Source organism: Phyllobates terribilis, unplaced genomic scaffold (assembly GCF_046119375.1).
Source record: "Phyllobates terribilis strain yellow unplaced genomic scaffold, ASM4611937v1 Scaffold_7__3_contigs__length_470593459, whole genome shotgun sequence".
NCBI classification, from domain to species: Eukaryota; Metazoa; Chordata; class Amphibia; order Anura; family Dendrobatidae; genus Phyllobates; species Phyllobates terribilis.
Window position 1 is genome coordinate 331100775 of NW_027362767.1, and position 72089 is coordinate 331172863.

A 72089-nucleotide genomic window follows, 5' to 3' on the forward strand; every position below is an offset into this window, starting at 1 on the left:
CTTCTTCTTTGCACTTTAACTAGTCTGTCTCTGCATAATGTCTCTTGATGTTTTTATATTTTTATACCTTTTTACTTTTTTATAATATTACAGTTTGTAACGTTAAAAGAAAAGTGCCTCCCATATTGGGAAGATTGTTAAACTGTTATCAAAAATATAAAAAAAAAGGCTGTACCAAGTTTTACTCTTTTTGCAGCCCGCGGACGTGCTGTGTTTCACCAGGGGGGAATGTGGCGCCCCTGGGGGTTCGACCGCCACAGGGATGCTGCACCTCTTTAATGGGGTGTGGTATCTCTGCTTTGAGGTAAGGATGGTGCAACTGTCAGGACCACTCCTCTACATCCAACACCACACTTCTCCCACCTGCAGAGGGGGCTAATAGGCATTACAGTGCTGCCCCTTCCAGGATAAGTGGAGATTGGGGAACCAAAAGATAGGGGGAACCATGTAGTGGGTGAGGGTGGAGGACGCACATATAGGTTACATTTAATAATTCATATTTAATAAACAGCCATCTTGGGCTTATGGTCTTTTGATTGTGATCTCCATGACTGAACGTGGCTTTCTGTGTGAACCTGCAGTTGATGGGGACACGGTCCTCGTCCTCTGGCCTTGAGGCGAGGAGCGGGCAAGAGTTAACGGCTGTCTCTACGCGGTCAAAGTCCCTACCCAAGAAGGCCTTGAGCTTTGGAGTTTAGCTCCATCACAAAAGGATCCCAGGGGGATACAGACAGAGCGGTATACACCACCTGTCCTCGCTATTCTGGCCTAGTCAGAGGGATTCTGGCTGCAAGAGGGGTGCCGGCCCCCGATACCTGACTTTGCTACTCTACGTCCTAGTCAGGGAAGCCTGGAAGGCTCAGTGGATCCCACCGGGTAATGGACGGAGCGGAGTTGCCACTCGTACCCTTGTTTTGTGCATAGTCCAGAGGGAGACCCGGCCTTTCTACACACACACGGAAAGGAGAGGACTTAGTTTGAAGTCTAGGAACACTCTGGTGCGGGGTACTGACCAAAGCACCTGAATTACTCGGAGGTTGTCGGACCCCCGGTCCTGGTGGACGCAGAGCCCCGTGAGGAACAGGGAGAAGCCTTGCAGCTGCATGCTCTACCGTGAGTAAAAACCCTGGAAGTCTACCCCTATGGCCTCCGGACTCTTTATTTCTGCACCGCACCGCACAGCACCAGAACTTCTGACTATCACTCCCTCCATCCACTTCTCTGCCCTGAGGCCCTGCTCCGCCTGTGGGAAGTAGTATCATCGTCGGCTGCCACAACATCCAGCCTCAGAGGACTGCAGCAGCGCTCGTGGCCTCCACCCGGTACCACAGGTGGCGTAGTCGATAGCAACCGCTCAACCCTGATAGCTCATTGCAACCTTTTTTTAGTGTGACGGCCCTGGGCACGGAACGGATCCTGGCCACGACTGCCTCCCCAACATCTGACCCGGTTCCGAGTACCCCATTTCCCAGGGAGGGCTGTGAGCGTCATAAACCCCTGGATGGAGCAGAATATCATAGCAAAAGAATTAAAAGCTCAGGACGATGCTATTAGCACTAAGAATTTATAATTTGAAATGTGGACTCCTGGCTGGAGCAAAATATCAACGCAAAAGAATTAAAAGCTCTGGTTTCTGCTATGGTTTCTGCAGCACATGGCTGCACCATGGTTGGTGCCATGGTTTCTGCAGCACAGTAATAACACAACAAATTACAAGCTCAGATGTGGCCTGCTGTATGTATCACTTTAGTAACAGAAGAAATTAGATTTTTACTGTGGACGAGCCCTGTATACAACTGAATTCACAGCAAAAAATTACAAGCTCAGATGTGGCCTTTTGTATGTATCACGGTAGTAACAGAAAAAAAAATATTTTTTTACTGTGGAGCCCTGGATACAGCTGAATCTCAGCACAAAAGAATTACAAGCTCACATGTGGCCTGCTTTATGTAGCACAGTAGGAACAGAAAAAATAGAATTTTAAAGGTGTATTCCTGCATGGAACACAAACAATATCAGCAGTGCACAACAGAGTTCTATGCTGAAATGTGACCTGGTGTCTCTGTTTGGACCACACTAATAGATAAAACGATTGATCTGCTGGAAGGTCAATTTCACAGCCACACAGGATCCTATTTATCTAAACAATCTGACTTAGAAGCAACCGCCTAGCGAACTATATGAAATCTCTCAGTATCCAGGAGTTGCATCAGGAGTAGTCTCTCTGCGCTGTTATACTGACAAAATGGCGCTAAAACAACATGTCCGCTCTTTATATGGAGAGGGACATTTGACTTCAGCAGCCTATGGCACAAACCCTGGTGTCTGGATGTTATGAATGGTTCCTGAGCCCTGATTGGCTTGCCGGAATCTGCATACATTAAGTTAAGAAAAAAAATCAAGATTAACAGCCCGCCGCTCCTCTGACCTCTCCCTACCCCTCCCGTCATCAAACACATCCCCCCTGCTCATTATACAGCACCACTATCCTAGCCAAAGTCATAAAAAGTACAGTAGTGGAAATGTGATCATTTAACGCACTTTTGCTGAATTGGGCCGATTTTCAGTAAAGGCGCTCGGGTGTCCGATCACGAATCCGAAAGTGCAATGTTTGTGCTGAATTTGAAAAAACTGAATGTTTTCTGAACATGTTTGCTCATCTCTATTCTCTAGCTTTTAATGCAAAAACTTCAAAACTAGCTGTTCTCTAGGTGAGGCACAAAATACCCTATTCCTTAAAAGGTGTCACTGAAACAAGATAATCAACGTTATTCACTTCACTTCTCAGTGGTTTTAATACTATGGCTGATTGTGTAATTCCTCTGTCAAATTTGCACTTTAGGTATTATCTCAGTGAATGGGTTTGAGGATTTTTTTCCTCTAATTAGATTGTTGTGTCTCTTAACATTGCCAGCAGTTGTTATTAGCGGTATTTCACTTGGTGTTTCAGGAACGTTGTGTATTGCTAGGTCTCACCAGCTTGTTTTTTAATGCATACAATTGTCTATTTAATAGATATAACAACAGCTGAGAGAACATGAAGAGCGCTGAGGTCATGTATGAAAATAGCTGGAAATCAAAAACACTGCGTCTGACAGATCGGGCTATTGCTATTTTAACTTTTCTTTAGAGTTCTGAAAAATGTTGCATGCAATCTAGCCGATTTCTATAGAAAGAAGTAATTATCAGATATCTATTGACTGTATATTTTTAGGGAATGAAATCCTGTTTTTCTTAAGACTTTCCAAATGAATAAGTGAGTCACATAGACTGACATGTCACCATTAAATTGTTGAACTCAACTATTATTTAAATGTATTAGCATTTAGCTTGCTGACATACTAGTATCTATCCTGAAGGATTTATGTATAGTCACTAGTGATGAGCGCAAGTGCTCGTTACTCGAGTTTGCCGAGGGTGCTCGTGTAAGCACCGGGTATCACGGGTGCTCAAGTGACATATTCGCGTTACCACCCCGCATCTTTCGCGGCTTTTAGACAGCCACAAAACATGCGGGGATTGCCTGACAAATATGGCCAATCCCCTTATGTTTTCTGGCTGTCTAAAAGCTGCGAAACATGTGGGCGCTGGGACGTGAACATGTCACTTGAACACCAGTGATACTCTCTTCATACCCGAGCACCCTTGGCAAACTCGAGTAACGAGCACTTGTGCTGATCACTAACAGTCAATATGGCAGGTTGTGGAACAACACTCTTCAGGTTAAGTTTCTATCATGTTTGGGTTCAGACTATACATTAGGACTAGTGTTGAGCGATACCTTCCGATATCAGGAAATATCGTATCGGATTGGATCGGGCCGATACCCAAAAAGTATCGGATATCGCCGATTCCGATACCGGAAACCAATGCAAGTCAATGGGACACAAATATCGGAATGAAAATAAACCCTTTCTTTCCTTGTAGGTTAATTCTACATGAAGTAAAACAACTAAGAATAATGTAGAATGACATGAAAAGCCGGCAATTCATCAGCGCATACACCGGTACCCGACAATTTACAACAGAAAGAATAGAGCTTCACACATAGATTAGATAGATAGAAACATGTCAGTCACATATATATGAAGTACAGTGACAGTGTTGCTTACTGTACTTGTCATTTAGTGTAAAGGATTTATTTTAAAAAATATTAGTGTTTTCATGCACCGTCTCTTTAAAAAAGCCGGCCGGCAATTCAGCAGCGGTACCCGACAATTTATAACAGACAGAATAGAGCTTCACACATAGATTAGATAGATAGAAACATGTCAGTCACATATATATGAAGTACAGTGACAGTGTTGCTTACTGTACTTGTCATTTAGTGTAAAGGATTTATTTAAAAAAATATTAGTGTTTTCGTGCACCGTCTCTTTAAAAAAGCCGGCCGGCAATTCAGCATCTGTACCCGACAATTTAGAATAGAAAGAATAGAGAATCATACATAGATTAGATAGATAGAAACATGTCAGTCACATATATATGAAGTACAGTGACAGTGTTGATTACTGTACTTGTCATTTAGTGTTAAAATAAAGGATTTATTTAAAAAAAAATTGGCGTGGGGTTCCCCTTAATTTTAGGCTCTAGCGGAGGTTAAGCAGACAGCTGGGGCAAATGTTTGAAGCCTGGGAAGGGGGTAATACCCACGGAGCTTCCCAGGCTACTAATATCAGCCCCCAGCTGAATACCTAGCCTTTACTAGCTATTAAAATGGGGGAACCCCCCCCAAAAAATAACGTGGGGTCGCCCCTAATTTAATAGCTAGCAAAGGCTAGGCAGACAGCTGGGGGCTGATTTTAATAGCCCAGGAAGGGAGCCATGAATATTGGCCCCCTCCCAGGCTAGAAACACCAGCCGTCAGCCGCCCCAGAAATGGCGCATCCTATGGCGCATCCTATGGTTCATGTCAGCTTATAATGCCAGCTGACATCAAGCCCAGGTTAGTAATGGAGAGGCGTCTATAAGACACCCCCATTACTAACCCCATAGTCAAAGTTAAAAAAAAAAACACAAACACCCAGAATAAAGTCCTTTAATTGAAATAAAGACACAATTCTTTATTGTTCTAAATTAAACCATACTTACCATCACGCCCATTCCAGCTGAAGCCAACGATCTCCTGCAATAAAAGAAAAATAATAAAGCAACCTCATCCTTACCTTTCCATGGTTCCCACGACAGCTTCAGCTCTGCTACATCGAGATGACAGGCTGGACCGCAGCAGAACGCTGCCATCCAGCCTGTCATCCCGCAGACACTGAGAAGCGCAGGCATGCTTGCGCTCCTCAGTGTCTCTCTGTGACGTCATCCAGATGAGCCGAGTTCATGTCCAATGAACTCAGCTCACCTCATGCACGTCACTGACAGCGTGGGAAAATTCTCACGCTGAAGTGCTGAGTGCAGGAGAATTTTCCCACGCTGTCAGTGACGTGCATGAGGTGAGCTGAGTTCATTGGACATGACCTCGGCTCATCTGGATGCCGTCACAGAGAGACGCTGAGGAGCGCAAGCAAGCCTGCGCTTCTCAGTGTCTGCGGGATGACAGGCTGGATGGCAGCTTTCTGCTGCGGTCCAGCCTGTCATCTCGATGTAGCAGAGCTGAAGCTGTCGTGGGAACCATGGAAAGGTAAGGATTATGTTGCTTTATTATTTTTCTTTTATTGCAGGGGATCGTTGGCTTCAGCTGGAATGGGCGTGATTGTAAGTATGGTTTAATTTAGAACAATAAAGAATTGTGTGTTTATTTCAATTAAAGGACTTTATTCTGGGTGTTTGTGTTTTTTTAAATACTTTAATAGAAATTCATGGTGGTCATGTGTAATATTGGCGTGGCCCCATGAATTTCGGGCTTAGGGCCAGCTGATAATGCCAAGCTGGCCTTAACCCCTTTATTACCCAGTGAGCCACCGCACCAGGGCCCTGGATGAGTTGGGTACAGCGCCAGAAGATGGCGCTTCTATGAACGCGCCATTTTCTGGGGCGGCTGCGGACTGCAATTTGCAGCGGGGGTGGCCCAGAAAGCTTGGGTCTCCCTGCGCTGCGGATTCCAGCCCCCAGCTGCCTAGTTGTACCTGGCTGGACACGTCAATTTTTTTTTAATTATTTCATGAAATAATTTTTTTAAAAAAGGGCTTCCCTATATTGTTGTGTCCGGCCAGGTACAAATAGGCAGCTGGTGGTTGGGGGCAGCCCGTTCCTGCCTGCTGCACCTGACTGGACACAAATATAGTGCGAAGCCCCACGTCAATTTTTTTTTAATTATTTCATGAAATAATTTTTTTAAAAAAGGGCTTCCCTATATTGTTGTGTCCGGCCAGGTACAAATAGGCAGCCGGTGGTTGGGGGCAGCCTGTTCCTGCCTGCTGTACCTGGCTGGACACAAATATAGGGCGAAGCCCCACATCAATTTTTTTTTAAATAAATCCTTTATTTTAACACTAAATGACATTTGAGGAGTTAATAAAGATGCAGTCTCTAAATTATTATTTATTTTTTAATTAATTTTTCCCAAAACTTTTGACGTGGGCTTCGCCATATTTTTGTATGCCAGCCAGGTACAGGATCCAGCTTCTATGAACGCGTCATTTTCCGAGGTGGCTGTGGACTGCAATTTTCAGCGGGGGGGGGCAGAAAGCTTGGGCCTCCCTGCGCTGCAGATTCCATCCCCCAGCTGCCTAGTTGTACCTGGCTGGACACAAAAATAGAGAGAAGCTTCACGTATTTTTTTTTTTTAATTATTTCATGAAATTCATGAAATAATTAAGAAAAAAGGGCTTCCCTATATTGTTGTGTCCAACCAGGTACAAATAGGCAGCTGGTGGTTGGGGGCAGCCCGTTCCTGCCTGCTGTACCTGACTGGACACAAATATAGGGCGAAGCCCCACGTCAATTTTTTTTAAATCATTTCAGGAAATTCATGAAATAATTAAAAAAAATTGATGTGGGGCTTCGCCCTATATTTGTGTCCAGTCAGGTACAGCAGGCAGGAATGGGCTGCCCCCAACCACCAGCTGCCTATTTGTACCTAGCCGGACACAACAATATAGGGAAGCCCTTTTTTTCTTAATTATTCCATGAATTTCATGAATTTAAAAAAAAAATACGTGGAGCTTCGCCCTATTTTTGTGTCCAGCCAGGTACAGCAGGCAGGAACAGGCTGCCCCCAACCACCAGCTGCCTATTTGTACCTGGCCGGACACAACAATATAGGGAAGCCCTTTTTTAAAAAAATTATTTCATGAAATAATTAAAAAAAAATTGACGTGGGGCTTCGCTCTGTTTTTGTGTCCAGCCAGGTACAACTAGGCAGCTGGGGGCTGGAATCTGCAGCGCAGGGAGGCCCAAGCTTTCTGGGCCCCACCCGCTGCAAATTGCAGTCCACAGCCGCCTCGGAAAATGGCGCGTTCATAGAAGCGCCATCTTCTGGCGCTGTACCCAACTCATCCAGGGCCCTGGTGCGGTGGCTCACTGGGTAATAAAGAGGTTAAGGCCAGCTTGGCATTATCAGCTGGCCCTAAGCCCGAAATTCATGGGGTCACGCCAATATTAGACATGACCACCATGAATTTCTAGTAAAGTATTTAAAAAAAACACAAACACCCAGAAAAAAGTCCTTTAATTGAAATAAACACACAATTCTTTATTGTTCTAAATTAAACCATACTTACAGTCACGCCCATTCCAGCTGAAGCCAATGATCTCCTGCAATAAAAGTAAAATAATAAAGCAACCTCATCCTTACCTTTCCATGGCTCCCACGACGGCTCCAGCTCTGCTACATCGAGATGACTGGCTGGACCGCAGCAGAACGCTGCCATCCAGCCTATCATCCCGCAGACACTGATAAGCGCAGGCATGCTTGCGCTCCTCAGTGTCTGGCTGTGACGGCATCCAGATGAGCCGAGGTCATGTCCAATGAACTCGGCGCACCTCATGCACGTCACTGACAGCGTGGGAAAATTCTCACGCTGAAGCGCTGAGTGCAGGAGAATTTTCCCACTCTGTCAGTGACGTGCATGAGGTGCGCCGAGTTCATTGGACATGACCTCACCTCATGTATGTCACTGACAGCGTGGGAGAAGTCTCACGCTGAAGCGCTGAGTGCAGGAGAATTTTCCCACGCTGTCAGTGACGTGCATGAGGTGAGCTGAGTTCATTGGACATGACCTCGGCTCATCTGGATGCCGTCACAGCCAGACACTGAGGAGCGCAAACATGCCTGCGCTTCTCAGTGTCTGCGGGATGACAGGCTGGATGGCAGCGTTCTGCTACGGTCCAGCCTGTCATCTCGATGTAGCAGAGCTGAAGCTGTCGTGGGAACCATGGAAAGGTAAGGATGAGGTTGGTTTATTATTTTACTTTCATTGCAGGAGATCGTTGGCTTCAGCTGGAATGGGCGTGACTGTAAGTATGGTTTAATTTAGAACAATAAAGAATTGTGTGTTTATTTCAATTAAAGGACTTTTTTCTGGGTGTTTGTGTTTTTTTTAAATACTTTACTAGAAATTCATGGCGGTCATGTCTAATATTGGCGTGACCCCATGACTTTCGGGCTTAGGGCCAGCTGATAATACCAAGCTGGCCTTAACCCCTTTATTACCCAGTGAGCCACCGCACCAGGGCCCTGGATGAGTTGGGTACAGCGCCAGAAGATGGCGCTTCTATGAACGCGCCATTTTCCGAGGCGGCTGCGGACTGCAATTTGCAGCGGGTGGGGCCCAGAAAGCTTGGGCCTCCCTGCGCTGCAGATTCCAGCCCCCAGCTGCCTAGTTGTACCTGGCTGGACACAAAAATAGGGCGAAGCGCCACACATTTTTTTTTTTAATTATTTCATGAAATTCATGGAATAATTAAGAAAAAAAGGGCTTCCCTATATTGTTGTGTCCGGCTAGGTACAAATAGGCAGCTGGTGGTTGGGGGCAGCCCGTTCCTGCCTGCTGTACCTGGCTGGACACAAATATAGTGCGAAGCCCCACGTCAATTTTTTTTTAATTATTTCATGAAATAATTTAAAAAAAAAGGGCTTCCCTATATTGTTGTGTCCGGCCAGGTACAAATAGGCAGCTGGTGGTTGGGGGCAGCCCGTTCCTGCCTGCTGTACCTGACTGGACACAAATATAGGGCGAAGCCCCACATAATTTTTTGTTAATTATTTCATGAATTTCCTGAAATAATTAAAAAAAAATTGACGTGGGGCTTCACATTATATTTGTGTCCAGCCAGGTACAGCAGGCAGGAACGGGCTGCCCCCAACCACCAGCTGCCTATTTGTACCTGGCCAGACACAACAATATAGGGAAGCCCTTTTTTTCTTAATTATTCCATGAATTTCATGAAATAATTAAAAAAAAAAAAACGTGGAGCTTCTCCCTATTTTTGTGTCCAGCCAGGTACCACTAGGCAGCTGGGGGCTGGAATCTGCAGCGCAGTGAGGCCCAAGCTTTCTGCCCCCCCCCGCTGAAAATTGCAGTCCGCAGCCGCCCCGGAAAATGGCGCGTTCATAGAAGCTGGATGCTGTACCTGGCTGGCATACAAAAATATGGCGAAGCCCACGTCAAAAGTTTTGGGAAAAATTAATTAAAAAATAAATAATAATTTAGGGACTGCATTTTTATTAACTCCTCAAATGTCATTTAGTGTTAAAATAAAGGATTTATTTAAAAAAAAAATGGCGTGGGATCCCCCATAATTTTAGTCTCTAGCGGAGCTTAAGCAGACGGCTGGGGCAGATGTTTGAAGCCTGGGAAGGGGGTAAAACCCACGGAGCTTCCCAGGCTACTAATATCAGCCCCCAGCTGAATACCTAGCCTTTACTAGCTATTAAAATGGGGGACCCCCCCCCAAAAAAATGACGTGGGGTCCCCCCTATTTTAATAGCTAGCAAAGGCTAGGCAGACAGCTGGGGGCTGATATTAATAGCTCAGGAAGGGTGCCATGAATATTGGCCCCCTCCCAGGCTAGAAACACCAGCCGTCAGCCGCCCCAGAAATGGCGCATCCATAGGATGCGCCAATTCTGGCACTTAGCCTCGCTCTTCCACGCTGCCCTGGTGCGGTGGCAGGGGGTAATAGTGGTGGGGTTCATGTCAGCGCCAGCTGCCATGAAGCCCAGGTTAGTAATGATGGCCGTCTATATGACACCCTCATTACTAACCTACAAAGTGTTAAAAAGAAAAAACACACTACACCCAGAAAAAAATAATTTATTTGAAATAAAACACGCCATTTTATTTAATTCTTAGTTTACTAAAAAAAAATAGTTACCTGTCCACGTTCCTGCGCTGATCTCCCATGCACAGCTGTCACATCTGGAGAAGGTGACAGCTGTGCATGGCTGCTGTAAGCTCACGCTGCCGGGAACACGTCCGCTCCCGGCAGCAGGAGCCACTGACTGAGGTCACCGGAGTGCATTCAGGCAGCGCAGCTCCGGAGACCTCCTTTACGGCACTGCTGTACCGTGGGAATTTCTCACGATACAGCAGTGCCGTAAAGGAGCTAACCGGAGCAGCGCTGCCTGAACTCCGGTGAACCCTTACGGCCCCGTCATTCTAGCGGCGGCAGCGGTTCAGAGCGGTCACATTCTATGTGGCTGCTCTAAACTGGAGATCTTCGTGGGACACTCGTGGACTACTACGGAGGGGTAAGGATAAGGTTATGGTTTATTATTTTATATTTTATTACAGGAGATCGATGGCTTCGGGGAATTAGGTGTCTAGGTGAGTATAGGTGTAGTTTTTTATTTTTTACTTTATTTTAGGTGGCGATCGGCGGGGACAGGTAATGTATGAACTAATTTCTTTTAGGTAACCACTGGCCACCAATGACATGTATCTAACATTTATTGGGGACACAGTAGGGCAATTTAAATAGCAGGATCAGTCTGATGGGAACTACTGCACCCATCGAGCTGATCCTGCTGGCAGGAGTGGACGGGGGACAGACATAGGCCGATGGGAGTAGTAGTGTCACATCGGCCTATGTCTGCCTGCACGCACAGACACATCGCACAGACACCCCGCACACACACACCCCGCACACACACACCCCGCACACACACACCCCGCACACACACCCCGCACACACACTAATCATGACGGGTCCGGGAGGTGAGGCTGACCTGTGCGGCCGTGGGAAAGTTCATGTGAGTTCATGCAATGCAGTCAAGCATGAACTCACATGAACCCTCTGAGGGCACCGCGGCGACTTCAAATGAACAGCTGATCAGCATCACCTGATACCTCAGCTGTTCATTTGAAATAACCGGCGGGAAAGCGCAGCACAGAACGGGAAAGCCGGCGGTGAAGTCTTTTCACTGCCGGCTTCCCCGCCCGGGTCCTTCGCTCCTTGGTGCTGTGCTCCCCGCCCGGTCCTAATTTACGATTGGGATTGGAGGTGGTGAGGGGAGCGGAGGATCGGGGTGGGAGGCTGCGGGGAAGCAGTATGGGGCTGTGTGATTGTTTAAAAGGCGGCGGCTTTTTACCGCCCGCCGGCTTTTAAACAATCAGGAGAATTCTCCCACGCTGGGATGGCATTCTGATGACAGGCTGGATCGCAGCTGAGCGCTGCCATCCAGCTTGTCATCCTTCACAGACACTGCAGAGCGCAGGCATTATGGGAACTTCCGATTCCGGTATTCGATATTATAAAAGTATCGGAATTAAGTATCGGAATTCCGATACAGTGAATATCGGCCGATACCCGATATTTCAGTATCGGAATGCTCAACACTAATTAGGACCTGTTCCTGACCTATAAATCTCATGTGTTTTCTAATGTGAGCTTTATTGACTAGACTTACTGCATTTCAAAAGAGTGTTCTGTTTGTAAAGATAAAAAGTTGCCTATGTTTTGGTCAAATAATGTGTTGAAAGCCATAGAGGAGTCACCCAGCACCTTAAAATGTATTTTCCGTCTATCTTTACACCCTAAACACTTTTGTCATTTGCTTTATTACACAACACTCTACACTTCTCCGTATCTACCTAATCTAAATGTGATTTTTTTATTGTAGTTTCTGTGATGTTTCATTTGAAGGGCGTCCTAAACCTGCAGGACCAGCCCTTGGTGTGCAGACGCTCTTCTGCACAGGCTGTGAGTGTGTGCAGGGAGCAGGAGCAACTCATAACTGGCGCCAGATAGGAGCCGGCAGGAGGATCTATGAAGATGGGAGCTGGCGCTGAGAGGCCAGCGCGGTGATGATTCTTAGTTACGCAGGTAAAATAAATTTTATCTAAAATTAGAAATGCTGCACCAGACATCCAGGGCAGTGCACTTATGATTCGGGGTGCAGCCTACATGCAGCCTAGCGACACCAATGCTGCATGTACAACATGAAAGGCTCGCTTTAAGGCATACAGGCTACTTTTTAGAAATTCTTCATAATTAAAGAAATCATAGCATTTTTACCACTTCTATGTAGACTTATATGTCCCTTTGGTTACAAACCACAAACGAACACTGTGGACTCTGATGCTGCAACTTTCTTCTAATTTTATTTATTGCACTAACATAGCTGAAAATTAAAAATGAAGCAACTTTGTTAATAGTCTGGATTAAACATGTCCTGTCACTTCATTTTGCATTTACAGCTCCAATACAGACCTATGCATCTCCATGGTTGCAAACTACCAATTGGCCCTATGTAGTCTGAACCAGTCATACTCCCTTCCTTCTGTCCACCAAGAAGTAGCAGTGGACAGATGGAAGGTAATATAACTTCTTCAGACTACATAGGGCTGATTTGTAGTCTATAACCATGGAGACACATAGGTCTGCATTAGAGCTGTAGATGCTAATTCATCGCATTCTTTTTATCCAAACTATTAGTATAATGCTTCCTTTTTTATTTTCAGATATTTTAAAGAAATGAATCAAATAGGTTATTAAGGTGGATGTACCCTTTAAAAGAGGGATTTTTAGATAAACACAAGAGGAAATGAATGGTAATGGTTGTAAATATAAAAATAAAGGGCAGATAGAATAAATCTAAATATGTGTATGATGCCCTAGAGATGTTTTGTGCCAACAAGTTGGCCTCCTCCTAGTATTTAACATTTTTCTTTCAGGAGATTCTTCCTGTCCCTTTGTTCTTCAGTATTTAACAGTATAATAAATGTTCTGCTGCTATCTGGCTTTCTGTCTCACGGTGAATTGAATGCCTTTTTCTTGCCCTTCATTGTGATCTTACAGTGTTTGTCTGGCAGGATGATGTACCACTTCCAGCTGTTATCGCATCTTAGCGGGCTCTCCAATATGTTACTTGTCTCTGGTCACAGTGTCATGTTTGTATCTGAAAGTGTTCACAAATTCCCTGAAATCTACGCTCATCTCTGGGAAAGAATCAGGTTCCATGAGAATGTCTGACTATACTGAGCTGAATTATTTCACAAAAAATGATGTAATCAGCATTAGTTATGCACTTTTTGTAGGTTTATGACACTACTGTAGCAATGCAACGCACTGCATCAAAGTATTTTAAACCTAAAGGTACACATCCTTTGGTTTATGGCAGTATAATAAGTACAGCCTCCAACCCCACGAGACTTGCACCTCTAAGGACTTAAAGAGTAACCATAATTTTTTTCCCGAAATCAATAGTACACATCAATATAAGAAACTTTGTAATATATCTTATCAGAGAAATCTGCTTCTTTCTCCTCCTGAACAAATAAAGTAGCACACTGTAACACTGAGTATATAGATGTGAAATATGAAATATGAATAGCATAACTGCTGTAAAAAATAGAAATAAATGAAACATTTTTTGAAAAAAATTTTTAGCGCATGAAATATGAAGTATGGAAAATGAATAGCATTACTGCTGTAAATAAATGAGAAATCTTAGCGCATAAATTGGCCAATTCATGTGTACCTGACAGCCGCGGTAAGGCGTTTCTCGATGTCAGGACCTACCAATGTGAATACCTCTCTAAGAGACCTCCGTCTGCTTATGTGTGGGAAAGACAGATCCTGATGCATTTAAAACCACCTGCGGCATGGGGGTGGGGGTGGAGTGCTCAGTCAACGCTAAATCTAGTAACAAAGAGAATGACGGCACTTCCACTACAAAAACTAGGTGTGAACAGGTGCTTACTAAGAGCAGCTACCTCCATATATAATGAACAAATAAAGTAGCACACTGTAACACTGAGTATATAGATGTGAAATATGAAATATGAATAGCATAACTGCTGTAAAAAATAGAAATAAATGAAAAATTTTTTGAAAAATTTTTTTAGCGCATGAAATATGAAGTATGGAAAATGAATAGCATTACTGCTGTAAATAAATGAGAAATCTTAGCGCATAAATTGGCCAATTCATGTGTACCTGACAGCCGCGGTAAGGCGTTTCTCGATGTCAGGACCTACCAATGTGAATACCTCTCTAAGAGACCTCCGTCTGCTTATGTGTGGGAAAGACAGATCCTGATGCATTTAAAACCACCTGCGGCATGGGGGTGGGGGTGGAGTGCTCAGTCAACGCTAAATCTAGTAACAAAGAGAATGACGGCACTTCCACTACAAAAACTAGGTGTGAACAGGTGCTTACTAAGAGCAGCTACCTCCATATATAATGAACAAATAAAGTAGCACACTGTAACACTGAGTATATAGATGTGAAATATGAAATATGAATAGCATAACTGCTGTAAAAAATAGAAATAAATGAAAAATTTTTTGAAAAATTTTTTTAGCGCATGAAATATGAAGTATGGAAAATGAATAGCATTACTGCTGTAAATAAATGAGAAATCTTAGCGCATAAATTGGCCAATTCATGTGTACCTGACAGCCGCGGTAAGGCGTTTCTCGATGTCAGGACCTACCAATGTGAATACCTCTCTAAGAGACCTCCGTCTGCTTATGTGTGGGAAAGACAGATCCTGATGCATTTAAAACCACCTGCGGCATGGGGGTGGGGGTGGAGTGCTCAGTCAACGCTAAATCTAGTAACAAAGAGAATGACGGCACTTCCACTACAAAAACTAGGTGTGAACAGGTGCTTACTAAGAGCAGCTACCTCCATATATAATGAACAAATAAAGTAGCACACTGTAACACTGAGTATATAGATGTGAAATATGAAATATGAATAGCATAACTGCTGTAAAAAATAGAAATAAATGAAAAATTTTTTGAAAAAAAAAATCTTTCTCCTCCTGGACTGATCTTTTATTCTCAAAATTCTCAATTCACAGGTACAATCTGTCTGTCCAGTAAACACAGACATTCCATTACTGACATAGGAGATGACAGTTGGTGCTTAAAAAGTTCTATGGAGAGAGGAGGGGTGGGGACGAAGAAGAGCTAGAGGCAGACACAGACATTCTGCTACAAGTTCTTCTGCAAATGCCATGCTAAAGATCAATATACACTTTAGTTGAATACAGATGATATTTTTTTTCATTTAAATCTTTGCATTGGCGTCCAGTGGGTGGTCCTAATCAGTGATTGACAACTATCTCTTTATGCACACTCATACTGGATGGGTGCACAGTCATATAGGACAGCCCATCTGACTCCTAAACCAAATAAGGTTTAAATTAGTTAAGTTATACTTCTTTTTTTTCTTATGAATCAATCTAATCAGCTTCTCCTGCTAAATAACATGCTGACTGCAGATTAGGCAGTATTTTTCCATTAGACAGGTTCCCTTTAAAAGGATTATCCCCTTAGTGACTAAGCCTGTTTTATTTTTAATGACATACTACATTTCTTTGTTTTTGCCTCTACACATTTCCATAACTTTTTATATATGTTTCGATGTGGGGGAGATTGCTTTCAGGCTGTGTGCCCACGTAGCGTTTTTCAAGCGTATATGCTGCGGAATTTCCGCAGCGTAAACGCTTGAAAAACGCATGTATATCCGCACCCCATGGTCCCCAATGGCATTCCGCAATGTCAATGCCCATGCTGCGGATTTTTCCGCAGCGTATATGCTGCGGTCAAAAATCCGCAGCATGTTCATTAATTTTGCGGAAGCGCTGCGGAATCAATGTGCGGATGGTACCCAAGTCTGGATGAGAGGAGACTCTCATCCAGACCTGGGTACCAAAGAACCTGTAAAAAAAAGAATAAAATAAAGTTTATACTTATCTTCTGATGTTTTCCCTCCGTCACGCTGTTGTCTGAAGGACCTGCCACGTCATTGAGTCATGTGACCCACCACATGACTCAATGACGTCACCGCAGGTCCTGCACACAACAGCGTGAGCCGCTCAAGACTCCGGACGGGGCAGAGAATGCATCAGAAGGTGAGTATAAACTTTATTTTTTTATTTTTTACCATTCTGAACAAGTTGTCAAGCACTTTTCCAAGTGATGCTTGGAGAAGTGCTTGATAACCCGCATGCGGAAATGCATGCAAAGACGCCTCACAAACGCTTCTACCTGGCGGGAAAACCGCATGTAATATCCGCATGCGATTTTCCCGCCAGGGAGAAGCGTAAAAAATATGCTTCAGGTCCGCAACGTGGGCACATAGCCTTATGGAGCTATTTGTGGAGCATTTTTGCCTTTTTTACCTTTTTTAGTTTCCTAATAAATGACCAGTTAGATTAATTTTTTTCAAGCTATTCTGGTCACGTAGCTACCTAACAAGTGTGGCCGATTTGTTTTTATTTCATACATGCACAAGAACATGAACAGTGGTGTGAAAAAGTGTTTGCCCCCTTCCTGATTTCTTAGTCTATTGCATGTCTGTCACACTTAAATGTTTCATATCACAAAACAAATTTAAATATTAGACAAAGATAACACAAGTAATCACAAAATGCAGTTTTTAAATGAAGCTCTTTATTATTAAGGGAAAAAGAAATCCAAACCTACAGGGTCCTGTGTGAAAAAGTGATTGCCCCCTAAACCTAATAACTGGTTGGGCCACCTTTAGCAGCAACAACTGCAATCAAGCGTTTGTGATAACTGGCAATGAGTCTTTTACAATGCTCTGGAGGAATTTTGGTCCACTCATCTTTGCAAAATTGTTGTAATTCAGCCACATTGGAGGGTTTCCAAGCATGAACCGCCTTTTTAAGGTCATGCCACAGCATCTCAATCGGATTAGGGTCAGGGCTTTGACTAGGCCACTCCAAAGTCTTGATTTTGTTTTTCTTAAGGCATTCAGAGGTGGACTTGCTGGTGTGTTTTGGATCATTGTCCTGCTGCATAACCCAAGTACCCTTCAGCTTGAGGTCACAAACAAATGGCCAGACATTCTCCTTCAGGATCTTTTGGTAGACAGCAGAATTCATGGTTTCATTTACCACAGCAAGTCTTCCAGGTCCTGAAGCAGCAAAACAGCCCCAGACCATCACACTACCACCATCATATTTTCCTGTTGGTATAATGTTCCTTTTCTGAAATGCTGTGTTACTTCTATGCCAGATGTAATGGGACTTACACCTTCCAAAAAGTTCAACTTTTGTCTCGTCAGTCCACAGATTATTCTCCCAAAAGTCTTGGCAATCATCAGGATGTGTTCTGGCATAACTGAGACAAGCCTTTATGTTCTTTTTGCTCAGCAGTGGTTTTTGTTTTGGAACTTTGCCATGCATGACAGTGTTGCCCAGTCTCTTTCTTATGGTGGTGTCATGAACACTGACCTTAACTGAGGCAAGTGAGGTCTGCAGTTCTTTGGATGTTTTTGTGGGGTCTTTTGTGACCTCTTAGATGAGTCATCACTGCGCTCTTGGGGTAATTTTGTTCGGCCGGCCACTCCTGGGAAGGTTCACCACTGTTCCATGTTTTTGCCATTTGTGGATAATGGCTCTCACTGTAGTTTGCTGGAGTCTCAAAGCTTTATAAATGGCTTTATAACATTTTCCAGACTGATAGATCTCAATTACTTTGTAATTTTTTACTGAATTTTTTTGGATTGCATCATGATGTCTAGCTTTTGAGGATCTTTTGGTCTACTTCACTTTGTCAGGCAGGTCCTATTTAAGTGATTTCTTGATTGAGAACAGGTGTGGCAGCAATCAGGCCTGTCTGTGGCTTGGGAAATTGAACTCAGCTTTCCAAATATGTGATAAACCACAGTTAATTTATGTTTTAAGCGGGAAACAATCACTTTTTCATACAAGGCCCTGTAGGTTTGGATTTCTTTTTCCCTTAATAAAAAGACCTTCACTTAAAAACTGCATTCTGTGTTTACTTGTGTTATCTTTGTCTGATATTTAAATTTGTCTTGTGATCTGAAACATCTAAGTGTGACGAACATGCAAAAGAATAAGAAATCAGGAAAAGGGCAAACACTTTTTCACACCACTGTATTTTATTTCTATTAATTGCATTTTTGCTGGCTTTTTTAGTTTCTATTAGTTTTTGTGAAGGATCCGCACCTCGCCACTCTGCCTGATGTCACTATTACGTCAGAAGGATTATGTGATACGGTCTCCCCACTTGCAACAACAGGACATTCTGCACCCCTTGGGGACATGTAATGTCAGCTTGGCACAGTTTAACACAAACAACCCCTGTCCACACGGGCCCAGGAAGGCCCAGGGAGTGAGAAGACGTGGCCCATACTCACCCAGATCCCTGTCAGGCTGAGAGGCCCCTATCACTAGCCCCAGTGAAACAGAATCTTATCAGCCTGGTAGAACTGCTACCTGTTCCTCGTTCGATAAAAGCCCGGTCCGTTAACAGGAATTATATCTGGCCAGAAACCAGCCCCAGTAGCATGGAAAATTAAACCTAGAAACAGACGTGTGAATTCGTGGATCGAGATAAAATAGCAGCCCAAGGTTAAATTATATATTTAATGGCCTTAAGGTCACACTAGACAATACACTATATACGTGATGTTTATACATATACAATGGTCAGATATGCAAATACAGGTGAAGTACAACAGATATAAGCAGATGGATCATGTCAATTACCGGTGTGACGTTCGACCATGTGTACGCTGGGCCTCAGGGGGCATCGGCTTCCAGCTGGGTCATAGGTCCTTCATACGTCCTTCACAGCTGGATCATAGGTCCTTCGATGTGACCCCCAGTTTGAAGTGGACCACATGCATCAGAGAGAGAGAGACCTCATGGCCTTACTCTAGCGTTTATCCCCTTTTGGGTCACTCCCCTCCTGCCCTCTGAGCTGAACCTCAGTCCCTTCCCCTGGATGTTTGTAGCTAAATCTCCCAAAACCTATGAAAGATCATAACTCCTTTCTGGACAGCCCTAGGGCAGCAGTTCTGGCACCATCAGATCCGGCCAGGCCCCTGCTAAGCGTGGAGACTAAATGCAGTTTTGCTACCTAGCTTCTACCAGCTGTTCTATGTATCTATTTTTCGGACCATAAGACGCAATTTTTTCCCCCAATATTTGGGAAGAAAATGGGGGGTGCATCTTATAGTCCGAATTTTACCTGCGGTGGTGGTGAAGTGGGATCGAAGGGCCCTCCAGGAATGCGGTGATGGTAGTGGCGGCAGTGGTAAATTAGAGCGGCTGGGGCCAGGACTGGAACCTGTGCCTGGCCATAACTGGGGCTGGGGCGGTATTGGGCGGCGAAGAAGTGCGGCCTGCGCAGGTTTCCGGGGTGCGTGGCCAGCTTCCCAGAACTGTGATCTACAGGAAAATGGCCTCCCGAGCCCACGTATGCGCAGAACAGTAGCTCCGGCGGCCATTTTCCTGTAGATCACATCTCTAGGAAGATGGTCGAGCACACTGGAAACCTGCGCAGGCTGCACTACTATGCTGCTCACAGCCCAGCACTAGCCGCAGCCCGGTACAGGTCCCAGCCCTAGGCTCCGGCCTCAGCTCGGTACAGGCCTGAGCTCGAGACCCCGACTTTAGCCCGGTACAGGCCCCAGCCCGTGGCCACGGCCTCAGCCCCAGCCAGAGGCCTCAGCCCCAGCCAGAGGCATCGGCCTCACCCCAGCCCCAACCAGAGGCCACAGCCCCAGCCAGAGGCCTCAGCCCCAACCCCAGCCAGAGGCCTCAGCCCCAACCCCAGCCAGAGGCCTCAGCCCCAGCCAGAGGCCTTGGTCTCACCCCAGCCCCAGCCAGAGGCCTCAGCCCCTGCCAGAGGCCTCAGCCCCAGCCAGAGGCCTCTGCCCCAGCCCCAGCCAGAGGCCTCAGCCCCAGTCCCAGCCAGAGACCTCAGTCCCAGTCAGAGGCCTCAGCTCCAGCCAGAAGCCTCGGCCTCAGCCCCAGCCACAGGCCCCAGCACAGGAACTGGCCAGGCTAAGGGCCTCAGCCAGGCACAGGCACCGGCCCAGCACAGGCTCCACAGCATCTGACCTATTCCGCTGCAGCCGCCGACTTCCTGATGGACCCTGCCTCCTGTGACCCTCGCTCCACTGCCCCCCAGGTAAGATACCATACCTATTCAGACTATAAGATGGACCCCCATCTTATAAAAATTATTTTTTTCTATTTTCCACCCCAAAATTTGGGATGCGTCTTATAGTCCGAAAAATACGGTATATACCCCTGGGTGCTAGAGAAGTTCAAGACCTTGGAAGTAGTCGTGCCAAGTCTGAGAATCTAGGAGATACAGTATAGCCCAAAAGTTTGGACACACCTTCTCATTTAAAGATTTTTCTGTATTTTCATGACTATGAAAATTGTACATTCACACTGAAGGCATCAAAACTATGAATTAACACTTGTGGAATTATATACTTAACAAAAAAGTGTGAAACAACTGAAAATATGTCTTATATTCTAGGTTCTTCAAAGTAGCCACCTTTTGCTTTGATGACTGCTTTGCACACTCTTGGCATTCTCTTGATGAGCTTCAAGAGGTAGTCACCGGAAATGGTTTTCACTTCACAGGTGTGCCCTGTCAGGTTTAATAAGTGGGATTTCTTGCCTTATAAATGGGGTTGGGACCATCAGTTGTGTTGTGCAGAAGTCTGGTGGATACACAGCTGATAGTCCTACTGAATAGACTGTTAGAATTTGTATTATGGCAAGAAAAAAGCAGCTAAGTAAAGAAAAACGAGTGGCCATCATTACTTTTAGAAATGAAGGTCAGTCAGTGCGAAAAATTGGGCAAACTTTGAAAGTGTCCCTAAGTGCAGTTGCAAAAACCATCAACCGCTACAAAGAAACTGTCTCACATGAGGACCGCCCCAGGAAAGGAAGACCAAGAGTCACCTCTGCTTCTGAGGATAAGTTTAGCCGAGTCACCAGCCTCAGAAATCGCAGGTTAACAGCAGCTCAGATTAGAGACCAGGTCAATGCCACACAGAGTTCTAGCAGCAGACACATCTCTACAACAACTGTTAAGAGGAGACTTTGTGCAGCAGGCCTTCATGGTAAAACAGCTGCTAGGAAACCACTGCTAAGGACAGGCAACAAGCAGAAGAGACTTGTTTGGGCCAAAGAACACAAGGAATGGACATCAGACCAGTGGAAATCTGTGCTTTGGTCTGATGAGTCCAAATTTGAGATCTTTGGTTCCAACCACCGTGTCTTTGTGCGACGCAGAAAAGGTGAACGGATGGACTCTACATGCCTGGTTCCCACCGTGAAGCATGGAGGAGGAGGTGTGATGGTGTGGGGTGCTTTGCTGGTGACACTGTTGGGGATTTATTCAAAATTGAAGGCATACTGAACCAGCATGGCTACAACAGCATCTTGCAGCGGCATGCTATTCCATCCGGTTTGCGTTTAGTTGGACCATCATTTATTTTTCAACAGGAAAATTACACCAAACACACCTCCAGGCTGTATAAGGGTTATTTGACCAAGAGGGAGAGTGATGGGGTGCTACGCCAGATGACCTGGCCTCCACAGTCCCCAGACCTGAACCCAATCGAGATGGTTTGGGGTGAGCTGGACCGCAGAGTAAAGGCAAAAAGGCCAACAAGTGCTAAGCATCTCTGGGAACTCCTTCAAGATTGTTGGAAGACCATTTCCGGTGACTACCTCTTGAAGCTCATCAAGAGAATGCCAAGAGTGTGCAAAGCAGTCATCAAAGCAAAAGGTGGCTACTTTGAAGAACCTAGAATATAAGACACATTTTCAGTTGTTTCACACTTTTTTCTTAAGTATATAATTCCAAATGTGTTAATTCATAGTTTTGATGCCTTCATTGTCAATGTACAATTTTCATAGTCATGAAAATACAGAAAAATCTTTAAATGAGAAGGTGTGTCCAAACTTTTGAGCTGTACTGTATATGTGAGCACAGCTAGGATATATAGTATCTCCATAATGCATTATGAAACCATAGCTGCCTTAACAAAGCAATTTTTGACCGCATGGCTTGGATCCACAGGGTCTCTTCTTGTAGAAGGTTGCATATTAGATAGCTGGTGGGGGTGTGAATCTGTTCTTTGAAGTTGGCCAGGTGTCTTGTTACAGCTGCACATGCTGAAGGGGGATTGTAGCTGGCATCAGATCCCCCCACACTCTTCACAGTTTTATTTATTATTTCCCAAGGGCTCTAGGACAACACGTGAAACCATGCAGCACTTGTCTTGAAGTGTCCAATACCGCATTTGAGAATAAAAGTTCTTAATGACCACTGTACAAAAGATGGCCACAAAAAGATAAATATAGTTGATTTATTAGCATGAAGTGGCCATGTTAGCTAAAATATAACCACTTTAAAGTGCACTTTTTAAAGAAAAATGTCAAGCTTTGGCTTTGGCTTTACAAGTTCATGCCCCATTCCAACTCATATGAATATGCCATAAATGTACATTAGAAGCGTGTCCCACCAATGGGATCTGCATCTATTACAAAAATGGGGTCATTACTACAGTCCCATGTCTATTGGATGGACTAGTACTTCATACAGTGTATGTAGAGAGGCGGCAAATCTATGGGCTAAACCATGACTGCCATTGATTGATATTTTCATGAGCTGCCAGGAAGTAAATTTGGATTGCTTAAAGGAGCTGACATTTTTTTTAAATTAAAAAGTATGCTACATATTTGATTTATTCTTGGAAACATAAATATTTATGATCAATTGTAAAATGAAGGTTATTCTCATGATCTTAGATGGGTATGTTTAGTTTGTGTTTTTTAAAAGTAAGCAACTTTGTAAATTACTTTTATCAAAATTTTCCCCTATTCTTGGGATATATATATTTTTAAAGCTCATTGCCAAGGACAACAACCAATGCTGCCTAGAAGTTGTGACTGAACATGTGCACTGCTTGCAAGTTCTTTTATACTGAGTTTCTAAGTATTGAACTGAGGCTAACCACCATTGTGGGAACAAGAGGTTAGAACCTAATACTCTCCATTACCACTGCACTTCAAATGCTACCAAAAGGCTAGCAAAGCTGCCTCATATACCAACATTGGGAGTGTGCATAGTTAAGCTAGCAGCATGGTGATGCTACTGGGCTGAACTATAAAGTTGAGATAACCCAATTTTAAAAGTATAGAGTTCGTACTCGACAGTTGGTGTCCGGTGCTAATTGCCGAACATGGATTTTCCCCCGAAGTCAGTAGCAATGTTCGGAATTCCAGGGGAAGTCCATTGCAGAGGGAGAGAAATTTTTTTTTCTTACCCAGACTCAAAGTTTGGGTCTCCATTGTTTTCAATGGGGTTTGGGTTCTGGTTGAAATTCGGGTACAGTTGTGGTACCTGAACCGAACTTTGGAATAACGTTCAGGTTAGGTCCCAGGACCCAAACTTCCACGGGTCCACTCATTCCTACTGAACTGTCAATGAAGAAGGTGCTGCTCTCTCCAGCACCAGAAAGTAGATGTATGCTACTGCTTGGCAAGTGAGAGCAATCTTTTAACCCTTGTCAATTGCTTTAGTGATAGAGTAGTAATCAATTTTTTCTATAAATTTTGTGTTGGAAATATCCATTTGTTCCAGTTTTCACCAAATCCACAGCAAAATAATTTATTTTGCATATTAGGTGTACAACTCCTCCACCTCCCATTATATTTCCCATATATCATTATGCTTATGCTCCAATCTTACAGGGATGCAAAGATAAAAGTTACATCTGTACTTAGTGACTAAGGAGCCCTTCTGCTACATAAGAAAACGCTTGTAATATAAGTACCACAAGGCAGGTAGGGCAGTGTCATAAATATTGCATTGCTGTACACAAGCTCCAAGTTATATGTTTGGACTAGAGATGAGCAAATATGTTCAAGGTGAATTGAATTCATTAAAAAAAAACTTAAATACTCCAAAATTCTTACTTTTTGCAAAGCTTCAGCACAATGTCAGCCAGGCAGCCGCCTTTTTTGCTGAATTGTAGTGAGCAAAATGGTGAAAAAAAAATAACCTTATCACTTACCTGGCTTATGTGACCTTTCTACTGTAAATGGTGGGATGTTGGGGCAACATCATACTGTAAGTGGAGAGGTGACTGTTGGTGCATCATATTGTGTGTGAGGGGGGACTATGGAGGCATCATAATGTGTGTGGAGGGGTATGGAGGCATCATGCTGTGCGAGGAGCATCATACTGTATAGTAGGCATCATATTTTAGGTAGGGTGACTGTCATGTTGTAGTGGTATCATACTGTGGTTGGGGCATCATACTGCTTTGGGGGTCACTATGGGGTCCTTAAAATGTATAGGGGGTACTGTATCGTCACCATACTGTGTTGAAATGTTGTGCGGGCACTGTGGGGACATTATACTGTGTGGGTGGCACTGTAGGGGCATCATAGTGTGTGGGTGGCTATTGGGAAAATTATACTGTGTTAGGGGCACTGGGAAAACATCATACTGTGTTTAAGAAACTATGGCAGCATAACAATATGGGGGGCACTGTTGGGGAATCATAGTGTAGCTGGAGCTCTGTGGCATTATCATAGTGTGTTGGGGCAGCGTGGGGGCATTTACTTTACTGGGGACAGTGTGAGGTCATTTTCTTGAGCATGTTAGATGTACTCTGGGGGCAAATTGTGTGGGGGAATTCAATTGCATGTGGGGGGCATCATACTCCATGGGGAAATTAAAGGTGTATTGTCATAGCTGTGTACACTAATGTTCTTCAGTAGGAGCACAATTACTGTGAATGCGCCACAAGACTTGTCCCTCTCGGTTACAGTAACATGTATTTAAGGATCGGTCCGCAGTAACTCCGCACATTTGTTGCAGGAAACATGTATTCAAAGATCGGTCCGCACATTTGTTGCAGTAACATTTTCCTTTATATCTACTTTGTAATCCAATATAATACAATTCACAGCTTATGCTATACTTTTTCTTTCCAATAGATCTCTAGAAAAGAGTGTTAAAGTTACATGACCTAACATTGAATACCCACTGGCCGCATTGCTATAAATCAGAGGTATTATGGGATGTAAATGTAGATGAATGACCACAAAACATGGCTTTTATGCTGCTGTTCTATTACCATTACAATTTACCAGGAGAGCTTCTGACACTGGGTGATATGTGGCTGTGATCAAAGCAAAGAACTGTTTCATATGTTTTTACAGCAGATTTAATTCGCTCTTTCATCGTCAATAAATCTTTATATGAAACCCAATATGTCCATGGTGTTGGTAGCAGTACCTTGGGAAGATTAATGTGCAGAGAAGTGAACATGGCTTAATTTACCAGGCGATATCTACAGGAACCTTTTGAGTCTACTAATTCAATACACCTTAGAGTAGGACAATAGGAAAGGCTGTGCTAATGGTTAATGTTGTCACTGTGCTTGATGCAATGTATTAAAGGACGTATGATTCAAAACAAAGTAGCTTCATATGCAGCTGATGAATCATCTTGACGCACATGCGAGGGTCGTAATTGGTGACTCTGCCAAGAGGCAATGATTTCCCACCTACCTCTGACATATTTCTTTTATAACTGCAGCACATTGCATCTTTTGACTATAAGTCACTGTGATTTTACTTGAGTCTGATTACCTGCAATTTTGTTATTTTTACTATTGTTCTAGTTACATAGTCAATACTTTTTTGCATATTAGTTATTCCATGGTGATTAGTGATGAACAAGCATGCTCGCTACTGCTCGGTGCTCGCCCGAGCATCTCACTGCTCGAGTTGCTCGGCGCTCGCCGAGTACTTCTGGGGTGGCTCGGCGGGAGCTCAGGTCCCCTCCCTGCATGTTTGGCGCTCTTTAGAGCGCCAATGAACATGCAGGGATTGTCTGCCACACACTGTAATTCCGCAGCCATGGTGGTTGTGGCATTACAGTGATTGGCTGGCCACACAGCGTCATCAGGTCTATATCAGACCTGGCGCCGCCATGCTCGTCACAGTCTACTCCGGAATCGGACAGTGTAGGGATAGGTGCTGCTGTGCTAGGGAGAGATTTGATTGTTTCTTAGTTAGTGTAGGTATACCACCATATATTATACACATATCCATCTCAACTAACAGTCCTTCTGAGGACTAAGTCAGCTGCATTGATATCAATGCTAGGTAGGCAGGCAGTGTATGTGGCAGACTGCAGTGCATATAGCAAGAGGGTCCATTCCAGTTCTGTCTGCTGCTGGTGCTTTTACAGATATTTCTAGAAATAGCCCCAGGTATCAGGGGCCAGGAATAATTTTTTTGGGGATCTTAATCCTGATTATTTGTTTAAAAAGCAATCCAGAGAACACTCTTTCTGCTCCATTTGCTTGTTGGCACTGCAGAATACAGCCAGATCCTTTCCATATTACAGCGCTAAAAATCCATCTATTTAAAACTGTGGTTTGTCCGTCACACGGATAACATGTAAGTGCACTGAAAATTCTGCCATTTCTGGCCTCCATTGAAATGTTGTTGCAGTGTGTTAGCAAAGTTATTGACACAAATTTGCTGTTAAAAATAGTTACCTACAGGCCAGGTATTTAAAGCTGTGGTTTGTCCATCACACGGATCACATATCACTGCAGTTCAAATCCAGCCATTTGTAGTGAACATGGAAAATATTGTCCTCCATTTAAAATGGGCAAGGCGCTGGGCAAGGCACGTGGCAAGGGACGGAGAACTGGACTTGATGGTGATGGTGCATGCAGAGGCTGTGGGCTAACTGAAATTATGCCACAACAAACACCCACATCTTCTCGCACGACCTTCCTGTCCCAATTTATAGGGGACCGCAGAACTCCACTATTGAACACAGAGCAGTGTGAAAAGGTTATTGGTTGGATAGCAGATAATGCTTCCAGTCACTTAGCCACCATCACCCTGTCTTCCACACGGTCAAGTCTCAGTAGCCGTGAGTGTGGACTGCCAATTCCTCACCCTGATCCTACTTCCTCCGGATCCACTTGAAGCGGGGCAAGAGGAGATCATATGTAGCGATGCCCAAATATCTGATGAGACACAATTGCCAGAAAGTTAGGAGGAGGACCAGGGTGCGGAAGTGGAAGACGAGGTGGTGGATGATATAGTAACTGACCCAACCAGGCAGGGGGACATACAGAGCAAGGACAGCAGCACACAGGGGGAGAGAGGCGTAGCACCACAACAGGTAGGAAGAAGCAGTGTGGTGGCCGCAGACAGAAGGCGGGAAAGTATTCCTCGAAACGTTAACACGACGGAAGTTGCCAGTACAACTGCTAGGTCTTCCCGAGTCTGGTTGTTTTTTAAAGACTGCAGATAACCCCAAAAAGGTCATTTACACCACCTGCCAGGCCAGCATCAGCAGGGGTGGCAAAACGACCAGCCTGACCACCACCAGCATGATGAGGCACAAAGCAGCAAAGCACCCGACTAAGTGGGCCGAACCCCAGGGTTCAGCAACAGTGTCGTTGCACACTCTCAACTAGCACCATCAGCAAGCACGCCCACGTCCTTATCCCAGTGCTGCATTCAGTTTTCCCTACCCCAGTACTTGGAACGTAAGCGCAAATATGCAGCCAATGCCCCACAGGCCACACTACTAAATTCAGACATTTCGCGACTGCTTGCGCTCAAAATGTTGACTTTTAGGCTCGTGGAGACTGAAGCTTTCCGCAACCTGATGGCGGCGGCCATCCCTCGGTACTCGGTCGCCAGCCGCCACTATGTTTCCCGGTGTGCCATCCCCGCAGTCCCCATACACGAGCGCATGTCCCACAACATTAGCCGTGCCCTCAAGAACGCAGTTACCGGGAAAGTCCACCTAACCACGGACATGTGGGCAAGTGCTTGTGGGCAGGGATGGTACATGTCGCTGACAACACACTGTGGGTTGCCCCCACATGCTACAGCTCCTGTACCTCCTCCTCCTCCTCTTCAGCCTCCATCTCCGAAATGACCACATCAGTCACAAGTTGGAAGCACTGCAGCACTACCTCGGCCAAGCGGCAACAGACTGTACTGAAGCTGATATGCTTAGGTGACAAACCTCACAATGCTGAAGAGTTTTGTACAGCTCTGAAAGAGCAGGAAGATCTGTGGCTCACACCACTGAACCTACAGCCAGGCATGGTCGTGTGTGACAATAGCCGGAACCTGGTGGCGGCTCTGAGGCAAGGCGAGATCACGCACGTACCATGCCTGGCCCATGTGCTTAACCTCGTGGTTCAGCATTTTTTTTAAAACCTACCCGGAGCTGCCGGATCTGCTTGTCAAAGTACGCTGCCTTTGTGCCCATTTTAGAAAGTCACCTACAGCTTCCGCCGCCCTTGCCGTGTTTCAGCAGCATTTGCAGCTTCCGGCTCACAGACTGGTATGTGATGTCCCCGCACGTTGGAACTCTATATTGCAGATGTTGGGAAGGATTTGTGAGCAGAAGAGGGCAGTTGTTGACTACCAGCATCAACAAGGCTGTCGGTATTCAGTTCAGACTCCACACATAAGACCTCAGGAGTGGACATGGAAGTCAGACATATGTACCATCCTCCAAAACTTTGAGGACTCCACCAAGGTGGTGAGCGGCGATGACTACATAATTAGCATCACCATCCCGCTTCTCTGTCTTCTGAAATGCTCTCTGCTCACAATCAAAGAATATGCATTGTAGGCGGAGCATGATGAGATAGAGCAAGGAACCATACAGGGTGATTACACCCAGCCCAGCCTCATCTCATTCCAAGGTGGATTGGGTGACAATGAGGAAGAGGAGGAACAACTAGTTTCAAGCGCTATAGATTGTACTACCTGCACAATTGTCATACCGTCTGTGGATGGCCTGATGACAGGGAGGAGGAGGAGGAGAACATGGTCAGTCGTCCTCTTGGTGAGGACACGGAAGTCTTGCCTGTTAGCAGTCTGGCATGCATGGCTGAGTTTTTGTTACGCTGCCTTTCCCGTGACCCTCACGTTCTCCAAATTTTGGTTGACAGTCATTACTGGTTGGTTACACTTCTAGACCCAAGCTGCAAGGAGAACTTTCTAATCTCTTATTCCCGAGGTGGACAGGTCTACTAAAATGGGCCAGTACCAGAAGGCCCTTGTTGCAGAATTATTAAAAAAATTCCCATCTGAAAATGCATTCATTGGACAACCAAGGAGTACATGTATGATATAAAACTCGGCACTCAAGGGAATTTTTAAAAAATGTAATAAGCCAGCGAACTAAGACTGTATATACAGCAACGTTTCGGTCATATAGACCTGCATCAGTACACTCTACAATAATAGAACCAAAATAAAAACAAATAAATAAAATTACATTTCAGTCATGCATATTTTTTTGATACAGCAAAACGTATATATGAGAGGTGGGATACATAAAAAATAAACTACATAAGTACAATTCATGGAGATCACAGATAAAAAAGCTGTAGTGAGCTCCCATAAAGATACTTTTCTTGGCTGGAGAAAAAGGAAGGACCATAGGAAACAGAGGAAAAAGGAAGAAAGGAAAAAGAGGAGATGCAGGAGACACAGGAGTAGGAGGAGCGAACCTGTATGGCTGTGTAGTGAGATGAATAAATGTGGGACTCAATGCCTCACAAACATGAAGTTAGTCTGCAAAGTAATGCAATACCAGAGAAGTGTCCAAAGGTATTATTGACAGCCCCAGAGAGATGAGAGGTAAATACATACCAGTGTGTTTAAGTAGAGGTGCCTATTGGGTGTCCGGCGTCCTAACGCGGTATCCACCGCTTGTTAGCATGTGGCGCCGTCAGTATGAAGCACTCGGAAGTCTTAAAACAGGTCAGGAAGTGGGTGTGCACAGATCGCGGCCAATAGGAAAATCGGCGCCCGCAGCGGAAGTGACGTAATTAGTTGCTGGGTAGATTTAGATAGGTCAGGTGATCACTGTATGGCGTTTCATAGATGCGGAAGTGCGCGCTCCAAATCTGTGTGCGTGCCACCACTGACAGTGCCTGCGTTCCAAGGCTGTATACAACTGGGGATGTGGATATAGGCGGAGTGAGGTGAAGAGAAGTTCCTTATTAAAGGGACCAGTAGGAAAACCGTGTGACGATCCTCAAGAGTGGGGGGTGGGGTGGAAGACAATAGAATATTAATTCTGGGTCTATAAAGAGAAGAGAACATATCATTATTATTTTTGGGTACATACATGGTATACTGTTAATGCATATAAGATATATTACATTATGAACAAAAACAATATTTTAGATGAGGATACCTCGGATTTCATAATGAGGTCAAACGGCGGACCCCCTAATCAAACAAATGATAACAGATCGTATTCCCTATTTAGGCCTTTTGGGACCAGGGTCTGTAACTCATGGATCCAAAAGGCCTCCCTTTGTTTCAAAAAACGCACCCGATCCTCTCCCCTTCTTAGCGGGGGGACATGTTCTAGCACTTGGAATTTCAATTGTGACACATTATGGCCCGATGAGACAAAGTGGTGTGGGACTGGTAGCAGGGTGTTTTTACATCTGATTGTAGATTTATGTTTTGAAATCCTTTCCTTCACAGGTAACGTGGTCTCTCCCACGTACAAGAGGCCACATGGGCATTTGATAAGGTATACCACATAGGACGTGTCGCATGTGGCAAAGTCCCTGATCAAATATTTTTTGCCCGTATGGGGATGACAGATCTGGTTGCCCCTTTGTACGTTATTACACTGTCTACATTGTAGACATGGAAAGGTTCCCATCCTCTGTGTCTGTACGACCCTCTGTCTTCTGCTCTGTGTAGTGCCGAAATCTGCATGTGTAGCGCCCCGAGGGTTCGGTTGCTACAGAGGTATTGCATCTCAACCAGATGTGCGATACCTCACTTCCAGGTAAGGATGGAGTGTGGATCAGGACCCTGACACCTGCATGCATTACACCACATTTCCGAGGGGCAGGGCGACCGATATGCTCCAAGTAGAGCACGACAGTCCCTGTCCCTGGCTGGAGTGGGGGGAGGGAACACCGATGAAGGGGGGACCCTGTAGTGCATAGTAGGGAGAGGGCAGTTCCTGGGTGCACTTAGAGGGAGGTATAAAAGGTGGGAGCCATCTTATAGACAAGGAGAAGTTCAGTCAGTAAGAGGAGAGGACAGGGAGCAGAGGCTCAGACCGAGCTCTGCTCCGCAGGCAGGCCTGGGAGAGGTCGGGGCCTGGAGGAAGGAAAAGGATGGAAGAGGAGCGGAGAAGGCTCCAGGAACAAGGAATGAAGGGACCCCAGGGTTGTGGACCGGCGAGTCGCCACCGCATGCCCGAATCTACCTGCGTAGGGGGGTCAGGCCAAAGGGGGAGACCGGTCCCCGAAGCTAGTGGAGGCGGGGAACTACCCTCAGCTAGAAACCGGAGGCTGTGACATTTTATGTGGCGCAGCCCCTCGCTACACCCGCTAGGAAGGCACCACATAGGGTCAGGGAAACGGCGCCAAGGTTTACCAGAGAAGGCCCGAGGCAGCCGGACAGAAGCTAGGTCACTGGCGGGGTATGACAGGCCAGAGAAAGGACACACAAAGGGTGTCCTGTGAAACGCTCCAAAGTTATCTGGGAGTAGGCCGAGCCCCTCACCTGGTGAACACAGTGCGACGTGGGACGTTATGACCAGCTGTAGTAACGTGGATAAAGAACTGTGAGTAAATACCCTGGACTGCATTACAGGGCTCCGTGTCATTACTGCTGCTCCCGCGCGCCATCACCCCCAACATCCACACTTGCTGCCCTGAGGCTATACTCCTCCCATGGGGAGTTATACTATCCTCTGCTGCACCCACAACACCAGCCTCAGCGGTCTGCCTTGCAGCGGCGGTTCACTCTTACCGCAATCCATGGGTGGCATAGTCTGACATTCAGCATATAGACTTCCATTTGGTTTGACTGCCCTGGGCACGGACCGGATTGCCGCTGCGGAGACTACAACCCCCAGCATCCACAAGAGGTCCGGTTCCGGGTATCCCCACACACACACGGCCCAGGGGGCGCGTCACATGCACAAGGTTATCCCTAAGATTAGGAGCCCCTTTGAAACATGGGAGGAAAGGATGTGAAAATTCCATTATATGGGGGAATGTGTTGCTCAGAATACTCCAGTGTTTACGGATAGAGCGATGTATAATGTAAGCAAAGGGATAGTACGTATGCACAAATGGAAGTCTATCCGTCACTGGAGGGCGTGTGGAGATGATTGGTCTCCGTGATTCTTTTAGTATCCTGTCCGAATATCCTCTTCTCCTGAATTTGGACTGCATTTCCTCAAGTCTGGTTACACACAGATCAGGATCTTTGACGATCCATTGTACCCTCTTAAATGGAGATCTGGGAATGGACTTAGTCATAGCGGGTGGATGGAGGCTAGTATAATGTAGAAAACCATTACGGTCAGTAGGTTTTGAATAAAGGTCTGTGGATAGGTGACCCCAGGTATCTTTGATTATCATGGAATCTAGAAAATTCATCCGCTGGTTGTCATGTGACATAACAAACCATAACTCGGGCCAGGCGGAGTCAAGGGTAGAGAAGAACATTTTCAATCACTCCAATGTGCCCCCCATATGCAAAAGATATCATCTATATAGCGCTTCCACAGGATGGCATTCTCCTGGAAAGGCGTGTTTGGATATGCCACCTGTTCCTCAAAGGAAGCCATGAAACAGTTAGCATATGGGGGGGCCATATTTGAGCCCATGGCAGTACCCCTGTTTTGGAGGTAGAAGGAGTCTTGAAACAAAATAATTTTTTGTAAAGATCACTGTTAAGAGCTCGATACAGAGTTTTCTTACATTAGAGTCAATTTGGGATTGCTCATGTAGATCCTTCATCGATTCTATTCCCTTGATGTGTGGGATAGATGTATATAAATCTTTCACATCCATGGTAACCAGGATAGCATCGGCAGGGATATGTTGTGGGTCATAGATATAATGGAGAAAATCACCGGTGTTCAGCAAGAAGGAAGAAGTCTTCTTTATAATTGGGGTGAGAATTTTCTCAATGAATTTGGAAAGTGGGGAAAATAAGGATTCCGCTGACGCCACAATAGGGCGACCGGGGGGATTCACTAGTGACTTGTGGATCTTGGGTAAGATGTAAAACAATGGGATCATGGGATTCGTGTTTGTTAGGTAATCCTTTGTTTTTTGATCAATGGTACCATTTCTAGTATACCTCTCTAAAATAGCTGAAATCTGGGAGCTAAATTCTACTGTGGGATTATGTGGAAGTTTGGTATATACTGATCTATCCCCTAGCTGTCTCATGACTTTTTTCTAATAATCCATTTTGTCCATTACTACAATTGCCCCGCCTTTCTCGGCTGGTTTGATAATGATGGATTTATCCTCTTTCAAAGATCTAAGGGCTTGCCTATCCAGGGGAGTAAAATTAGGGTTGGAATGAAGTTTACCTCTTCTAACTTTATTGCAGAGATCTTGGAAGGATCTATCAATGAAGCTGATGAATGTTTCCAGGGCAGAGTTCCCCCCGAGGGGGAGAACAACTTGCAAGTGGCCACTTTAAGTAGCTTTTCTCATGATTGCATACACCTGGCTATGAAGTTCAAATCTCAATGAGGTTACAAAACCAAAAAAAGTGCTTTAGTAAGTCAGTAAAAAGTAGGTAGGAGTATTTAAAACAAGAAAATGATAAGGGTGCCCATACTTATGCACCTGTCAAATTTTGTTTGAATGCAGATTGCACATTTTCTGTTAGTACAATAAACCTCATTTCAAGGCAGAAACATTACTGTGTCCAACAGTTATTACATATATCAAACTGAAATAGCTGTTGCAAAAACACCAATTTTTATAAAACATTAAGCTTAAGATTAATAGGGGTGCCCAAACTTTTTCATATAACTGTACATATATACACGCATAAACTCATTTGAAACACAAAAATACATATAAACAGACATCACACAATGATATCTGCACACACACTCACACACACTCACTCACTCACCATCTCCCGGTTCCCGTCGTCCAGCTCCTCTCCGGTGGTAAGTAGCAGTGCAGGGCGTGCACTACGTGACATCACACTAGCAGACACGGCCGCGCACAGGGCCGTGTCTCCTAGCTGTGACACGGCCAGGCCAGCAAACAGGGAAGTTAACAGGTGCAGTGCTGGCCCGGCCGAAGAAGAAGCAGCGGCTGTGCACCGCTGATTGGGGAGCGTTCCGAGGGCCCCCCGCCTCTGACTGCCGGTATCTGCCACGGCGCGGCGCATATTATAATGAGGGCAATCTGGCCATAGACCCCCCGGAGCCCCGGGCCCCCCGATTCCCCGGCCGTAGCCCAGATTTCCCTCATTATAATCCGCCTATGCATCTATCCCACACATCAAGGGAATAGAATCGATGAAGGATCTACTTGAGCAATCCCAAATCGACTCTATTGTAAGAAAACTCTGTATCGAGCTCTTAACAGTGATCCCTCCGAAAAATTATTTTATGTTTCAAGACTCCTTCTACCTCCAAAACATGGGTACTGCCATGGGCTCAAATGTGGCCCCCCATTCGCTAACTGTTTCATGGCTTCCGTTGAGGACTGCTACCATTCCCACACCATTTTGTCTCATCGGGCCATAATGTGTCACAATTGAAATTCCAAGTGATAGAACATGTCCCTCCGCTAAGAAGGGGAGGGGATAGGGTGCGTTTTTGGAAACACAGGGAGGCCTTTTGGATCCATGAGTTACAGACCCCTGTTATCATTTGTTTGATTAGGGGGTCCGCCGTTTGAACCCTCATTATGAAATCCGAGGTATCCTCATCAAAAATATTGTTTTTGTTCATAATGTAATATATCTTATATACATTAACAGTATACCATGTATGTACCCAAAAATAATAATGATATGTTCTCTTCTCTTTATAGACCCAGAATTAATATTCTATTGTCTTCCACCCCAACCCCCACTCTTGAGGATCATCATACGGTTTTCCTACTGGTCCCTTTAATAAGGAACTTCTCTTCACCTCACTCCGCCTATATCCACATCCCCAGTTGTATACAGCCTTGGAACGCAGGCACTGTCAGTGGTGGCACGCACACAGATTTGGAGCGCGCACTTCCGCATCTATGAAACGCAATACAGTGATCACCTGACCTATCTAAATCTTCCTAGCAACTAATTACGTCACTTCCGCTGCGGGCGCCGATTTTCCTATTGGCCGCGATCTGTGCACGCCCACTTCCAGACCTGTTTTAAGACTTCCGGGTGCTTCATACTGACGGCGCCACATGCTAACAAGTGGTGGATACCGCGTTAGGATGCCAGACACCCAATAGGCACCTCTACTTAAACACACTGGTATGTACTGTATTTACCTCTCATCTTTCTGGGGCTGTCAATAATACCTTGGACACTTATCTGGTATTGCATTACTTTGCAGACTAACTTCATGTTTGTGAGGCACTGAGTCCCACATTTATTCTTCTCACTACACAGTCATACAGGTACGCTCCTTCTACTCCTGTGTCTCCTGCATCTCCTCTTTTTCCTTTCTTCCTTTTTCCTCTGTCTCCTATGGTCCTTCCTTTTTCTCCAGCCATGAAAAGTATCTTTATGGGAGCTCACTACAGCTTTTTTTCTATGATCTCCATGAATTGTACTTATGTAGTTTATTTTTTATGTATCCCACCTCTCATATATACTTTTTGCTATATCAATAAATATGCATGACTGAAATTAAATTTTATTTATTTGTTTTTCTTTTGGATCTATTATTGTAGAGTGTACTGATGAAGGTCTATATGACTGAAACGTTGCTGTATATACACTCTTAGTCTGCTGGCTTATTAAATTTTTGAAAAATTCCCTTGAGTGCCGAGTTTTACATCATACACCTACTGGCGTTGGACCCTGCTCGAGCACCATGTATAGGAAGTGCAGTGATTCATTACTTTTTTTAGCCAAGGAGTACAGACGAGAGAGACACAACTCCAATCCAGCAGAGGCAGGGGAACACTGTCAAAGTTCTGAGACAGTTTTCTCAGTTTCTTCCATCTTACAGGCCCTGAGGCGCAGGGTACTCTAACAAGGAGTGCAAAGTTTGGGAAGATGGTGAGGGAGTACCTTCTTGACCGTACCAACGTCCTCCATGATTCCTCTGTGCCTTATAATTATTGGGTATCCAGCTGGACACGTGGCGTGAACTGGCTCTCTACGCCTTGAAGGTCCTGGCCTGCCCTGCCGCTAGCTTTTTGTCAGGCTATGTGCCCACGATTTTGAGGAGGTTACATTACAATAGACAAATGAACATACATGGTTTGGATACTCCAGTCGAAGTTGAAGCCCTTAGAGCCCTTGAGGATCTCCTTAGGGAACAGATGCCTGACCAGGAAGGTATGTTTCCTACTAACATTTTGCCCCGATCAACTAGGTTCCCCCCCTTGTTCCTCTGTGCTCCTGTGGAGATTTTTACCAAATTGGTGTCTGAGGAATTCAGAGGGATATCCACAAGAAGACGGTATGACAATCTTACACACCGTCAGAGGGAGGCTCTAGTAGAACTACAAGCACTTGATGATGTGGTAATTAAGGCAGCGGACAAGGGGGGGAATGTGGTGATCTGGCCAAACACCCTATATGAAAAGGAAGCCTTCCGTCAATTACGGGATAGAACTACTTAAACTAAATTGTCCTTCAATCCCATCCTTCTTCTGTATGCTGTTGGAAATTTGAACTAGAGCTTTAGATAATGGCATTATTGCTAAAAAAGTTTTCGAGGGATTACTGATCCCTTATCCTAAGATCCCCACTTTTTACTTGTTGCCCAAGATCCACAAGGACCCCGTGGCCGCTTCAGGACGTCCGATCGTGTCAGGGATAGATGGTCTATGTGACCGTATCTGCAAGTTCATTGATTATTACCTAAAACCCTTGGTGGAAACTCTTCCTTCTTATGTAAAAGACACGACGGACGTCCTGAATAGGGTAAGTGGGGTTTTTGTGGATCCGGACTGGATCATTGTGACGGCTGATATTGAGTCACTTTATACGTGTATTAACCATAAAGATGGACTTGAGGCGGTCCGTTTCTTCCTGGCGGGGACTGATCGGGATGGCCCTTTGTGTGACCTGGTGGCCGAGCTCCTTCAGTTCATACTCACGCATAATTTCTTTGTTTTTAAAGACCGTTTTTACCTTCAGCAGCGCGGCACTGCTATGGGCGCGGCCTGTGCGCCCTCTTACGCCAACCTATTCTTGGGTCACTGGGAGAGGAACATTTTTGGTGACGAGGGCGCCCATGCCGCTGACCGTGTGCAGTGCTGGCTGAGGTTCATTGATGATGTTTTATTCTTTTGGCGGGGCACGGCTGGGGAGCTCGATGTATTCATGGAGGAGTTGAATCGGAACACATTGAATATTAAACTCACATATAAGTACCATTCACGTTATGTTGAGTTTTTAGACATCGGTCTGGAGGTTGACATTGATGCGTCCCTTCAGACCGATGTCTTTAGAAAATCGACTTCTGTCAACTCTCTCCTCCATGCTTCCTCCGCCCACCATGCATCCACAATTAGGGCAGTTCCGATTGGTCAGTTCCTTCGGATGAAAAGGATCTGCTCTACGGAAGAAAGATTTCAGATGCAGGCAGATGATCTCAGAAGTCGCTTTCTTCAGAGGGGCTATAGTAGGAGAAGTATTAGAGCTGGATATAATAGGGCCAAACAGGTCCCTCGTGGCCAGCTGCTTCAGTCCAGAAATAAGAAGACTAGGTCTGACCAAACAGTCAGATTTATCTCTACATATAACCATGAATGGGAAACCATGAGGTTGGCTATGTTGAAATACTGGCCAATCCTCTGGACTGAACCATGTTTTACAGAATGTCTAGGTGAGGGGCCATCAATGACCCCAAGACGCAGTAAAAATTTGAAGGACTTATTGCCAAGTAGTCATTATGCTCCCCCGGTTCCTGGATTATTTGGCTCCCGACGGCCCCTTTTGAGTTGTTTCCCCTGCGGCCATTGTGTCACTTGTGCTAACATTATTCGTTCTACATCTTTTGCTTCTGTGGATGGCACACGACCTTTCAATATTAAACAGTATATAACGTGTAGTACGACACACGTTGTATATTATGCAACTTCGATTGTCCAAAAGTATATGTAGAACTCACCTCAAGGGAATTACGAGTTAGGACCAGGGAACATGTTCGGGACATTGAGCCCGCCGGAACAATATCTGATTTTTCTACCTTAAAAACATTGCCACGACATTTTAGGCAATTCCACAACTGCAACGCAAAATCATTACGTATAAGGGGCATTGATGTGGTCCATGCCGGCATTCGAGGTGGCAATTTAAAGAAAATGCTCGCACAAAAGGAAACACGGTGGATTACCGTACGGGGATCCATCACTCCGTACGGCCTCAATGAGACCGTAAATTTTGCATCTTTCCTGTAGACCATACTTTAATTCTCAGCCCTTTTTACTTATCTCTTCCTTTTTCCCGTGTTTAAATTTCATGTATGTTTATTTTGTAGTTCTAATTTTATTTTATATTTTTTTCATTTCTATATTAGTGACCTATTCTCATGGTCATTTGAATCGGATCAATACCTCACTCAATTTTTCCTGGGGCAATTGGACTCTATCATTGGTGTTTAGAACATATGGATCACCCCTCTTCTCATGCAAAACATCTACTCCAGATAACATCGTATAATTATAATATTACTGTTGATTTGTTATTTGTTATTTGCCTTTGTGCAGGAGTCACCATATGTGGTCATTCATGTGTATATTGAAAGGTTGCATTATATCAAGTATGCTCTGGGATCCATGGTTATGCTGTTGTATTGGTCTGTGACGCAGTGCGCATGTGCGCGCCGGCTGCTGTATGTCCGGGATTCACGGGGCGTCTTGTGCTGTCGTGCGCGTGCGCGGGTGCCATGGTGACGCCTCCCGGCTCCCGCGCTGACGGTGACACCTCTGATGGATCACCGGACTGCATGTTCCCGGGCGCGCACGCGCCGACGAGCGTCATCAATATGGGAGTGGTGTGTTATTCCCATGTGACCTACACTTTAGGTCCTTGTTGGTCGCGACTGACAGTGCACATGCGCTGGGAAGGCTGTATCATTGGTCACATTCACATCATGTGACCTGTTACCATGAGAATTTAAGGTCCTGTTCTGGCTTAGTGCCATATCCCCCATGATGAAGCTGTAACACTGAAAAGCGAAACGTACGTTGGGGTCCAAGGGGGTTCCTGTGTGCCAGCCTGCCGCACTGTTCTTTTTCTGCATCCTGCTTTTTGGTAAGCCATGGTCATTATATTGGATATATTGGATAGACACATTATCAAAGTACTCCTAACAGTTTTATAATGACCTGGTCATGCCTATCTGATTCATGCACTATGTGTGATGATAGCTAGAGATGAGCGTTGTTCAACTCGAACTGTTCGCCAATCTCAAATTCGAGCTGTTTTGGGCAGCGTTCAAGCCGTTCGGAGAACACGAACGATTTGAAAAAAATTTGGCTGTTCGAGGTTATGTTCGATAACTTCGTGCACCAAAATCATAACTGGATTTTTTCTCAGTAATGATGAAAAATAATTTTAATACGCAGTTTGAGTGTACTGCGGGGCGGGGGGAGGGGCAGGGGATGGATCTCTGCAGGAATAATGAAGATCTCCATTTTTTTTTTCTCTTTCCCGCATTTACAGTGGGGAGGTGCAATCTGTCAGCCTATCAGCAGCGCACACACGGAGCAAAGTGCTTTTTTTCACACAAGCAAGGGCATGTGTCATTGGCAGTGTATGTCACATGTCCTTGCCCTATAAGACCCAGCCATTTTCCCCGTCGCCACCATTTTCTCACTGCTGCAGCTGCGAGCACTATTCCTTGTTAATTTCAAGCCAATTTTCGCACAAATCTACAGATAGCTTAGGAGTAGGGAATATTTGTGATTGCAGTCCTTTTAAGGACTAGGTTACAGCATTTCCTACGACTTTTATCAGGCAGGTCTGTGCTCTTAAATAGATAGGTTGTGGGAGTAAAGACTAATTGTAATTGCACTCCTTTTCAGGACTAAGTTACAGCGTTCCTATCAGTTTTTGCCAGGCAGGTCTGTGCCAGTGCTGTGCAAGTTTTTTTCACAGCATTTGGCTAAATCTAGCAAAGCTAATCCTTTTTGGCCTATTGCAGAGTGTGTTAGTCAGTGGACTAGCCTATCTGTGTTGCAAGCTACACCACCTGTGTATAGAATACCAATTTTTTTACTGCACCTAGTGAAGTAAAACCTTTTGGGCATAGCATCATTCTATTAGTCCATCTATACTGACCTCCATCACGTTGCAAATTGAATATAATGTTTTTCTGCATCTAGCTCTGAAAAAATATTTGGGCTTCTAGCAGTGTGTGGGACTTGTTCTTTTAGTCCATCTATACTGACCTCCATCAGGTTGCAAACTGAATATAATTTTTTTCTGCATCTACCTCTGAAAAAATATTTGGGCTTCAAGCAGTGTGTGGGACTTGTTCTATTAGTCCATCTATACTGACCTCCATCAAGTTGCAAACTGAATAGAATTTTTTTCTGCATCTAGCTCTGAAAAAATATTTGGCCTTCTAGCAGTGTGTGGGACTTGTTCTATTAGTCCATCTATACTGACCTCCATCAGGTTGCAAATTGGATATAATTTTTTTCTGCATCTACCTCTGAAAAAATATTTGGGCTTCTAGCAGTGTGTGGGACTTGTTCTATTAGTCCATCTATACTGACCTCCATCAGGTTGCAAACTGAATATAATTTTTTTCTGCATCGAGCTCTGAAAAAATATTTGGCCTTCTAGCAGCGTGTGGGACTTGTTCTATTAGTCCATCTATACTGACCTCCATCAGGTTGCAAATTGAATATTATTTTTTTCTGCATCTAGCTCTGAAAAAATATTTGGCCTTCTAGCAGTGTGTGGGACTTGTTCTATTAGTCCATCTATACTGACCTCCATCAGGTTGCAAACTGAATATAATTTTTTTCTGCATCTACCTCTGAAAAAATATTTGGGCTTCTAGCTGTGTAGGCCTTGTTCTATTAGTCCATCTATACTGACCTCCATCAGGTTGCAAATTGAATATAATATTTTTCTGCATCTAGCTCTGAAAAAATATTTGGCCTTCTAGCAGTGTGTGGGACTTGTTCTATTAGTCCATCTATACTGACCTCCATCAGGTTGCAAATTGAATATAATTTTTTCTGCATCTAGCTCTGACAAAATATTTGGGCTTCTAGCTGTGTGTGGGACTTGTTCTATTAGTCCATCTATACTGACCTCCATCAGGTTGCAAACTGAATATAATTTTTTTCTGCATCTAACCCAGACAATAGTTTTGGCCTAATACCACAGTTTGGCCACTCAGCTCTGCTCGGTTCCCATCCATTGTTTTTTTGTGCAAACAACTCCAGAGTTGTGAATTAGTTAACCACCAAAATGAGTGGAAAAAGGCCTGCTGCTGGTGGAAAGGGGAATAGGCGTGTTGGGAAGGGGAAAAAAGGTTGTGTCCGTGTAGTAGGTGTTAAAGCAACAGTAACATCTGCAGAAGAAAGACCATCTCCCAGCAAAACTAAAATGTCTACTTCTTTTAGCGGACAATGTGATAAGATCCCTTTCTTAAGGCCACGCCAATCGCTACAAATTCCAGATGAGGCACAAAAACAGCAGGTGCTTCAATGGATATCAAGTGCTCCTTTAAGTGGGCTCTCCTCCACATCAACTTCAACATCACAAATACTCCAGTCCTCAGAGGTGTCACCCCAAGCGCACTTGCTTCCTCACAGCTCCCAAATCTCCAGCTGCCCGTCTGAGTATGAGGTAGAACAGATGGTTGAGTCTGCAGAGCTGTTTACTCATACTATAGCCTGGGAATCAGAGGTCGGCTCCAGTGCTTCTGTGAATCCAGACGAGGAAATGATCTGCACTGATGCCCAGAATCTTTATGAGTCGGATCCAGGACCAGACGCAGAAGGTTCTGACCATAATGTAGACCCTCATTCCCAAACTGTAACTCCTGTTGGTGGAGACAATGAGGAAGACGATGATGAGACTCAAATACCTGATTGGAGCGACAACTTTAGTTTTTTGTCAGGGCAGGAACAGGTTGGCTCTGAGGACGACGGGTGTGATAACACACAGGGTGATGATGATGAGGTTGGAGATCCCACTTACTGTCAACCCACAGTCAGCCAAGAGATGAGGTCAGCAGAGGAGGTGGAGGAGGATGCTAGTGACGACGAGGTCAGGTTGCGCCTTCCTGGACAGAGACGTAGTACTGGAAGCACGTCAACAACTGCATCCTCAAACACAACTCTGCCTCTGACCACAAGTCGTGGTGGCTCTTCAGGTCGCATGGGAGCTAAGCCTTGCATAGCCTGGGCATTTTTTCAGATCGATAAAGATGACCCAACTCGTGTTATCTGTAACATTTGTCAGCAAAAGCTAAGTAGAGGCCAAAAAATACATAGTTTGAGTACTTCATGCATGAACCGGCACATGGACATGAAGCATAAGTTGCAGTGGGAAGCTCACTGTGCTACAATGCGGCCTAGTCGGCCGGGCCAACCGCCGTCTGCCACATCTTGTGCATCCGCAGCCTCTTCATCCTCTGTGACTGGGGGGACAGCAGTCACACCTGTTTTGGGACGCAGACCTGCCACCTCTTTACCCGCAACAGCCAGCGTGATTGGCAGGTCATCATTTTCTTTGGAGGTGGTAACACCAGCTGGTGTTCAGCGATGTCCGACATCGATAACACCACCTTTGGATCAAGGCAACCTAACATGTCCGCCTGCATCTTCCTCACAGACAGGCAGTTTGCCGGGGACACCCTTCTCAACCCCGTCTAAGCACAACAGCCAGCCCTCAGTCCCTCAGATGTGGACAAGTAAAAGACCATTTCCTCCTAGCCATGAGAAAGCAAAGAGGTTGAATTTCACCATCTGCAAGCTCTTGGCTACAGAAATGCTGCCTTTCCGCCTGGTGGACACAGAGGATTTTCGAGACCTTATGTCCGTCGCAGTGCCCCAGTACCAGATGCCCAGTCAGCACTACTTCTCAAAGAAAAGTGTGCCTGCGCTCCACCAGCATGTCGCACACAAAATCACCGCTTCTTTGAGAAACTCTGTGTGTGACAGGGTGCATTTCACCACAGACACTTGGACGAGTAGGCATGGACAGGGGTGTTACATGTCGCTGACTGGGCACTGGGTAACTATGGTGACAGCAGGACAAGGGGCTGCTGTCCAAGTCTTGCCGTCCCCACGAGTTGTGCGTCAATCCTCTTTATGTCAAAGTTCCTCCACTGCTTCTGCCTCCTCAACCTCCTCTCCGTCCTCCACCTGCACCCAAAGCCTGTCTGGTCATGCTACAAGCTTTCTAACTGCGCAGAAGGGATCCTGCACACCTCCTTACTATGCTGGCAGTAGGGCTCAACGTCATCAGGCGGTTTTTACTTTGAAATGTCTGGGAAATGTGAGTCACACAGCTGAGGAGTTGTGGTCAGCTCTGGAGAACCAATTTCATGAATGGTTGTCTCCACTGGACCTGAAACCAGGGATGGCCGTGTGCGACAATGCTGCAAACCTGGGTGCGGCCCTTCGCCGGGGCAATGTCACACACGTGCCTTGTATGGCTCACGTGTTGAACCTGGTTGTCCAGCAATTTTCAGCCCACTATCCCGGACTAGATGGCCTTCTGCAGAGGGCACGGTCGCTGTGTGCTCACTTCCGCCGTTCGCATCCTGCAGCTCAGCGACTTACATCTCTACAGAAGTCGTTAGGCCTTCCACTTCACCGGCTAAAATGCGATGTGCCTACCCGGTGGAATTCAACTCTGCACATGTTGCAGCGACTGTGGCAGCACTGACAAGCCCTGGTGCAATACGTTCTGACGTATAGCCTGGGCCAACGGGATCCAGAGGTGGGGCAAATCACGCTGGAGGAGTGGTCTCAGATCAGGGACCTATGCACCCTTCTGCACAGTTTTGAAATGGCGACGAAGAAGTTTAGTGCTGACGATGCCATTATCAGCATGACTATTCCGGTGATTTACATGCTGGAGCACATGTTAAACAGAATTCGGAGTCAGGTGGGGGCACAAGAGGAGGTGGAGGAAGTAGAGGAGGAGGAGTTGTATGCGGAAGGGCTAACATCTGCAAGGTCCAGACGGTCGGCAGCACCAAGGCGGCAGGCATGTGAGGGTGGGGGAGATGGTTTTACCAGGGTGCATGGTAGCAGCCAAACTAGTGAGGAAGGTGCAGGAGCCAAGGAAGAAGTGGAGGATGAACTGATGGAAGACTCATCAGATGAGGGAGACCTTGATCACATTTCTGTTGTGCGTGGTTGGGGGGAGAGGGCAGACGAAGGAAGCATGATTGTTACCTCGCCACCAACACAACAGGGACTTGGTGCTCCTGGATGCGCAAGACACATGAGTGCCTTCTTGCTGCACTACCTGCAACATGACCCTCGAATTGGGAGAATTAGAAATAATCCTGACTACTGGGTTACCACACTGTTAGATCCCTGGTACAAAAGTAAATTTGCAGAAATAATTCCTGCCATAGAAAGGGATGCACGCATGCAGGAGTATCAGCAGAGACTGTTGCAGAATCTTACATGTGCTTTTCCACAAAACACCAGTGGTGCATGTAGTGAATCTCACAGTTCCAACTTGCCAACCGTGGGACCGTCGAGTGTTCAGCACTCAAACCGTAACAGAAACACAGTATCTGCTGGTAACATCAATTTTGCGGAATCATTTCACCACTTTTTTAGCTCATCCTTTGCAAGGCCACAGGAGACAAGAAGTCTGACACATAGTCAACGCCTAGAGACGATGGTACAGGAGTATCTCCAAGTAAACATTGAAGCCATGACTGTGTCACTGGACCCTTGCTCTTTTTGGGCTTCCAATCTGGATAAATGGCCGGAGCTCGCCACTTACGCCTTGGAGATCTTTTCATGCCCCGCAGCCAGCGTTCTGTCTGAACGTGTGTTCAGCGCTGCTGGTGGTGTGCTGACAGATAAGCGCAAGCGGCTCTCCACTGATAATGTAGACAGACTCACGTTCATAAAGATGAACAAATCATGGATCCGAAACGACTTTTCTACCCCTGTGTCATCCTGGGGAGTGTAAAAGCTTGATGATTGGTTAAAATCACCTCACCAACCGTTTTAAGCTTTCAAATTACTAATCATGCTTATCTGTATCTTGGCTGGAAAATAATTTGGGCTTTCTAGCAGTGTGCAGTACTGATTCTATTAGGCCATCTATACTAAGCTCCACCAGATTTAAAATTACTAATCATGTTTATCTGTATCTTGGCTGGAAAATAATTTGGGCTTTGTAGCAGTGTGCAGTACTGATTCTATTAGGCCATCTATACTAAGCTCCACCTGATTTAAAATTAATAATAATTTTTAGCTGCATCTAGCCCGGAAAATAATTTTGGGGCTCCGAGATGCGCAAGACACATAAGTGCCTTCTTGCTGCACTACCTGCAACATGACCCTCAGATTGTCAGAATTCGAAGTAATCCTGACTACTTGGTTGCCACACTCTTAGATCCCCCACACTCTTCGATCAACCTTTTCATTTTAATAAATACCAAAAAAATGGTCATTTTTGAAATTATAAGCATTAGCAGGTTATTAGAAACTGAAATCAAACAGTTTTCAACTCAAAACTTTATTCTAGGTGATGTTACAATTGCACGTAGGACCCCTTGTTCGAAAGGAGCTTTTGAACTCTCTCGCCCATTGAGTTTGTCAGGTTTTGGATGGTTTCTGCTTCGATTGTTTTGCATGAGGACAGAATACCCTCCCAGAGCTGTTGCTTAGATGTGAACTGCCTCCCGCCATCATAGACACTCCTTTTGATCATGCTCCAGAGGTTCTGAATGGAGTAGAGGTCAGGGTAGCATGGGGGTCACATCATAAGTTTGTCCCCTTTTATGCCCATATCAGCCAGAGATGCAGATGTGTTATGTGCAGCATGAGACTGTGCATTATCATGCATGAAAATGATCTTGCTGTGGAATACACGGTTCTTCTTCTTGAACCATGGCAGGAAGTGCTGTTTGAGATACTCCACATACATTATGGAGTTCATCTTTACCCCTTCAGGGATCCTAAAGGGGCCGACAATCTCTCTCCCCATGATTCCAGCCCAAAACTTTACTCCACCTCCTCCTTGTTGGCGCTGTAGCTGTGTTTGCGTGGGGTGTCCATCAACCAGTCATCCTCCACTCCATCCATCTGGACCATCGAGCGTTGCACGGCACTCATCCGTGAACAAAACAGTTTTGAAATCAGTCTTCATGTAATGTTTGGCCCACTGGAGCCGTTTCTGCTTGTGTGCAGTGGATAGAGGAGGTCGACAGGATGGCGTACGCACAGTTGCAAACCTCTGAAGGACCCTGCATCTTGTTGTTCGGGGGACGTTGGAGGCACCAGCAGCTTCAAAAACTTGTCTGCTGCTATGACAAGGCTTTTTTGCCGCTGCTCTTTTAACCTGACGTAATTGCCTGTAGGAAAGAGTCCTCAATTTGCCCTTATCAGCACGCACACGTGTGTACTGTGAATCAGCTACATACTTCTTGATTGCCAAGACACTTCATCCTGATCATCGCACAATGTTGATTGTAGTCATGCCTTGACCTAAACACTCCACAATTTGTTGCTTCTCAGCGGCCGACACATCCTTTTTCTTTCCCATTTTGGCAGAAAATGTAGGCTGCTTAATAATGTGGGACAGCCTTCTTAAGTAGTCTTGCCGGTCATTGCACACCTGCCAAACTAATTAGCACAGGTGTCTGCAATTGCTTACAGTGACATAAAGAGCCCTGACACACATCACTATGAATGAGTTTAACTGACAAACAAAAAAATTCTTCCCTTATCACTCCTAAACACTTTTTGCATAATAATTTGAAACACAGTGTACATGTGCTTTTCCACAAAACACCAGTGGTTCACGTAGTGAATCTTACAGTTCTAACTTGCCAACCGTGGTCTGTATGGAGTTGTTCAATAAAGGGCCCAAAATTAAGATAACATAGACGGGAGAGGTCTCTATGAATAGGAATTCCTAAGAATTTGATACCCTGTGAGGGCCAGGCAAAGAGAAAGTTGGACTGGATGGAATCCTGTATGGATTTAGGGAGGGAGACATCGAGGGCCTCAGACTTCGCTGTATTGATTTTAAAATTTGACCATGTAACAAAGTGATCTATTTCAGCCATAACAGCCTGCTGATGGATATATGTGATTGACATCATCAGCAAATGCAGAGCACTTGTAAACGGTGCCTCCCACCTCAATCCACCTAATATTGGGGTTATGGCGAATTGATGAGAGCAGGTGCTCCGTCACTAGGATGTATAAGAGAGGGGACAGAGGAAATCCCTGCCTTGTCCCATTGGTGATTATGAAAGGTGATGAAAATGTTCTGACGCGCCCCCTGGGCCTTGGGACATCCGGAGCCGGACCCTTTTTGGTGGATGCTGGTGGTTGTAGTCTCCGTGGCGGCGACCCGGTTCCGTGGCTCAGGGCGGTCAAACCAGTGGCGGAACTATTTATGTGGTTTTGATGTTTAAATGTCCGACTACGCCACTCGTGGATTGCGGTCAGAGTGAACCACCGCTGCAGGGCAGACCTCTGAGGCTGGTGTTGTGGGTGCAGCAGAGCATAGCATAACTCCCCACGGGAGGAGTATAGCCTCAGGGCAGTGTATGCGGAGGATCGGGGTGATGGTGCAGGGCAGCAGCAGTAACGACACGGAGTCAGTGATGCAGTCCAGGGCCTTTACTCACAGTTCTTATTATCCAGACCACTTCTGCAGGTAACGGCTGCCCACGTCGTACTGTGCTCACCAGGTGAGGGGCTCAGACAACTCCCAGATAACTTTGGAGCGCTTCACAGGACCCCCTTTGTGTGTCCTTTGTCTGGCCTTTCTTACCAACCCTTCTGTCCGGCTGCCTCGGGCCTCCTCTTGGTAAACTTGGCGCCAGTTTCCCTGACCCTATGTGCTGCCCTCCTAGCGGGTGTAGCGAGGGGCTGCGCCACATAAAATGTCACAGCCTCCAGTTTCTAGCTGAGGGTCGTTTCCCGCCTCCACTAGTTTCGGGGACCGGTCTCCCCCTTTGGCCTGACCCCTCCACGCAGTTGGATTCGGGCTTGCGGTGGCGACTCGCCCATCCACACCCCTGGGATCACTTCGTTCCTCGTTCCTGGAGCCTTCTCCGCTCCTCTTCCTTCCTTCTCCCTCTTCCAGGCCTGGGCCTCTGTTACTAGGCCCGCCTCTGGAGCAGAGCTCATACAGAGCCCCTGCTCCCTGTCACTTCTGCTCAGACTTCTCTGCACTGAACTTAGATGGTGCCCACCTTTTATACTCCCTTCTCAATGCACACAGGAACTGCTTCCTCCCTGCTCCTGCACTACAGGGTTCCCCTTCCTCAGTGTTCCCTCCCCCCACTCCAGCCAGGGACAGGGACTGTCGTGCCCATCTCAGGGGCATATTGGTCGCCCTGCCCCACGGCAATGTGGTGTAATGCATGCAGGTGTCGGGGTCATGATCCACACTCCATCCTTACCTGAGAGTGAGATATCACACCTCTGGGTGAGGTGCAATACCTCTGCAGCAACCGAGCCCTCGGGGTGCTACAGTTCCATTTATCTTCAGCCTAGGTGACGCATTGCGATACAGGGCTGTGATTTGGGCTATAAAAGGGTCCCCTAGACCCCTACCCCAAGCTTTTTAAGAGAATAATATATGGCGTGCCAGGAGACTCCATGGAATGCTTTCTCAGCATCCAACGAGAGTATCTAATTACAAATTTTTAACTGAATCTAGCCCAGGAAATACTTTGTGCCTAGTAGCAGTGTCTGCTAGTCAGCGGATTATCCCGGCTGTTAAGCAAGCTACACCACCTGTAGTTTGGACACTTAATTTTTTCAAAGGAAATGCTTCGGGACCACGGGATACTCAGTGAAGAGCATCAGGAGGCACCCCAAGGCATAGGGGCTGGGACTGGCGGTAGGACGCCTTGCGGTGGACAACCAGCTCGATCCTTATAAAAGCTTTTAAACTGCAGCAGCTTTAGTGGACGCTACTGGAGCTGGAATTACGCGGCTGCTGGCATGAGACTTGCCCTTCAATAGATCCTTTTAAAAGGATTTAAAGTGTATTCATTCAAATTAGAGAGACAATTTAAATTAAAAAGCTTAGAGCTGCCTCCACCACAGGGGGGCTCGCTCGACCCACCAGCGGACAGGCACCAGTATTGGGAGAGGGGGGCTGGCCGTCAGGGTCCACCGCGGCTCTGGCAGAAACCCGGCGACACGGAGGTGGCACGGGCAGGAACGGACTGGCCATGTCGGCTTCTCACTTTTTGGATTTTAGAAGGGCATGACATGCTTATATCTGTGTCTCCCCCTCCTTTTACTCCTCCACTTCTTTTCTTTTCGCATGACTATATGTAGTTGTCACTTTTCCATGTGTTAGTTATGTCTTCTGAGCAATTTGTCAGCTTTTGGACACCTTTGAAGGTGTTTTCTATGTGTTTCTAGGTGTTTTTGTTTCCCTGCCATTGGTTTTAACGGTGTTCGAAGGTGTTCGACGAACAGTTCGACGAACAGTTCGGCGAACACAAGGGTGTTCGACGAACCGAACTCGAACACTACGGGGGTGGCTCAACACTAATGATAACCTGCTAATTTAAAGCCCATTTTTGGTATATATACACCTGTGTTGCTTAAAAGAAAAGAATCTTTTAGTATAAGTCTATGCAAGATTGAAATATTTATCGATAACTATATGCATTGCTGTGCACACATTTTGCACCAATTTTTTGTCTGTTCTGTCTGTATTTTATCTATTCATGTCTTTTAATATATATCTAATAAAAATTGTTTTTATTTGCATCCATAATACTCCGTATTCCTCCTGATTTGTTAAATGTCTTAACTTGGAGTTGGATGGGGTTGCAGGGCCGTGACTCCCCCGCTTTGCCCCCCGGTATTTATATGAATTATGCCTGATCTGGGACTTTTTGTGTTAGTTTATGTGCCCACGATGCAGAAATGCTGCATATTTTTTACGCTTCTCCCTGGCAGGAAAAATGCATGCGGTTTTTACATGCGCTTTTACATGCGTTTGTCAAGCGTCTTTGCATGCATTTCTCCATGCGGGTTATCAAACACTTTTCCAAGCGATTTTAGCATCACTTGGAAAAGTGCTTGACAACTTGTTCACACTATATAAATCCATGCAACCGGCATGGATTTATAGTAGTGGGACCAAGTTAGTTAAAAAAAAAGAATAAGAATGGTAAAAAATAAAAAAATAAAGATTATACTTACCTTCCGGTGTCCTTCCAGTGTTTTGTCCGCTCCGTCCGGTGTCTTGCATTGCTCGCGCTGTTGTGAAAGACCTGCGGTGACGTCATTGAGTCATGTGATGGGTCACATGACTCAGTGACGTCATGGCAGGTCCTTCACAACAGCGCGAGCATTGCAATAGACCGGACGGAGGGGAGAAAACACCGGGAGGACATCGGAAGGTTTGTATAAACTTTATTTTTTATTTTAAATTCTTTTTTTTACAGTTTCTATGGTACCCAGGTCTGGATGAGAGTCTCCTCTCCTCCAGAGTTGGGTACCATCCGCACATAGAAACGCATATTATCCGTGAGTACAAATGTACTAAGACAGATAATATGCGTTTCAATGCAAGCCAATGGCGGCGATTACGCTGCGTGTCCGCAAAATTAATGGACATGCTGCGGATTTTTGAGCGCAGCATAAATGCTGCGGAAAAATCCGCAGCATGGGCATTGACATTGCGGCATGTCATTGGGCACCATGGGGGGCGGATTGCTAAGCGTTTCCCAAGCGTTTATGCTGCGGAAATTCCGCAGCATAAACGCTTGGAAAACACATAGTGGGCACACAGCCTCAGAGTGGGTTTTTAGTGCCGCTGGTGGAATTATAACTGATAAGTGCATCCGCCTGTCACCTGAAAATGCTGACAGGCTTACTATTATAAAAATGTGATATATCTCCATACGGAGCCAAAGGGGCAGGAGCAGCTGGGCATATTTCGATGTGTGAGGACCTGCGGTTATCCAGCCACCGGGTTAAACTACTGAGGACCTGCGGTGACGTGGTATCTGGTCCAGCAGGATCGTGTGACCACTTGAGGAGCACGGAGTTGCGAGGCAAACACCGACAGGACGGTACTACAAATAGAGGCGACCCGGAGCCTCATTAATCACACGCTTAATCTTGGTTGTGTAGACGTACACAACCATCACAGGTGAGTGTACTGGCACTTTTTAAATTATTTAAATAGCCCTGTGAGTCTACACATGCGCCCTTTCTTTTCTTTTCGCATAAAAATGAACAAGGGCTGGATAGGGCCAGACTTCTCAACACCACCGAATGATAGCAGTGTAACATCAACTCAAATCCAGTGTCTTTTTTGGGAGGTGTATTCCCATGCACCTTTTCACACCTACACATGGGTATACACTTCCTGATTTTGTCTATTTGCTCTTGTCCTCCTCTTTCTCCTCATCCTCCATCACCATATCATTCACCACCATATCTACCATATCACATCGTCTACTTGTCTTGCAAGGGGCATTGGAGTTCCTCCAAATTTTTGGCAGCTTTTGCATTCACTGCATATGCAAACACTATGGTAGACCCACTTCCTAATAATGGGAACATTGTTTTCAGGAGGCTCTCTGACCTCTACGTCTATTGCAAGGGGCATTGGAGTGCCCCCAAATTTTTGGCAGGTGTTGTTTCACTGCATAGGCAAACACTATGGGAGACTCACTTCCTAATAATGGGAACATTGTTTTTAGGAGGCTCTCTGACCTCTACGTCTCTTGCAAGGGGCATTGGAGTTTCTCCAAATTTTTGGCAGCCGTTGCTTCACTTCATAGGCAAACACTATGGGAGACCCACTTCCTAATCATGGGAACATTGTTTTTAGGAGGCTCTCCGACCTCTACGTCTCTTCCAAGGGGCATTGGATTGTCTCCAAATTTTTGCCAGCTTTTACATTCACTGCATAGGCAAACACTATGGGAGACCCACTTCCTAATAATGGGAACATTGTTTTTAGGAGGCTCTCTGACCTCTATGTCTCTTGCAAGGGGCATTGGAGTGCCTCCAAATTTTTGGCAGCCCTTGCTTCACTGCATAGGCAAGCACTATGGGAGACCCACTTCCTAATAATGGGAACATTGTTTCTAGGAGGATCTCTGACCTCTACGTCTCTTGCAAGGGGCATTGGAGTGTCTCCAAGTTTTTGGTTGCCCTTGCAGTCACAGCATACGCAATAACAGTATAGGAGACCCACTCGTTAATAATGGGAACAACAAAGCATAGCTGGCTGATGGCTCTCTAATAGCGAGTGCCGACTGCTAGCCCTTTAAGAATGGTAAGGGCTGCCTGATGGCCCTATAAAAATAGGCTTTGTGACTTTCAGAGTCCCTTCATCATAAATGAAACAGGATGTGTCTGATGATGTGTCACACACCACATGGCCAGATACGGTTGTAAAATGTTAAAATGACATTTCCTGGTGAATGCATTTGTCTTGGTTGAAAGCAATGCAAAAGTGCAAAAATGCATCAAAAACGCTACATGTGAACATAGCCCAAGGTGTGGAGGAGTATTTTTGGTTTTGGTTATTTATTTTGCCTTATACACCAGTCATTACCCTGGAAAGGATATTCCTTAACATATTATGTTTAGTTTGTTTTTATCCAGAATGATGACGTCTTCATCAGCTCATATATCAGCACAACATCAACCTTGTACTTATTTTCTCTTCATGTACTTTTTTAATTTTCTATAGTCTGTTATTTCTGCCATCCCTGAGACTGTACATGAATTCTCCCCTTTACACACCTTGTAGATCTGTGTACAACCCCTTACAGCTCACTACTGTTATCTCTAACACTGAAAGGAAGGACAAGGAGAGCTGAGAGACTTATCAGAAGCGTAAGCATAAGCAGTGACCGATTTATAACTTTTTTTTGCAAAACACTCATGCAGATAAAGAACTACAGACACGACACTCTGCAGCAGCAAAATAAAAGAAAATGTAGCATTTAGGAACTTTAACAAAAATAATGACACAGTGGAACCCAGTTGTAAAACTTGGAAGTGTCGATGTTGCTGCATTACAGTGTAAAGGCTGGGACAGCGACAAGTATACATGATATTTACTATCTGTTATATAGAGTGATCTAGACATCTGTCCTTTAACAGAACACCGTTATCTGATGTGTTACCTTTCATGTTCTCTAATGTGCTCTGATATACATCTACAGCCTTTAAAATATGTGAAAATGTGCAAGTGTGCAATTCATCTCTATTAAGAAGGACCCAATGTTCTTAAATAAAAGTCTTAAAAAAGAAGTAGAAAGGATCAGCATTTTCCACTTATTTGAATTTTGCTGTTTAAGGTATTTTACTTACTTTAAATGATGGTAAGCTTAGAAAGTTGTAAGCGGTAACCTGTAAGCTTCCAAAATAGTTGGGACGCTATGTAAAATGTACAGAAAACAAGAATGTAATGATTTGCAAATCTCTTCTAATTATATTTCATTCACAACAGAACACATATCAGAAATTGAAAGTTAACCATTTATCTATTTCAGTTGAAAGAAATAACTCATTTTGAAATTGATGGCAGCAAAACATTTCCAAAAAGTTGTGACATTTACCATTGCGTAAAACCCACTGTTCCTTTTACAACAGTCTATAAATGTCTGAGAAGTTAGATGGACAATTGCTGGAATTTTGGGAGAGTAATGTTGTCCCATTATTGTCTGATTTTGGCTGCTCAACAGTCCGGGGTCATTGCAGGATTTTTAGTTTCATAATGCGGTAAATATTTTCTATTGGTGGAGCGTCTGGACTGAAAGCACCCAGTTCATCACGCGAACTCTTCTTCTGTGAAATCATGGTGTTGTGATGGATTCAATATGTGGTTTAGTATTGTCTTGCTGAAATATCCAAAGCCTTCCCTGAAATAGACATTGTCTGGGTGGGAGCATATGTTGTTTGAAAGCCTATATATAATGCTAAACATTGAAAGTGCTTCTTAAGATGTGTAAGCTGGCTATGCATCAGACATGTAGGCTTTTGAACTGTGCCCTGATATTGAAGCTGGATCATCCCTCTTCTATTGAGTCCTCAGGACACGGTTTCAATAAAGAATTTCAAACTTTGACTCATCTGACCACTGAATAGTTTTTCATTTTGCCTTAGCCCATTTTAAATGAACTTTGGCCCAGAGAAGAAGGAATCGTTTCTGGATTGCAATGATATATGGCTTCTTCTTTGCATGACAGAGCTTTATCTTGCATTTTTGAATTGCATGAAGAACTGTGTTCACTGACAATGATTTATAAAAGTATTTCTGAGCTCATGCAGTGATTTGAATGACTGAATCATGCCTGTTTTAATGTGGTGCTGCCTGAATACCTGTAGATCATGAACATCCAATATTGACCATCAGTCTTGTCCCTTGTGCACATTGATTTCTCCAGAATTTCTGAATATTTTGATGATATTATATTCTGTAGATGGTGGGATATTTAAAGACTTTGCAAATTTACATTGAGGAACATTTTTTTAAATGTTTCCACAATTTTTAGATGCAGAATGCTGAACTTCTGACCATCTTTGCTTCTGAGAGACTCTGCCTCTCTAACATGCTCTTTTTATATACAGTCATGTGACTTAGTTCAAAATTGACCCTTTAGCTGTTTTTCATTAATATAATAAAGAAAAGAAAAGTCGAGCTCACCCTCCAGTCGGCTTCAATAGATCCAGGAGTCCGTGATCGGCGTAATTGCATGCGCCCTGCAAGACAAATAGGAAACTGATCCAGCTCTCCGGATGCCGAGAATAAGTAAAATATATACATTTTTATTCCAAACAGTTTGAAAACAAGTGTAAAATTCCATAGAAGTTCATGAATAAATCCCAAACCATAATAGGCAGCTAAGGGTGAAACATGGGGATAATAAATAGGATTACCAGACGCGTTTTGAACAGCTCGTGTTCTTAGACATGGTATGAGAAATAGTCTGAGAAATTTCTCATACCAAGTCTAAGAACATGAGCTGTTCGAAACGCGTCTGATAATCCTATTTAATATCCCCATGTTTCACCCTTAGCTGCCTATTATGCATAGTGATTTATTCATGAACTTCTATGGAATTTTCCATTTGTTTTTAAACTGTTTTGGAATAAAAATGTATAAATTTTACTTATTCACGGCATCCGGAGAGCTGGATCAGTTTTCTCTTTTTCATTAGTATCACTTACTTTCCAGCCTTTTGTTAACCCTGTCTCAATTTTTGGAGATGTGTTGATGCCACCAGTTTCAAAAGGAGTTAATTTTTGGATAGATGTCAAACTTGCATCTTCTGATCTGTCTTCTATGTTCTGTTGTGAATAAAATATGCTTATAAGAGTTTTCCAGATTATCGCATTCTTGTAGTGATGAGTGAGCATACTCGCAAGTACTCGGTACTCACCCGAGCATCTCAGTACTTGAGATGCTCGGAGCTCGCCAAGCACTTGCGAGATGCTCGGGCAGATGCTCGGGTCCCCTCCCTGCATGTTTGGTGCTGTTATGATCTGCTACAAGAACTAAGGAAAGATAGGAAAACTGTCCCTACAATAGGACTAAGCTGATTCCCTACGATGCAGCGGGCAACCTGTTCCTTGTGAACAGACCCGCCATCGTCCTCAGCTAGTCTGAACGCAGACCTATAGATATAAGGGAGGGGTCCCTAAAAGTACTAAAGACTGGGACAAAAATTGGACACCTCCTAGCAGATGTTGTAGCGGAGCAAAAAGACAAACAGACAAAAAGTACTTAGAGATCCAAAGGACCAAACGAACTAGAGAGATAGGTACAAAGCACCTGGCTAGATAGAGAGTCAAATAACACTGAAGTCCAGCAAAACCAGAATGGCGGAGCTGGAATAAATAAGCAGCAGGTCACGTGACCAAAATCTAACAGTACCCCCTCTTCTATGAGGATCCTCCGGATCCTCCAGGCCCAGGCCTATCAGGAAACCTCCTGTGGAACGCTCTGACAAGTCTAGGAGCAGAGACATCATCTGCCCTTACCCAGGAGTTATCCTCAGGATCGAAACCTTTCCAAGTGACGAGATACTGCAATCTCCCTCTATTCTCTCTGGAATTCAGGATACGAGAAATTTCATATTCACCGTCTTCCACCACCGGAGGAACTGTGACAGTAGCATCACTATACGATACATCAGCCTTTTTCAACAAGGAAACATGAAACACAGGATTAATCTTCCTGGAGGAGGGAACCTCCAACCTAACAGCAGACTGGTTAACCATCTGAAGCACCTTAAATGGCCCCACAAACTTCGGACCCAATTTTTTAGAGGGAATCCTCAACCGCAGATTCTTTGAAGACAACCAAACCATGTCACCCACCGTAAACAAAACGTCTTTACTTTTCCTGTTAAAATACTTCTTGGACTTTTTGTTAGCCTCTTGAAGGTTACAACGTACGTCAGTCCAAACTCTCTCCAAATCACCGGAAAAATTCTCCTCCTCCGGCACAGCCGACACCAATTTGGAGAACGAACCAAATGACGGATATCTCCCAGTACAACAAGAAAAAGGAGAACACCCAGCAGAGGAGGATGTATGGCTGTTAAGAGCAAATTCAGCGAGTGGCAGAAACTCAGATCACCCCTCTTGATTGTCTGCCACAAAACAACGCAAAAACTGTTTCACATCCTGGTTCTTTCTTTCTGTCTGTCCATTAGACTCAGGATGATACCCAGATGAAAATGACAAATGGACTTCCAACCTGTCAGAAAAAGCACGCCAAAAGTGAGTCACAAACTGAGGTCCCCTATCAGAAACAATGTAGATGGGAACGCCATGGAGTCTGACAATTTCCTTAACAAACGCCTTAGCGAGTGTCTTAGCGCAGGGTAGTTTAATGAAAGGAACCAAATGACACATCTTGCTAAAATGGTCCACGACCACCCAGATGACAGTGAAACCCTCGGACACAGGAAGGTCAGTAATAAAATCCATTGCCAGATGCGTCCAAGGTGCACTAGGAACCTCCAGAGGGCAAAGCAACCCCGCAGCAGGGGTATGCGAAGCCTTTGACCTAGCACACACCGTACATTGACGCACCCACTTGGTGACTTCCTTCGGCCACCCAGGCCACCAAAAACAGCGACTTATAAGTTTCTTAGTCTCAGAAATTCCTGGATGATATGCCAACCGAGACTCATGACACTCCACAAACAAATCTTTCCTAAAGGTTCTAGGCACAAACAACCTCCCATGGGGAGTGTTAGATGGAGCGTCATCTTGAGCTTTCAAAATCCCATCTTCCAAAACGGAGTCCAATGCTGCTACCACAACTCCTTCCTGTAAAATACTCTCCTCCTCCTCGGTACCAACCATGGGAGAAAAGCTGCGAGATAAAGCATCGGCTTTAACATTCTTAGTACCAGGGATATAAGTAACAGAAAAATTAAACCGAGAAAAAAAAAGTGCCCACCTAGCCTGACAGGCATTCAAGCGCTTGGCAGCATCCAGATAAATCAAATTTTTATGATCAGTGAAAACCTGAACCGGAAATTTAGCACCTTCCAAGAAATGGCGCCAATGTTCAAACGCGAGTTTAATAGCCAGCAATTCCCAATTACCAACATTGTAATTAAGTTCGGTTTCTGAAAATTTTTTTAAAAAAAAAGCACAGGGATGTACTCCATCCTTGTTCTCCTGAGACAAAACCGCACTGACCCCCACCGAAGAAGCATCAACCGCGACCAAAAAAGGCTTGGTCTCATCAGGCTGCATAAGGATGGGGGCAGAACTGAACCTCTCCTTGAGATACACAAAAGCTTCAATGACCTCAGTAGTCCACTAGACCGTATTTGCAGCTTTCCACAGCAGCAATGCGACCATTACAACATTTATCATAACACTTAGGACTCCAAGATTTAATCTCATTAGTAGACCAGTCCAGTAATGGATTGTGCAGTTTTAACCAAGGCAAACCTAACACTACTGGAGAAGGTAAATTATTTAATACCACTAAATCCAAATTCTCTTGGTGAATACCAATAATAGTGAGGGGAAATTCAAAAACCTTGTGAGTAACACATTTCAAAGGAGTGTTATCAACAGCAACCACAGAAATAGGAGATGACAAAGGTTTAGGTTCCAAATTAAGTTTTTCCAAAAATCCCTTATCAATCACATTCAGTGTAGAACCACAATCCACAAATACCTGAAATTCAATCAACTCCTCCTGCAATGAGGTACTCCCTGAAAGAAATACTCCTTTAGTGTTTAAACAAGCAATACGGGCGTAACTGACATTTTTTTTTCTTTGTTTAACAGAAGCTCACAGTTCTTAACAAAATGGTCAGATTTACCACAGTAAAAACACAATCCCTTGGAAAACCTGCGGTCTTTTTCCTGAGAGCGGAGTGGCATCGCCCCAATCTCCATCGGTTCTCCGTCGTCCGAGCAGGCCCTCTGATGACTAGGAGCTGCCATTGCAGGAGTTTTCTCCTCATTAACCCTGGCACGCAGTCTACTGTCCACCCGTATAGCTAATTGCATGGCTTCTTGCAAGTTTCCAGGTCTTGGGAAAGCAATCAGCAGATCCTTAAGCCTTTCACTTAGACCAGCAAGAAACAAACATTTTAACACCGAATCATTCCATCTCACTTCAGAAGACCACCTTCTGAAGTGTGTACAATAATTTTCAACATCACCTGACCCCTGCTTTAATCATCTCAGTTGTGTCTCAGCAGAAGAGACTCGATCAGGATCGTCATACAACAACCCCATAGCAGAAAAAAAATCTTCCACTGATCTAAAACACGGATCATTAGGTTGGAGAGAAAAGGCCCATCCCTGTGGTTCCTTGCACAAAAGTGACATGATAAACCCAATGCTCTGTGATTCATTCCCAGAGGACCTGGGTCTCAAACGAAAATATAATAAACAAGCATTTTTAAAGGAAAAAAAATCTTGTTGTTTACCATAAAAAACATCAGGCAGTCCTACCTTCGGTTTAACAAAATGCGCTCCAGAACAGCTACTCACGTGTTGCTGGAGCTCGGCCACCTCAAGAGACAATCCCTGCAGGCGTTGAGCCAATTCCTGAACAGACATCATGCTGATCTCCGGATCTCGTTCCTTAGGATTTTTTTTTTTTTGATTTTGGGCTGGACTTACTGTTATGATCTGCTACAAGAACTAAGGAAAGATAGGAAAACTGTCCCTACATTAGGACTAAGCTGATTCCCAACGATGCAGCGGGAAACCTGTTCATTGTGAACAGACCCGCCTTCGTCCTCAGCTAGTCTGAACGCAGACCTATAGATATAAGGGAGGGGTCCCTAAAAGTACTAAGGACTGGGACAATAATTGGACACCTCCTAGCAGATGTTGTAGCGGAGCAAAAAGACAAACAGACAAAAAGTACTTAGAGATCCAAAGGACCAAATGAACTAGAAAGATAGGTACAAAGCACCTGGCTAGATAGAGAGTCAAATAACACTGAAGTCCAGCAAAGCCAGAATGGCGGAGCTGGAATAAACAGGCAGCAGGTCACGTGACCAAAATAAAAAAAACTAACAGGAGAGTTCTAACAGGTGCTCTTTAAAGCGCTAGTCAACATGCAGGGATTGCCTGCCACTCATTGTAATGCCACAGCCATGTTGGTTGTGGCATTACAGTGATTGGCTGGCCCGCACAGCGTCATCAGGTGTATATCAGACCTGGCACCGCTGTGCTCGTTAGTCTACTCCGCAATCAGGCAGTGTAAGGAGAGGTGCTGCTGAGCTAGGGAGAGATTTGGTTGTGTATTAGGTAGTGTAGGAAGAAAACAAGTACATTACACTTATCCATCACAACAAACAGTCCTTCTGAGGACTAATCCATCTGCAGAGATATCAGGCAGGCAGTGTATATAGGCAGGCAGGCAGTCTATATAGCAGACTGCTGTGCATATAGCACAAGAGGCTCCATTCCAGTTCTGCCTTCTGCTGCTGTTAGATATTTCTAGACAAAGGTCCAGGTCTCAGGGGCCAGGAATAATTTTTTTGGATCTTAATCCTCATTATTTGCTTAAAAAGCAATCCAGAGAACACTGTTTTTCTGCACCATTTGCTTGTTGGCACTGCAGAATACAGCCAGGTCCTTTCCATATTACAGCGCTAAAAATCGAGCTATTTAAAACTGTGGTTTGTCCGTCACACAGATCACATACAGTACAGACCAAAAGTTTGGACACACATTCTCATTTAAAGATTTTTCTGTATTTTCATGACTATGAAAATTGTACATTCACACTAAAGGCATCAAAACTATGAATTAACACATGTGGAATTATATACTTAACAAAAAAGTGTGAAACAACTGAAAATATGTCTTATATTCTAGGTTCTTCAAAGTAGCCACCTTTTGCTTTGATGACTGCTTTGCACACTCTTGGCATTCTCTTGATGAGCTTCAAGAGGTAGTCACCGGAAATGGTTTTCACTTCACAGGTGTGCCCTGTCAGGTTTAATAAGTGGGATTTCTTGCCTTATAAATGGGGGTAGAACCATCAGTTGTGTTGTGCAGAAGTCAGGTGGATACACAGCTGATAGTCCTACTGAATAGACTGTTAGAATTTGTATTATGGCAAGAAAAAAGCAGCTAAGTAAAGAAAAACGAGTGGCCATCATTACTTTAAGAAATGAAGGTCAGTCAATGCGAAAAATTGGGAAAACTTTGAAAGTGTCCCCAAGTGCAGTTGCAAAAGCCATCAAGCGCTACAAAGAAACTGGCTCACATGAGGACCACCCCAGGAAAGGAAGACCAAGAGTCACCTCTGCTTCTGAGGATAAGTTTATCTGAGTCACCAGCCTCAGAAATCAAAGGTTAACAGCAGCTCAGATTAGAGACCAGGTCAATGCCACACAGAGTTCTAGAAGCAGACGCATCTCTTCAACAACTGTTAAAAGGAGACTTTGTGCAGCAGGCCTTCATGGTAAAATAGCTGCTAGGAAACCACTGCTAAGGACAGGCAACAAGCAGAAGAGACTTGTTTGGGCTACAGAACACAAGGAATGGACATTAGACCAGTGGAAATCTGTGCTTTGGTCTGATGAGTCCAAATTTGAGATCTTTGGTTCCAACCACCGTGTCTTTGTGCGACGCAGAAAAGGTGAACGGATGGACTCTACATGCCTGGTTCCCACCATGAAGCATGGAGGAGGAGGTGTGATGGTGTGGGGGTGCTCTGCTGGTGACACTGTTGGGGATTTATTCAAAATTGAAGGCATACTGAACCAGCATGGCTACCACAGCATCTGGCAGTGGCATGCTATTCCATCCGGTTTGCGTTTAATTGGACCATCATTTATTTTTCAACAGGACAATGACCCCAAACACACCTCCAGGCTGTGTAAGGGCTATTTGACCAAGAAAGAGAAGGATGGCGTGCTACGCGAAATGACCTGGCCTCCACAGTCACCAGACCTGAACCCAATCAAGATGGTTTGGGGTGAGCTGGACCGCAGACTGAAGGCAAAAGGGCCAACAAGTGCTAAGCTTCTCTGGGAACTCCTTCAAGATTGCTGGAAGACCATTTCCGGTGACTACCTCTTGAAGCTCATCAAGAGAATGCCAAGAGTGTGCAAAGCAGTCATCAAAGCAAAAGGTGGCTACTTTGAAGAGCCTAGAATATAAGACATATTTTCAGTTGTTTCAAACTTTTTTGTTAAGTATTTAATTCCACATGTGTTAATTCATAGTTTTGATGCCTTCAGTGTGAATGTACAATTTTCATAGTCATGAAAATACAGAAAAATCTTTAAATGAGAAGGTGTGTCCAAACTTTTGGTCTGTACTGTATAATTGTGCTGAAAATACTGCCATTTTTGGCCTCCATTCAAATTTTTTTTCAGTATGTCAGCAAAGTTTTTGACAACAGTTTGCTGTTCAAAATAGTTTCCTACAAGCCAGGTATCTAAAACTATAGTTTTTCCGTCACACGGATCACATTCACATGTAATTGCGCTGAAAATACAGGCATTTTTGGCCTGTATTCACATTTTTTTTCAGTGTGTCAGCAAAGTTTTTGGCACCGGTTTGCTGTTCAAAATAGTTACCTACATTCCAGGTATTTAAACCTGTGGTTTCTCGGTCGCACGGATCACATTCACATATAATTTCGCTGAAAATACTGCCATTTTTGGCCTCCATTCAAATTTTTTTCAGTGTCTCAGCAAAGTTTTTGGCACCGGTTTGCTGTTATAAATAGTTACCTACAGGCCAGGAATTTAAAACTGTGGTTTGTCCGTCACACGGATCACATATACGTTTTTTGAAAATTCTGCCATTTCTGGCCTCCATTCAAATTTTTTTTCGGTGTGTCAGCAAAGTTTTTGGCACCGGTTTGCTGTTCAAAATAGTTACCTCCAGGCAGGTATTTAAAACTGTGTTTTCTCCACCACACGGATTACATATAACTTCTCTCCAAATTCAGCCATTTGTAGTCAGCGTGGAAGATATAGTCCTCCATTTAAAATGGGCAAGGCGCGTGGCAAGGGACGGGGAACTGGACGTGATGGTGATGGTGCATGCAGAGGCCGAGGCCGTGGGCACACTGAAATTGTGCCACAACAAACACCCACATCTTCTCACCCGACCTTCCTGTCCCGATTCCTAAGGGACTGCAGCACACCACTATTGAACCCAGAGCAGTGTCAAAAGGTTGTTGGTTGGATAGCGGATAATGCTTCCAGTCACTTAGCCACCACCACCACCACCACCCTGTCTTCCACACGGTCAAGTCGCAGTAGCCGTGAGTCTGGACCACATATTCCTCACCCTGATCCTCCTTCCTCCCACCATGCCGAGTGCCCGGAGACAACTGATCCCACACTTGGACACTCCGAAGAGCTGTTCACTTTTCCATTTATAGATTCGGGCCTCTCGCCCGGTCCACTTGAAGAGGAGCAAGAGGAGATCGCATGTAGCGATGCCCAAATATTTCAGCAGCCACGGTCACACAAAGGCGACAGTGGGAAAGTGTCACAAGAGGTGGACGATGATGAGACACAATTGCCAAAAAGTCAGGAGGAGGACCAGGGTGCGGAAGTGGAAGACAACGTGGTGGATGATATAGTAACTGACCCAACCTGGCAGGAGAACATGCAGAGCGAGGACAGCAGCACACAGGGGCAGGGAGGCAGAGCACCCCAACAGGCAGGAAGAAGCAGTGTGGTGGCCGCAGACAGAAGGCAGGAAACTATTCTCCGTAACACCAACACGAAGGAAGTTGCCAGTACAACTGTTAGGTCTTCCCGAGTCTGGTTGTTTTTTAAAGACTCTGCCGATAACACCAAAAAGGCCATTTACACCAACTGCCAGGCCAGCATCAGCAGGGGTGGCAAAAATAGCAGTCTGACCACCACCAGCATGATCAGGCACATGGCAGCAAAGCACCCGACTTTGTGGGCCAAACCCCAGGGTCTTTTAACAGTGTCTGCAGGTGGCACCATTGCTTCTTCCGCTGTTGTGCATGCAAGCCAATCCCCTGTCCATGGTGCATGCGAAGATGCCTCCTACCCTGCACCTGTCATTGCACACTCTCAAGTAGCAGCATCAGGAAGCACGTCCATGTCCTTGTCCCAGTGCAGTGTTCATTTGTCCATACCTTTGTCCTTGGAACGCAAGCGCAAGTACGCAGCCAACACACCACAGGCCACACTACTAAATCCCCACATTTCACGACTGCTTGCGCTCGAAATGTTGCCTTTTAGGCTCGTGGAGACGGAAGCATTCTGCAACCTGATGGCGGCGGCCGTCCCTCGGTACTCGGTCCCCGGTCCCCAGCCGCCACTATTTCTCCCGGTGTGCCATCCCCGCATTACATGAGCATGTGTCCCAAAACATTAGCCATGCCCTCAAAAATGCAGTTAATGGGAAAGTACACCTAACCACGGACACGTGGACAAGTGCTTGTGGGCAGTAATGGTATATCTCGCTGATGGCATACTGGGTTAACATAGTGGAAGCCGGGACCCAGTCGGACCTTGGGACGGAACACGTCCTCCCAACTCCAAGGATTGCGGGCCCAAGGTCAATCAGGGTTGCCCCCACGGTCTACAGCTCCTGCACCTCATCCTCCTCAACCTCCTTTTCTTCAGCCTCCTTCTCCGAAATGACCACATCTGTCACAAGCTAGAAGCATTGCAGCACTGCCTCGGCCAAGCTGTAAAAGTCTGTGCTTAAGCTAATATGCTTAGGTGACAAACCACACAATGCTGAAGTGTTGTGTACTGCTCTGAAAGAGCAGGCAGATCTGTGGGTCACACCGCTGACCCTACAGCCAGGAATGGTCGTGTGTGACAATGGCCGGAACCTGGTGGCGGCTCTGAGGCGAGGCGAGCTCACACACGTACCATGCCTGGCCCATGTGCAGAAGAGGGCAGTTGTTGAGTTCCAGCATCAACAAGGCCGTCTGTATTCAGTTCAGACACCACGCATAAGACCTCAGCAGTGGACATGGATGTCAGACATATGTACCATCCTCCAAAACTTTGAGGACTCCACCAAGATGGTGAGCGGCGGTGACGCCATAATTAGCGTCACAATCCCACTTCTCTGTCTTCTGAAATGCTCTCTGCTCACAATCAAAGAGGATGCATTGCAGGCGGAGCACGATGAGATGGAGCAAAGAACCATACAGGGTGATTACACACAGCCCATCCTCATCTCATCCCAACGTGGATTGGGTGACAATGAGGAAGAGGAGGAGGAGGAGGAAGAACAGGATCTAGTTTCATGCGCTATAGACGGTACTACCTGCACAGCTGTCATACCGTCTGTTCAGCGTGGATGGCCAGAGGACAGAGAGGAGGAGGAGGAGAGCATGGTCAGTTATCCTCTTGGTGAGGACTCGGAAGTCTTGCCTGTTAGCAGTATGCCACGCATGGCTGAGTTTATGTTACGCTGCCTTTCCCATGACCCTCACATTCTCAAAATTTTGGGTGACAGTCATTACTGGTTGGTGACACTTCTAGAGCCACGCTACAAGGAGAACTTTATATCTCTTATTCCTGAGGCGGACAGGTCTACAAAAATGTGGCTATACCAGAAGGCCCTTGTTGAGGAACTATTAAAAAAATTCCCATCTGAAAACGCTGGCGGCAGAGGTCACAGTTCGTATGACAACCAAGGAGTACAGGTAAGAGAGACACAACTTCAATCCAGCAAAGGCAGGGGAACACTGTCAAATTTCTGGGAGAATTTTCTCAGCCCCTCCCATTGCACAAGCCCTTAGGCGCGGGGTACTCTCACAAGGAGTGCAAAGTTTGGGAAGATGCTGAGGGAGTACCTTGCCGACAGTACCAACAACCTCCGTGATTCCTCTTTGCCTTATAATTATTGGGTATCCAAGCTGGATACGTGGAATGAACTGGCTCTCTATGCCTTGGAGGTCCTGGCCTGCCCTGCCTCCAGCGTTTTATCAGAGCGGGTTTTTAACTGATAAGCGCATCCGCCTGTCAACTGAAAATGCTGACTGGCTGACTCATAAAAATGGACAAGGGCTGAATTGGGCCAGACTTCTCAACACCACCAAATGATAGCGTAACATAAACTCAAATCCAGTGTCTTTTTTGGGGAGGTGTATTCCCATGCACCTCTTCATACCCACACATGGGTTTACGCTTGCTGATTTTGGCTATTTGCTCTTGTCCTCCTCCTTCTCCTAATCCTCCACCACCATATCACCAGGGTGACCGTGGTTCGTGATGCAACACCCATATAATTTTTTAAAATTTTTTATACAGTATGTTCATGTATACCCCCCAGGGGTAAATGTTTGTCAGCCCATACACTTAGTGCAAGGGCATTACAAGTATAGGAGACCCGCTCCTTTCTAATGGGGACATTTTTTTATGAAGCCCTCCTCCACGTCTCTTCCAAGGTGCATTGGAGTGCCTCCCAATTTTTGGCAGCCCTTGCATTCACTACATAGGCAAATATAATGGGAGACCTACTTCCTAATAATGGGAACATTGTTTTCAGGAGGCCCTCTGACCTCCACGTCTCTTCCAAGGGGCATTGGAGTGCCTCCAAATTTTTGGCAACCATTGCGTTCACCGCATAGGCAAAGACAATTCGAGACCCACTTCCTAATAATGGGAACATTGTTTTAAGGAGGCCCTCTGACTTCCACTTCTCTTCCAAGGGGCATTGGAGTGCCTCCAAATTTTTGGTAACCATTGCATTCACTGCATAGGCAAATACAAAGGGAGACCTACTTCCTAATAAAGGGAACATTGTTTTCAGGAGGCCTTCCTCTAAGTCTCTTCAAAGGGGTATTGGGGTGCATCCAAATTTTGGACAACCCTGCCACTCACTGCATATGCAATAACAATAAAGGAGACCCACTCTTTAGTAATGGGAACAATAAAACATAGCCGGCTGATGGCTCTCTAAGAATAGTGAGGGCTGACTGCTGGCCCTTTAAGAATAGTAAAGGTCGCCTGATGGCCCTATAAAAATAGGCTTTGTGACTTTCAGAGCCCCTCCTTCATAAATGAAACAGGATGTGTCTGATGATATCTCACAGACAACATGGCCAGATAAAGTTGTAAAATGTTAAGATGACATTTCCTGGTGAATGCATTTGTCATGGTTGAAAGCAATGCAAAAGTGAAAAAAACGCATCAAAAACGCTACATGTGAACATAGCCCAAGGTGTGGAGGAGCATTTTTGTTTTTGGCTATTTATTTTGCTTTATATAGATGTCATTACCCTGGAAAGGATGTTCCTTAGCATATTTCCCAGGAAAATCCATTTTGGTTTAGTTTTTGTATATTTTATTGTGAGTCTGTAAAAGTGTCATAATACCTCTGACAACGTTGTTGACAGAAGTGACCTGGGAGTCAGAAATGCTTCCAGGGGTCTTCCCCATGCTGTTCCCATGTCATTTGAGCACTGTTCCCATTGATTTGGGCAATTTTTAGGCCCTCTGCAGACCGCCGGAGGGAGCTGTCTGCAAAATGCTTGAGTTTCCCATAGACTTACATTAGGCTCGTTGCTCAGGTCGAGCACCCGACTATTCCAATGTGCTCGACCCGAGCATCGAGCACCCAAGCAATTTAGTGCTTGCCATCACTACATTCTTGTTTTCTATACATTTTACACAGAGTTTCAATTTTTTGGGAATTGTAGTACAATTTATAAGCAGAATGTTATTGAATGGGAGAAGCTGAGCTATGGTATAAAGGCTTCTGGGAAAATATTCAGTCTAACATGCAGTTAAGATGTTGAAATATTTGCTAGTTCTGAACACAGAAGTCCAGTGCGAGGTACTAAGCAGTGATTGGCCATTTTCACTATATGAATGTGCATACAGAGATGACTTTCAGTCACTGATTAGGAACTCCCATTAGACCTCTGTACAGCAGTTAAAGCCTTGTCTTGAAGTTGTCTCCTCTAAGCTCAAGAATAATTGGTCTGGGTCCTGGACACTCCTGTCAGGGTCTTCTTTAATCAGTCTCTTCTTTAGCCACTGGAGGCTCACCAAATATTTTTGCACTGTGTGCATTTTAGTGTCCTTCTTCTTAGTCCACGGCCCTACTATCAGTATTTGGTCAGTATTCGGTCAGTATTTTTTCTCAGGAGTGGGAGCCAAAACCAGGTGAGGAACAATCAGAGAAAAGGTATAATAGAAATAAGTCACCAATTCTGCATTTATCACCCACTCCTGGTTTTGGCTCCCACTCCTGAGACAAAATACTGACCGGATACTGACCAAATACTGATAGTGGGGCCATGGCCTTACCCTGACTATAGAAATAACTATGTCATTTATGATTATGATATTTCCATATAAGGTCTTTAACCTACTGTATCTTAAAGCGTTGTCTGCTGCTTACTGCTTGTCATGCATTGCTCTATAACATAAATAGGGCAACTTGATACACTAAAACTACTTGATAGAGTTTGGTGGTGGCCTAAAAAAACACTCAGCCTAGTCTTTCAAGTGTCTTTTTTGTAATACTTTGGAACATTCAGTTTTGTATTGCCTAACAAGGGGAAAGGTGGTAAGAAGACCAATGAGGTAATAAAAGCCTCCCCTTTAGTACTGAACATGCTCAACCTGGGATTTGGATACTGCTAACTCCTTGAGGTCTGAGAGTGTCAGTTTTTATGTGTGGTCCTTGACCCCAAAAACTGCATTCAACTCAAAAATGGCACACTTCTACACATAGACATAGGAGAGTTAACCTAAAATAGATATTATTTCACTTGAAGCATTTCAGAATAGCAGTTACCGTCTCTCAAAAACTGTACAAGTTTAGTGATTGTATTGTGGCACCAGACTTGGCAGTTTCACAGCAATGATGATACAAGACATAGTGGTTCCACTCTAATATTGAGACACAGAGCTTGGCGGTTACAGTCTTCAAAGTTTAATATTCATATATATCAGACTCGGTATAGACCACAGTTTCACTCTCACTAATAATAGTCTGCATTGTTGATCACTTATGCAGGTCCAGCAGAACTCATGCTTCAAGTCACAGTAGAACCTCATTGTCTAAAACCACAATAAAGTTCATCAATTTAGCCCAACATTGCCTTCAGTATCTCAGGTAAAAGCACTGTTGCACGCATGCTGCTAGGTTCAGATAGGGCGAGACAGGTTACATGAATTCTTTGGAATTCTGGGGGAACCGTTACTCAGGGCGACCATAGACCATGTGCTGCAGCTTCTCTCAGGCACACGGGGGTATTGACCCTGAGGCACAGACACGTAGGTTGTTTCACTTGCTGACCAGACTCACTTGACAAGAGTCCTCATAAATGGTAGAACAGTTGCATATAATAAGAAGCCGCACAGCCAGTGCAAGCTAAGTCTTATGAGCAACAGGCTCCAGTGACAAACAGTACAGTTTCCTTAGCAGCACAGCTGTTTACAGTCTTCCCAGTAGTACAGGACAGCACAGTTCTAATGCAAAGGCACTTAATGAACGCAGCATTCTTTACAGCACAGTGAGATGGAGGAGGGGGAGGGTTTCCTGAGGGAGATGATACCTGTGACAACATTTCTTCCAGTCCTTATCTTTCTGCCTGACAATGCTCTGCACTGCTAGTTGAGGAACCCTACCTGACCTGTGCTTAGCTTCACTCCTGACTTGAATCCTTTTCACTTGCAGGGGCACTTCTGTGAGATACAGAACACACACACTACCTTTCTCTTCGGCTCCAACCAGACAGTAAACAACTTCGCCACAATTCCCCTGGGGCTCGCCTAAAACCCTCCCTGTCTCCTGTGATTGTGTTAACCCCTCTAGTTGCGGGATGCTTCTGAAGCACAACACATCCTGTCTCCTGTGCTTGTGTTACTTCTAATAGTTGCTGAATGCTTTTAAAGCAACAGCACTACTTCTTCATGTCAGCGCTACTTTTGCATGTCACAGCACTACTTAAAAATGCAAGCCAGTCTTCGGACACTTTAGATCTGTCACAGGCAGTTGCTAGTCGGGTAGACTCGTCTAGGCAACAATTTACAGACAGAAAGTCACAATTTTGGTATGGACATTTTCCCATATCATTGCCCAATCTTTGTCATTTCTATCTAGGAGCATCCTATCCATATGGTTCAAGGTATACAGCAGTATGGAGCAGTTTTCAGGGCTAGGGTAGTAGCCCACAATGGCTCCAACATTCATAATTCTCCATCATCCAGCTCTATCTCAAGCACTAATAGCTGAGTTGCACACTGTCCCATGTTTACTTGCTGTCTACCTATTAATAACCTTGAAGCTCAGTAGCAGCCTCCTTAAATACTCCACACCCACCTACAACAGAGCCAATGATGTGCATTAATATGACATTTGCACATGTGTTCTGTGACCATAATGGGATTTTCCAGTGAAAACAAGTTATTGCCTATCCACATTCTCTATGGAGCTGCCAGAAATAGCCGAGCACTGTGTTTGATTGCCCCAATGGGGTAGCAGCCGAGTCATGCAGCACATTGATGCTCCATTCTAACTGGGATAAAAGTTCCCTGTTCTGTAGATCAGTGTGAGTCCTAGAGTTCGAATCCTCACCGTTCAAAAAGTTATCACTTATCCTAGTGATAGGTAATAACATATTTTCTCAGGACAAGTCCTTTAACTATCCTGCAGACCCACTGCTCACAATATACATCCTACACAATCACATTTCACATAACATTGCATGAAATAAAAAAAGTTATGCAGCACAGCGCAATAAATATGACAAGGCAGTTTTCCATTTTTGATGGGGGCTGTGGTTAGGCATTCCACCCAAGGTCATGGTTCTGTGTGGTTTGACCTCACTGGCTCCAAACAGTTCATGAATATATTTTCCTACAAAGCAGTGGGGCATTAGTCATGCTTAGACAATTCTCTGCGGACCACTCTCATTACAAACTGCCTTTTCTCACACATATATGATGACCACTAGTCTATTGTATGTGGAATCTTTATTAATAATTTCTATTGAATCTATCCATAAAGATACAGCTAATATTGCTGCTTCGTGTTCCAATAATCTACAATGGACTTCTTCATCATACAAATCTGTGCTTGTAAAAACCACTTCGGGATGATAGTAGGTTTACATTTCAATCAGTAGAATGGGTTACACCTTATTGTCTGTGCTTATTTAAAAGTCTACATAACCATCTGTTCTGACGCGTTCTAGATATAGCAGCTGTTGATCCGTCTCACCTCTACAGTGATTACACTTGCAGTTGTGCTGAAAGATTTAGCCCTTCAAATGCAATGCAGATAAAATATGCTTTGTACATGCAAATTATTATAAAGCTTTGTACCGGCACAGTGGGTCGCATGACCTGGGCTAAAAGATATTTTTGCAGACGGTTAGGTATGGTTATCAAGCGATATCTAAAACTTGCATAATGTGAGTAAAGACCTTTTACTCCAAAGTAAAACCTGCTAATGATTTAGATGAAAGGGAATGAGCCTACTATTGCTAACAGAATAAAATATTGTCACAGCCACTTCCCAAAAAGAAGCCCTGAGGCTTTAAACTCCACTAGAAATACAATGAACAGAACATAAAATATGTTTTGTGCTATTTCTTATAGAGTCTATATTGATATAATTAAAGCTGGAGCCTCTGTTCTCTCGTCTTTTATCGTTTCTTTAATTCACTTGAAGGACGTTATCACTTATGAGAAAAAAATGTCAAGCCTCATTCAAAATACTCAGAGCTGAATTACCCTTTTTGTGTTGAAGATTGTAGTAATGCTCGCTGGGATAAAAGCAATTATTGACTTTATGCACCATTAGTCAGTGTTAGAATTTGGTGTCCATTGGCAAAACCCCGTAACGGCAGTGGTGGGATGTGAGGTCTGGTGAAATGTGTTAGACTTGGCAATGGACACTGGATACTTACAGAGACATATTAATTGAATATGTGCTTCACCCTCAACATGCCCAGTTAATTTGTTCTAAAGCCAACAATACTTTTATTGTAATACTATCAATGCTTAAACATGTGGTACCATCATATTGTGCAATCATTTCATCAACTTCATAACTAATTCTACAAGTGGAGATTTTTTAAGGGGTTATCAAGTTAAAAGATTCTATGTAAACAAATTCTCTGATAATGGAAAAAAATAAAGAACGGAAAAATCATTATTATCAATAAATTCTTAAATACCTTTAATATGAAAATTATACTTATTTTCATTATAGTACATTGAAATGGCTGCCAACTTGTTATATTAACAGAAA